Source organism: Passer domesticus, chromosome 33 (genome assembly GCF_036417665.1).
Source record: "Passer domesticus isolate bPasDom1 chromosome 33, bPasDom1.hap1, whole genome shotgun sequence".
In the NCBI taxonomy this organism is placed as follows: domain Eukaryota; kingdom Metazoa; phylum Chordata; class Aves; order Passeriformes; family Passeridae; genus Passer; species Passer domesticus.
The window spans coordinates 2,183,290-2,253,217 of NC_087506.1; the positions used below are offsets into that span (position 1 = coordinate 2,183,290).

The 69,928-nt window shown below is 52.0% G+C and overlaps 1 protein-coding gene and 3 long non-coding RNA genes across 5 annotated transcripts; 3 read left to right on the forward strand and 1 right to left on the reverse strand.

The window, feature by feature from the left end:
* Positions 1-8,925: 8,925 nt before the first annotated feature.
* On the forward strand, positions 8,926-10,871 carry LOC135288504 (uncharacterized). Its single transcript, XR_010351571.1, has 2 exons — positions 8,926-9,323; positions 9,542-10,871. It is a non-coding gene; the product is annotated as an uncharacterized LOC135288504 (long non-coding RNA).
* Positions 10,872-17,879: 7,008 nt separating this feature from the next.
* Positions 17,880-21,055, forward strand: LOC135288495 (zinc finger protein ZFP2-like). The gene is made up of 3 exons (XM_064401881.1): positions 17,880-18,140; positions 19,846-19,924; positions 20,103-21,055. The coding sequence occupies exons 1-3, from the start codon at positions 18,087-18,089 to the stop codon at positions 20,603-20,605; spliced, it is 636 nt and encodes a 211-aa protein (XP_064257951.1). The 5' UTR covers positions 17,880-18,086; the 3' UTR covers positions 20,606-21,055.
* A 25,767-nt stretch (positions 21,056-46,822) lies between these two features.
* On the reverse strand, positions 46,823-48,375 carry LOC135288596 (uncharacterized). Its single transcript, XR_010351653.1, has 3 exons — positions 48,062-48,375; positions 47,727-47,843; positions 46,823-47,111 (listed from the first exon to the last, which is right to left on the reverse strand). It is a non-coding gene; the product is annotated as an uncharacterized LOC135288596 (long non-coding RNA).
* A 13,719-nt stretch (positions 48,376-62,094) lies between these two features.
* On the forward strand, positions 62,095-69,858 carry LOC135288538 (uncharacterized). 2 transcript variants are annotated; one of them, XR_010351603.1, is made up of 3 exons: positions 62,095-62,240; positions 62,353-62,530; positions 69,248-69,858. It is a non-coding gene; the product is annotated as an uncharacterized LOC135288538 (long non-coding RNA). The 2 variants fall into 2 exon arrangements; XR_010351604.1 differs by lacking the exon at positions 69,248-69,858 and adding an exon at positions 62,848-63,074.
* The last annotated feature ends 70 nt before the right edge of the window (positions 69,859-69,928 follow it).

Genomic DNA, 69,928 nt, shown 5'->3' on the forward strand with positions numbered 1-69,928 from the left:
TGTGCCCCTGCCCGCTGCTGCACCCAGAGGCGGCGCGGGCTCTTCTCCAGGCTGCTGTGGGCCCGAGCCGGGTGCCCATGGAGCCCCGGCGCGGCGGGGCTGCGGGGCGGCCCCGCGGCTCCCCGGGCAGCAGCCGGCCCTCTGCCCCCTGCGGAGCCCGGCGCCAGCGGCTGCTGGCCGCGCCTCAGGGCTGTGCGGGCAGGGGAGGCCGGGGCTGGGCGCAGGGAGCGCCCGCCACAGGGGCTGAGCCCGCGCCGAGCCTTCCCTGCTGCCGCTCTCTGCAGCTGGCAGAGGACACGAGCCGAGCGGCCGAGCAGCTGCGCCGGTCCCTGCGCTACCTGGAGAGCCCCCAGGAGCCCCTGCGAGAGGCGGCCATCAGGTTCATGGGTGAGCCCCGAGGCCGGGCTCCCTCCCCGGCCCGCCGCAGCTCGGCCCCAGCCCCGCCCGCTGCCCCGGCAGCGCCATCCGGGCCCGGCGCCGTGGAGCCCCGCCTGGCCCGGGCGCTGCTGCCGCCCTCTGGCAGCCGTGCCCTTGGGCGGCAGCGTGCGGCAAGGGCCCGGGCTGAGCCCTGCCGGGCCAGCAGGGCGTGTGGCCGCAGCGCTGGCAGCGCCGCTGGCAGGGAGCTGTGCCGCTGCCGCCCTGACAGGCTCTGTGTTCACAGGGGTGGCCGGCCGGCACCTGAGGGGGCAGCCAGGAGAGCTCCTGATGATCTGCACTGGTGAGTGAGGACAGCGGGCTGACAGCGGGGGCTGGCAGGGGGAGCTGCAAGCCCTGCCCCAGCTGTGGAGGGCTCTGCTCCCTGTGCAGAGGAAGGCTGGTCTGGGCAGAGCACACACAGATTTCAGGGCCACGTGGAGGATCCATAGCCAGCAGCTTCAGGCTGATCCCCTTGGTCCCTGCTCCCTCCTGGCCATGGCAAGAGCCGGCTGGGATGGCCCTGACAGGGGACTCTGCTCGCATCCCCACAGGTCCAGGTTCTGACCATGACTCTGTTCCTTTCTCTTGCAGCCCTTGAAGAAACGGCCAGTGACATCAGCCTTGGTGTCGGAAGCCTGGCCATTGAAACCTTGTGCATCCTGAGGTCAGCAGAGCGGGCTCCAATCTCCAGGTTCCAGAGGCTGCAAGATCAGCTGCGCAGGGTGTGGAAGGCTCGGCCGCGTCTCTCGCGTCTCCGCAGGCTGAGCTGCTGGAGCTCAGTGGAGAACTAATCCCAGAGGCTCTTTTTGCTGGGACCCCCTGAGTAATGGGGAATTTTTTTTTTTCTTCTAAAATGTTCTCCTTTTTGTTTGCTTTTACTTTATAAATATAGAATGCGTTATAATACACAGGCTCCAGGATGTTTCTTTTGCTGCCCTGCATCCACAGGGCATAGATGAGGAGGGGGAAAGTGGTGCTTGCACTCAGCCAGCTGCCCAGGCGTGCAGTGCTGCAGGGACAATGGCCAGAAGCCCCTTGGCCTGTGGTGGTACTGCTGAAGCCTTTGTGCTGCCAGCAGAGCGGGTGGGCAGGGCCGGCGCTGCGGGGATCCCTGCTGGAGCGGTGCCTGGAGATGGCCACAAGGCCTGTGGCAGGCAGGAAGCGCCATCCGTGTCCTCCTGGCCGTGTGCTGCTGGCTGCATTGCTGAGGGCTCCCAGGTGCCTCTGGCTGGGGCTCCTCTGGAGCTCCTGTGGGGCTGCGGCGCTGCTGCCGGGCAGCTTGGCCGGGCTGGGGGAGAGCCTGAGGGGCTGGGGCACTGGGAAGCCCTGAGCAATTGGGTGTCAGAGGCCATGAGCAGCCCCCTGGCAGCCGCCTTGTTCCTGACAGCTGGCTGCTCTGGCGCTTCCTCAGTGGGCGTTTGGAGGGAACCCCTGGCATCAGGTGTGGAACCCTGGTCCCGGCCTTTCAGGGCGGTGAGGCCAGGAGTTGTGGGGCTGGGCGTGTGCCCTCCCTGTGCTCGAGACTGGAGCCCGCGGCCCCTCAGCCTTAGGCACTGAGCTCCAGTGCCTGCTTGCCGAGTCTTGTTCCTGTTGCCGTGGGGGAGGCCGAGCTCTCTGGCTTTAGGCAGGATTGAGCCAGAAGAGCAGCAACTCTGAGCCCAGAGGGGCTGAAGAAAGGCAAATACAACAATTTTGGTGCCGACACCCAGGAAGGCTCTCCAAGTCCCGGGGAGGTGGATAGCCCTCGGGAAAGGAGCTCCCCACCACCAGACTTTTAAGTGGTCCTGAGACTAGACCAGTCTCCCTTGGAAAAGAGAGCCTTAATTCCAATAACACATAAGCAAATTAGTTATTGTGAGCGCGCAAATGAGGCTCCTATCAGAGTGGCGGCTTAGAGGAGAAAGGGAGTAGCCATATAAAACTTCTTTGTGCACCAAGACCCTCGTGAGGAAAGGAGGCTGTGAGTATCACGAGGTTTTGGGTCTGGGGGGCTGCTGTGTGCATGTGTGAGTGTGTGTGGAGTATCTGAGATGGGGGCTGGGCAGCCTTGGACCCCCAAAGTGAGTGGGAGCTGCCGGTACCGCGTTTGCGAGATCTCCGCCAGGAGACCGGCCGAGAAAGGAAGAAAGCAAGAAGAAGTGAACAAGGGAGGCCCCTGGGAGGGATTGACCAAGGAAGGAAGGGAGTCCCTGGTCCAAGAACCTGTGGGAAGGTCCTTGAGCAGCAGAGAGTGACTCAGTAAGGAGACTAAGAAGAAGAGTGATTGAATTAGTTCAATTTGCTTTGAAGAGTTGATAGCTAGAGGTTTAGTATGTGATGAAATAGTGAGAAGAGGTAACCAGAAAAGTGTAAAATAAATGAAGAAAGGAAGGTAGAAATAGATTGAGAAAGAAGGAGAAAATTAAAAAAGAGAAGTGGAAATAGATTGAGAAAGAGAGAAAAATAAATAGGTGTAGAACAAGTAGTTTGAGAAGGTAGTGTGACAGAGGAGTAAGTGAGGCAGTGGAACCACGGGGTGAGTGTGAGAAACCAAGATTCTCCTGCTACTGGAGTTTGGTGCCGCAAGGGTTAAGTCAGGGAAAATGTAAGTGCCTGAACCCAGGGGCGGTGGGTTGCATGAAAAATTCACAGGAATTTGGAGGATCTGAGGACCCTGAAGAAAGTTCTCTCAAGAAGAGAGCATTCCTCAAGACAGCCCGCTGGGGATGATGATACAGTTTTAAGATGAATGAGAATCCCGAAGGGGAAAAAGTAAGCACAAAATGATTAAGTATTGTATGTTTGAATAGACAAAGGAAATGATCCAGAAAAATAATTTCTATTGGCCTAAGTTTGGATCATTTGAGGATTGGATTTGCCAGGCTCTAAATATATATGTGAATTCCAAAGAGCCTGTTAATCAGGAAGAGAGTGAGTATGCTGCCTTACAGATCCCTGAGGGGAGAAGTGGGTTTGTTGTTCAGAAGCAAGAAGGTAAGGGTTACCCGTTGTATCCTTTATTAAGCAAAGAGCAAGTGGTCAAAAGGAACAGGCAGGAGCCGTGAGACCCATTGAATCATCTCCCACCCCCCTATGGACAACCTAAGCAGCTAGCTCAGCCTCAAGTCCCTGAGGGTCCCCCTGTGAATCCAAAGGCACCTCTTATTCAAGAGGAACCAGTGGCACACAGCACCAGAGGCAGGGGGAGACAAGGGGAGGAGAATGATGGAGATGAGGGGGAAGAAAGGGAAAATCGATTATTACCCACATAGAGGCGTTCCAATGGCAAATGCAGGACAGGGACCACCTATTAGTTATGTGAGTGCTCCCCTAAATACAGGGGATGTCAGGGAGTCTAAGAAGGAGATGGGCGAGATGCAGAGGACCCCGTTGGAGTGGCAAAATAGTTGGATGAGGTTTTGGCACCAAACACATATACCCGGGTGGAGTTGCAGTCTATCCTAGGAATTTTGTTTACCAGAGAAGAAAGAGAGATGATCTGACAGGCAGGGATGCGGATTTGGGACAGAGAACATCAGGGACCAGAGCGGGGTGATCAGAAATGGCCTGTGCAGGATCCAAATTGGAATAATCAGGATGTGGGGCATAAGCAGAATATGAGTGATCTTCGGTGGACAATTATTCGAGGAATTTGGGAGGCAGTGCCCAGGGGGCAAAATATGGGAAAAGCTTTGAGTGAGCATCAAAGAAAGGATGAGTCCCCGGCAGCATGGTTAGAGAGATGAAAGGAGGACTTGCAATTATATTCAGGTATAGATGCTGATTCTGCAGCTGGGCAGGTTCTTTTGAAAACTCAGTTTGTGGCGAAATCTTGGGGAGACATCAGAAAGAAGCTGGAGAAACGAGAAGATTGGCAGGACAGGGGGCTTCAGGAGTTCCTGAGAGAAGCACAAAAGGTGTATGTAAAGAGAGATGAGGAGAAGCAGAGGGCAGATGCAAGAATCTTGGTGGCAGCAGTTAAAGAAATGCAGGCAGCTTTGAATAGAGAAAAACCCTCAGGAAAGAACAAACAGCAGATGTCAGGTCCTATTTTTGGAAACCCAGGACCCACGTGCTTTTCTTGCCACCTGAAGGGACACTCCCAAAATTCATGCCCTACCTTTAAGGGTACAGGACCCACCTGTTTTTATTGTCATAAAAAGGGACACCTACAAAAAAGTTGTAGGAGAAAGCAGCAGGGTGAGAAAAATTTTCAGGAAGATTAGGGTGGTCAGGGGCTCTATTTAATGAAGAGCCACCAGAAGAGCCCTTGATAAAGTTAAAAATAGGTCCCCATAGTGAAGAAATTATATTTTTAGTGGACATGGGAGATTCTAGGTCAACAGTAAGGAAATTACCACAGGGATGTAAGATAAGTTGGGAGAAAATTCCAGTAACTGGAGTTAAGGGAGAGGCTTTTCCAGTTCCTGTATTTAAAGGGGTGCAAATAGAGACAGATGAGAGATTTGGAGTGAGTGACTTATTGTTGCTACCAGAGGCTGAGAATAATTTGTTGGGCAGAGATTTAATAATAGCCTTGGGAATACAGATAAAACCCTGTGAAGGGAAACTTAAAATATATTCTTTAAATGAAGAGGATGATCTGGAAATTAATAATAGCATTTGGCATTCAGGTGAAGTAGGGAGGTTGAACATTCCGCCCATTCAAGTTAAAATACAAAATCCAGAAATACCAATCCGAGTGAGGCAATATTCAATATTACTAGAGGGGCAGAGGTGACTAAAAACAATAATTGAAAATTTAATATAGCAAGGAATATTAGAACCTTGTATGCCACCTCATAATACTCCCATTTTACTGGTAAAGAAATCTGATGGGAGCTACAGACTGGTTCAAGATTTAAGGGCAATAAATCAAAGAACTATTCCTCCTTTTCCCATAGTAGCTAACCCATATCCTTTGTTGAGTCAATTGCCCCCTAATTACACCTGGTTCAGTGTAGTGGATTTGAAAGATGCCTTTTGGACTTGCCCTTTGGATGAGGGCAGAAGAGATTATTTTGCCTTTGAGTGGGAAGATCCAGATACAGGTAGAAGGGAACAGCTTGGGTGGATAGTGCTACCGCAAGGTTTCACGGAGTCACCCAATCTTTTTGGGAGAGCATTAGAAAATCTCTTGAAATCTTTCGAATTCCCCAAAGGAATCAAGTTGTTACAGTATGTGGATGAATTGTTATTGGCAGGGGAAACTGAGGAGAAAACTAGGAGGAGTACTATTGATTTGCTGAATTTTTTAGGTGAGAATGGTCTAAAAATATCCAGATCCAGATTACAGTTTGTGGAGTCAGATGTCAGCATTTAGGTCATTGGATCAGTAAGGGAAAGAAACAGCTGGACCCTGAAAGAGTTTCAGGAATATTAAACATGGGATCCCCAAAATCAAAAAGAGATATAAGATAGTTTTTAGGTCCTTTGGATTATTGTAGACAGTGGATTGACGGACTTTTTTTTTTAGTGGAAAAGTGAAATTTTTCTATGAAAAATTGTCTACAAACCATTTTAAGTGGACTAGGGAGGATGAGAAAAAATTGGAAGAGGTTAAAGAACCTCCATTGCAGGCTCCTGTATTAAGTCTTCCTGATCTGGGAAAACCCTTTCAGTCATTTGTAAATACAGCCAAGCAGACAGCTTATGGAGTGCTGACTCAAGACTGGGCAGGAAGTCAGAAACCAGAGGGGTATTATTCAAAACTCTTAGATCCACTTAGTAAAGGTTGGCCAAGGTGTTTACAGGCTTTGGTAGCGACTGCGTTGCTAGTGGAAGTGGCCCAGAAAGTAACCATTGGGGCGCCTTTGGAAGTATATACCCCTCATAGTCTTAGGGGAATTTTAGCACAAAAAGCTGAGAAATGGCTAACAGATAGCCGAATACTGAAATATGAGGCTATCGTGACTACCTCCCCTGAATTTGAATTGAAGTTGACACAAGTCCAGAGCCCTGCTCAATTTCTTTATGGGGATCCAGGGGAACAGCTGGTACATGATTGCATAGAGATTATAGAGTTACAAAAAAAATAAGTCCAGATTTGGGAGAGCAGGAGTTACAAAGCGGGGGAGAAGTTATTTATAGATGGGTTGTCTCAGGGAGTGAGTGGGAAAAGAAAATCAGGTTATGCTATAATGAGTGGGGAAGAGCTTGAGGTAAAGGAGTCTGGTCGACTTAGTCCATCCTGGTCAGCAAAAGCTTGTGACCTGTATGCATTACTCCATGCATTTTTAATACTAAAAGAGAGAGAAGGGACTATTTATACGGATTCCAGATATGCTTTTAGTGTAGTGCATACTTTTGGAAAAATTTGGAAAGAAAGGGGACTTAGAAACCCTCAAGGAAAAGGGTTAGTACACGAGGGATTGATAGTTCAGACACGTGAAGCATTAAAGGGTCCGAAGAGAGTAGCAGTGGTTCATGTAAAGGGGCACCAGAGAAGGAGGGATATTAGAGCCTGTCTCCCTTTGGCTTTATTAAATATCAGAACTAAGCCCCATTCTGAGACCGGGATTTCACCATATGAAATGTAATATGGAATGCCCTACCCTCAGGGTATGACAATGGACCCCTCGTTAGTTGGGGATAGATCCATCCAGGGATATATAACAACTATTGCAAACAATTTAAAGGAATTAAGAGAAAAAGGGGCTTTAGCTCAAACAACTCCCCTGGATTTTCCAATCCATTCTATTCCACCTGGACATTATGTATTAATCAAATGCTGGAGGGGAGAAAGCCTGGAGCCACGGTGGGAGGGACCATTTTTAGTTCTCCTGACCACGGAAACTGCAGTTCGAGCAGCAGAAAGGGGTTGGACACATGCCTCACGAGTGAAAGGCCAAATACCTGATTGGAAAATTGTCTCAACATCAGGAGATTTAAAAGTAAAATTAAGAAGGATTTGAAATTAGGTAGACTTTTTCTTACAGAAAACTGGAGTAAGAGTGTAATTTATGACATAGTAACAAGAGTAATGTGAGGATATGGTAGGATTTAAGTTGATTTTTTTATTAACCCCGATTTATGAAGTGTTGCCATGAGATTTTAGTGAAAAAGCCTCTGCTAGGATTTTTCCTGTCCTGAGGAGCTGAGAGTCTCAGGAAAGAAATGTAAATGGTAACTGTCTGCTGCTGTGGAATGCCACAAGTGCATCTTTCATTGCAACATGTGGATTGTTGTCAATTAGTGACCAATCACAGCCACCTGTGCCAAGGCTGTGAGCAGTCACAGGGTTTTTGTTATTCATTCCTATTCTATTCTTGTCTTTGTAGCCTTCTGATCTTCTTCTCTCTGTTCTTTTTAGTATAGTTGTAATGTAGTATTTTAGTATAATATATAACATAATAAATCAGCCTTCTGATGAAAATGGAGTCAAGCCTCGTGTCCTCACACAAGGGGTTCTTGCCGAAACAAGAATTGGTGACCCCTGGACGTGAGAAACTGATGGTCACCCCAAGAGTGACCACGGAGTCCAGCCTGGAGCTGAAGAAACGAGACCCTGAAGATGGGCAGAGTTCACAGCCAAGGCAAACAGGAGAACCTGTTGGACTTTCCTGGACATTGTGTCCAGAGGCCGCAGAGCAGCAGAGCTGCACAGCTGGATCCACAAGGACACTGTCTAAAGGTACTGTTATTTTTTCCCTTCCTGAAAATCCTGCCATTCGCAAAAGGTGGGAGGAAAGTTGGAAAAATGTACCTTCGGAAGCTCAGGTTCCGTTTACTGAGTCAGAGGAGAAAGTTATTAAATTCTGGCACAGATGGGGACGTGAGGACAGAGTTACTCATTGTCTGTGGGAGAGACGGTGTTATGAGTTTTTCAGATGGGCAATATTTCATAGATTTCTTACAAATGTCGTATACTCCCTTGATTTAGATTTTTGGGAGTTCATGGACGCTGTTTTTAAGTGGACAAGAGTCCAGGGTGTTGCACCCCCAATAATGTATGCAGTGCATGCACGGATTTATTTCTTTATTTTGAAAAAAAAGAGAGGATGCGGGGGACATCATGGCTCGGTGGCGCGGTCGCGCTCTGTTCCCACCAAGTTCAGCACGAGAGGAGCCTCTCGAAGAAGACGAACCGCGGGTTCACGGCCCCCCCGCATTGCCCACGGCTGAGCAAAAGTTTTTCTCCGCTCCCTTGGAGCATGAGAAGGCAGAGCTGCCTTCCCCCCCCGCTCCTTCTCTTGGGGGGGGATGGGGATCCGGCCCCGCCGCTTTCCGGGCCGGCCCCGCCCGCTCCACCGCGGAACTCTCCGCTCCCCCCACCCGGGAGGGAGCGGATCCGGCTCCGCCTCAGCCGGCCCCGCGGGAGGTGCCGGACCCCGCGGCTCCGCCTCAGCCGGCCCCGCGGGAGCCGCCGGACCCCGCGGCTCCGCCTCAGCCAGCCCCGCGGGAGGTGCCGGACCCCGCAGCTCCGCCCGCGGCCCCGCCGCCTCTTGGAGCGGCTCCACTGGCCTTGATGACTGCGCCTGCGCCGCGGCACCCGGAACCACCTCCCGCCGATCCGCCTGTGTTGCCAGGCAACGCCATCAACAACAATGGTTCCCCAGCGCCGCGACCCGAGGCTGTGCTGCTGTCCCCGGGAGCTGCAGGAGCTGCCTCCGTGCCTTCTCCCTCTGCATCACCGCCGGCAACTGAATTCGCAGTGGTGCAGGCAGCGCCGGCGCGGGCCGACCCCGTTCCGAGGCCACCGCCCCCGCCTGTCCCGCCGCTCCCTGCCGACCCGATTGCAGTGCAAGAGCATGCTGAGAATGGTGCTGAGCCCACGGGACCGCCTCAAGAGCCGACACCAGCGCCCATGCTGCCCACACCACCCACCCCAGTTGTCCCGCAGGTTTCCGAAGCTCCGTCAGTCGCATCAGACCCTGCGAAGAGCCTGTCCTTCCGTGGAGGGGGCACGGCCCGCCAGCTGACTGCAGGTGCAGTTCGGCTGGCTGTGTTCAAAATCAGTGTGGTTCGCGGGTCATTTCGTGTGTGGTCGGGGGCTTCTCCCTGGGGGTTGGGGTGCCTGCCTCCCCCCGAGCGCCCCAGCGGCGTGGGGGAGTTGGCTCCTGTGGCATCTGCCTCTGGTCCCCAGCCCAGTGGGGATGGGGGTGCTGAGGGGCAGAAAGCAGGAGCAGTGGCGTTTGCATTGCAGGAGCGAGAGACACAGAGCAAAGCAAGCATTGCTCGCTTGCTCTGGGGACAAGAAACCCTCAGATCTGGGATGACAATTCCTGAGAAAGCTTCTCTTCCCGAGCTGCAAGTGTGCACCGGTGCTGCTGGGGGGAGGAAGCATTGGGTCATTTCTGCTCTCAAGACGCTGGCAGCATGGTCCTGCCAGGTTGTGAGCACACAGAGCCCGCCTCACGGGCTGGTTCTGGGCCGTTTGGCTCATTTCCCTGGGCCGGGGCCACCGCCCCGTCCAGTGCTGGGTTTGGGGACTTTGCTTTCCCCACAGGGACCTGGGCCACCATTCTGTGGGCCAGGTCTGGGTTCTCTGGTCCGCCCACCAGGACCAGGGCCACCCAAGGGTCCTAGAGACCCTCTGCTGCTGCTCTTCTTTGGGAAAAAAAAAAAAAATTAATAAAGAAAAGTGGAAAGAGCTAGCAGCTCAAAAGTATTGAAAAGCCAAAAATTAGCCTCAGCCCAAGTGGTTCAATGAAGGGCTGTGGCCAGGGCATTCCAGAAATTTTCTCTGAATTGTTTGATGACTGTCAATGAATTGTTTGGTAATTCTTGTTCCCTTTAGCAGTTCTTTGTTTCAGAATTCTGCAAGCCTGTTTCAGGACCAAAGGGGACTTCCAGAGATGTCAAAGAGGAACATCTTCAGTCCATGGACTCTGTCCTGAAACTCAGCTGTTTGGACTTGAAACAATGAACTTTGTTTGCATGAGTTTTTTGCATTTTCTTATATTTTAAGATTGTTTTAGTGATATGATAGAATATGATGTTCTACAAGTGACGAATTTTCCTGAATGTTCTACAGGTGAAGAATTTCCCTGACCATTCCACATCAGCAGTTGATTGAGATTTTGATTGGCAACAGATGAACCTCAAGAGGTGTTTGTTCTCTCTTCTGCAAGGGCCCAGTAGAAGGGATGGCAAACATTTCTTTTTCTATTTAATTTAATAAATTTTAAAGGGTGAGATGTAGCCGTGATATTTTAGTGAAAAAGCCTCTGCTAGGATTTTTCCTGTCCTGAGGTGCTGAGAGCCTCAGGAAAGAAATGTAAACAATAACTATCTGCTGCTGTGGAATGCCACAGGTGCATCTTCCACTGGTCCAAGTGGATTGTTTTCAATCAGTGACCAATCACAGCCACCTGTGCCAAGGCTGTGAGCAGTCACAGGATTTTTGTTATTCATTCCTATTCTATTCTTGTCTTTGTAGCCTTCTGATCTTCTTCTCTCTGTTCTTTTAGTATAGTTGTAATGTAGTATTTTAGTATAATATATAACATAATAAATCAGCCTTCTGATGAAAATGGAGTCAAGCCTCGTGTCCTCACACAAGGGGTTCTTGCCGAAGCAAGACCCTAGCCCACATCCCAGTGGCCTCAAGGATCTGCTGGAAGGAGTCTCTGGGGACCCTTGGTCGGGAATGGCCCTGGGGGCTCCTTCAGGCTCCCAGAGACTGCAGGTTTTTCAAAGGACTTTGGCTTTTACCTTGGAGTCTGTGAGAAGTTTGTGCAATCATGGCCTCCAATTATCTGCTGTAATTAGTCCCTGGAGAGGCTTTGTCAGTAACAACACTCAGTGGGGCTCATTAATGCTTCAGAGTACTTCAGGTATTTTAAGGTACTTGGTGTTTCCCTTTGGATACAAACTCTGTGAGAGGTTTGTGCAATCATGGCCTCAATTATCTGCTTTAATTAGTCCCTTGAGAGCTTTGTACTGACACTCAGTAGGGCTCATTAATACTTTGAGATACTCAAATTTTTTAAGGTACTTTGGAATTTCCTTTCCACATTCAGTCTTCTGAGAGGTTTTTGTGCCATCCTGGCCTCCAGTTCTCTCCTTCAAGGAGTCCATGAGGAGCCTGTGTTGGGGATGGACATCAGTGGGTCCCATTCATGCTTTGAGGCACTTTAGGTGTTCTGCCTTTGACTCCTGGAAATATTTGTGCAATCTCCTCTCAGGCCCTGAGGTTCAAGGGCTCAGCTCCAAATGCACCACGGGGCTCATTAGGATCAAGCAAGTCCTGACAAACCATGGCCCTGTCTTGATTTTCTCCTGCTCTTGTGCAGTTCATCAGGAATGATTCTGTAGTGGTTTTGGTTTGCCAATTTGAGATTCCTTGGCAAATGCATCAATTAGTGTGGTGGGTTCAGTGTTGGCTAATTACCTGTGCACTCACTAGAATATACTTATACATTTCCTGCTGTGAGACAGGGGTAGGAGGAAGGCAAAGTGGGCTCAATATTTTAAAAATGTATAAAGAAATGTTTATTAATAATAACTAAAAGAAAGAGTAATAAGAATCAGAAGAAATCTTTCAGAACACTTCTCCTCTCTCTACAACCTTTTCTTCCTTACTGACAATGTAAGGAGACAAAACACAAGATTTTCAGTCAGTTTACTGTTGGGTTGTGCTTTTAACTGGTTCTAGTTGTTTTAAGTTGTACTTTGTAAATTGGTATGTTCTATTCTCCCCACATGCTAATACTGGTTCTGCCCAGTTGCCTTCTGCTCTGAATCCCCTGTCAGTTTCCCTATCTCCTCCCTGGTTACCGTAAGAGCCATTGTATCCCTTTGCTCTGTCCCTCCCTGGTGCCCTGTCTGTCACTTGACAACCCAGTCCTTTCATCTAGAAGCTTCTCTTTAGGGCATTGAGTGATTGGCTCAGGGGCTGGGGACCCTCCCCAGGTTACCTGTGAATAGTTGTACAATAATATCTGTATCCCTTTACCCACTCCTCCCTCTTACTCCATTGGTTGGAGGGCAGGCTTTGTAGCCACCTCCCTGTATAAGCTGCCATTACTCCGTTAGTCTTGTCTTTGCCTTCTGGTTTCCTCGGACCCTCCACTTCCCTGCTCCTCAATAAACCCAGTTTATCCCAGAAGACAGAGTCCGCCTTTCCATCGCTCCTGCCGTAGCAAGCCCAGAGTCTGAGAAGGCATCCTTGCCTCAGGCGCACTCCCTGCAGCACACAGAGAGGGGAGAGTGCCCCCAGCGCTGCAGCTCGCGTGCCATTGAGCTTGCCGGGGCCGCCCTGAATGGGGGATTTTGGACACGCGCGACCGCAAGCAAGGGAGATAAAAAAGGATTGGGAGTTCTCAGGGGTACACATGTCCTTTAAGGGTGAACAATCCCCACGTGTCCAGTGCTGAAATAAACATACGGGCTTTACAACTTTTGCGAAGTTGCAGAGTTTTTTTCTTTCCACAAATCATAACCATGTAATGAGACTGATGCTAGAAAATAAACAGCTTGAGATGCTTTCCACAGCAGTCCCATTCCGTTCGTGATTTGTACATAGAGCCCTGGCCAGCAATAGTGGGTGTGCTTTAAAAGAGGGATCTTGAGGGCAGAAGAACCAACAGTCCCTGCATGCCAAAGGACAAGTCGACGAGGCAATGCCCAGCCTAGTCGAGATGGGGAAGGAAGTTTTGGAGAAACTTAGGAAAAAAAGAGGATGTATCATCTTTGGAAGGAGGGTCAGGTCTCTCAGGATGTATTTAAGAGGGCTGCTAGAGCAGGTAGGAAAAAAATTTGGGAGGCCAAAGCTCAGATTGAAGTTAAAATGGCGATTTCTGTAAAGGAAAATAAAAAATGTTTTTACACATAGATGAATGATAAAAGGAAGGGTAAGACCAACTTTTGTCCTTTATTAGATGCATAAGGGAACTTAATAACTGCAGATTATTAAGTTCCCTTATGAGGGAATAATAAGATTATTAAGAGGAGAAGGCAGAGGTGCTTAATGCATTCTTTGCCTCTGTTTTTAGTGAGAAGAACGGCTTGTCCTCAGGAAAACAGCCCTCCCTGGTCAGGGAACAGAATGGTCCCCCCATTATCCAACAGGCAGCAGTCAGAGAACTTCTAAGATGCTTGGATATTCCTAAATCCATGGGCCCAGATGGGATCTACCCCAGGGTGATGAGGGAGCTGGCAGATGAGCTTGCCAAGCCGCTCTCCAGCAGTCCTGGCTCACTGGTGAGTTTCCAGATGACTGGAAGCTGCCCAATGTGACACCCATTCACAACAAGGGTGGGAAGGAGTATCCTGGTAATTACAGGCCAGTCAGCCTGACCTCTGTACCCAGTAAGGAAATGGAACAGTTTATACTGAGTGTCATCACCCAGCACTTCCAGCATGGCCAAGGTATCAGAGCCAGCCATCAGGGGTTTAGGAGGGGTAGTTTGTGTTTGACCAACCTGGTCTCCTTTTATGACCAGGTGCCCCTCCTGGTGGATGCAGGACAGACTGTGGATGTGTCTGTTTGGACTCCAGCAAGGCCTTTGGCACTGTCTCCCACAGCACACTCCTGGAGAAGCTGCAGCCCAGGGCTGGGACAGGAGCACTCTGTGCTGGGTTCAGAACTGGCTGCATGGCTGGCCCAGAGAGTGCTGGTGAGCGCTGCTGCATCCAGCTGGCAGCCAGGCACCAGTGCTGTCCCTCAGGGCTCTGTGCTGGGGCCAGCTCTGCTCAATATCTTCACTGATGACATGGATGAGGGGATTGAGTCCTTCATTAGTAAACCTGCAGATGACACCACGTTGGGGTCATGTGTTGATCTGTTGGAAGGGAGAAGGGGTCTGGAGAGATCAGGAAAAGCTGGATGGATGCAAGAGTCCAATAAGATGGAGTTTAATAAGTCCAAGTGCTGAGTCCTGCATTTTGGCCACAATAACCCCCTGCAATGCCAGAGGCTGGGGATGGTGTGGTTGGACAGTGCCCAGGCAGAAAGGGACCTGGGGGTACTGCTCGACAGCCGGCTGAACATGAGCCAGCAGTGTGCCCAGGTGACCAAGAAGGCCAATGGCTCCTGGCCTGGATCAGGAATGGTGTGGCCAGCAGGAGCAGGGAGGTCATTCTTCCCCTGCACTTGGCACTGGTGTACTTGGCATTATTCCCCTGTTCTGGCACCGTACCTTGAGTGCTGTGTCCAGTTCTGGGCTTCCCAATTTACGCAGGGCATGGAGGGGCTGGAGCGTGTCCAGAGAAGGGAAACAAGGCTGGTGAGGGGCTTGGAACACAAATCCTGTGAGGAACGACTGAGGAACCCAGGGAAGAGAAGACTCAGAGGTGACCTTATCACTCTCTACAACTTCCTGAAAGGTGGTTGTAGTCAGGTGGGGGTTGGTCTCTTTCTCCAGGCAGCAACTGACAGAACCAGAGGACACAGTCTTAAGTTGTGCCAAGGAGCAGCTGAGCTTATCCAATATAGGTTGGATATTAAGAAAAAGTTTTTTATATAAAGGGTAATAAAGTATAGGATTGGTTTGCCCAGCGAGGTGGTTAAGTCACCATCCCTGGATGTGTTTAAAAAAGGAGAGGATGTGTTTAAAAAAAGACAGGACGGGGCACTTGGTGCCATGGTCTAGTTGAGGTGTTAGGGCTGTGTTGGACTCGATGATCCTGAAGGTCTCTTCCAACACAGCAACTCTGTGATTCTGTGACTTGATGATCCTAATGGGTCCCTCCCAGCTCAGCCCCTTCTGCAATTCTCACCCTTTGGCTCAGCCTTTATGTCCCCTCGAGGCACTGGCAGAGCTGTTGGGGACAGGGCAGCCCCAGCGTTCCCCTGTGTGTGACACCCCAGCAGTGACAGCCCCAGCGTTCCCCTGTGTGTGACACCCCAGCGGTGACAGCCCCAGTGTTCCCCTGTGTGTGACACCCCAGCAGTGACAGCCCCAGCGTTCCCCTGTGTGTGACACCCCAGCAGTGACAGCCCCAGCGTTCCCCTGTGTGTGACACCCCAGCAGTGACAGCCCCAGCGTTCCCCTGTGTGTGACACCCCAGCGGTGACAGCCCCAGTGTTCCCCTGTCTGTGACACCCCAGCGGTGACAGCCCCAGCGTTCCCCTGTCTGTGACACCCCAGCAGTGACAGCCCCAGCGTTCCCCTGTGTGTGACACCCCAGCGCTGACAGCCCCAGCGTTCCCCTGTCTGTGACACCCCAGCGGTGACAGCCCCAGCATTCCCCTGTGTGTGACACCCCAGCGGTGACAGCCCCAGTGTTCCCCTGTCTGTGACACCCCAGCAGTGACAGCCCCAGTGTTCCCCTGTCTGTGACACCCCAGCAGTGACAGCCCCAGCGTTCCCGTGTGTGACACCCCAGCGGTGACAGCCCCAGCGTTCCCCTGTCTGTGACACCCCAGCGGTGACAGCCCCAGCGTTCCCCTGTCTGTGACACCCCAGCGCTGACAGCCCCAGTGTTCCCCTGTCTGTGACACCCCAGCAGTGACAGCCCCAGCGTTCCCCTGTCTGTGACACCCCAGCGGTGACAGCCCCAGCGTTCCCCTGTGTGTGACACCCCAGCGCTGACAGCCCCAGCGTTCCCGTGTGTGACACCCCAGTGGTGACAGCCCCAGCGTTCCCCTGTCTGTGACACCCCAGCAGTGACAGCCCCAGCGTTCCCCTGTGTGTGACACCCCAGCAGTGACAGCCCCAGCGTTCCCCTGTCTGTGACACCCCAGCAGTGACAGCCCCAGCGTTCCCCTGTGTGTGACACCCCAGCAGTGACAGCCCCAGCGTTCCCCTGTCTGTGACACCCCAGCAGTGACAGCCCCAGCGTTCCCCTGTGTGTGACACCCCAGTGGTGACAGCCCCAGCGTTCCCTCCCTGCAGATGCTCCAAGGGAAGCGTCCAGAGCCGCGTCCAGTCCATGGAACTGAGCAGCCACTGCCCAGCCCGGCCTGGGCTGATGTGGATTCCTCTGCACACAGCTCGGGGAAGGTCCCCCTGGCCACCTGCACAGGACCACAGACAAGTGTCAGACACAGTTACAGAGCTCTGCCCAGAACTGCTGGAGAAGTCGATTATAAAAAAAAAAACCAAACAAAAAACAAAAAACCAAAAACAAAAACAAACAAAACCATACCAAAAGGAGAAAACCATCGCCTATATTGCCAGCTGGGGGCTATGTACAAAACACGAATAGGACGGGACTGCTAGGAACGTGTCTTGAGCCTTTTTATTTTCCAGCATCCATCTCATTACATGGTTATGACAATGGGAAGATGCCAGCAGCTCACATCCCATGCAGCAGACCAAGAACGTAATGTGACAACTTACTTTATAAGTTTTTTGACTAATCACACAAAGCAAAAGCATGTTGACAGTAGTTCTATCTAACCACTATAAGCACACATACACTGGGTTAAAACAATTCTTGCTTATTTTGAATACAATACCTGTTTGTAAGCCTTAAAACACAATGCACAGAGCTGCATTATTAAGCTTAGAACTTCCTAGTATCTTGCTAGATATACTTTTCCTCAATAAATGAGGAAGTTATTCTAGACAAGCATTAATAGACAGACCATTGTTCCATTTGTCCTTACTTTTCTACTTTTTTAATAATTTTTCTGCTGACTTATTTTATGGCTAGTGCTTAACTCTAATCACAGTTCTGCTGTCTCTGAGGCCTGCCTTTTGCAGCTTTCCCAAAACCCTTTGATTTTATAAATTCACACAACCTAAACAAAAAATACCCCCCAAGCAACAGAAAAAGAAACAAACAAAAAAACCTAAAAGCCAACAAAAACAAACAAATCAACCAAACAAAACAAAGAACAAAACACAGAACACACCCAAGGAAAAAAATCAAAACAAGAAAGAGAGAACTCCCCCCATCAGAGCTGTTCCATCCTTCAGTTGTCACACCTGCACTCACACAAGACCTGTGGCTGCAAAAAATGTGAATTTATTGGGCACATTTGCAGGAAAAGCGGGTGTAGGACAGGCTCTCAACAGAACTGCTTTCAGCTGAGACAAAAAGGCCCCTCTGGCAGCTGCAGGGCCATTGCAAATGCAGAGCCTCAGCCCACAGGCCAGAAAAGGGCTCTGAGTTCCCCTTCCCCTGACACCAAACCCTGTTCCCAGGCTGCTTCACACACAGGATTCTTCTGCAGGACTGCGCAAAGCTGAGAGTGGGCTCTGGCTTCTCCATGTTGCGTGTCCTAAAGCTGCCTGGGAGAAGAAATTTCGGGTCAGCTCGGCTGGCACAATCCCTCCTGACACAGGGCACAGCGCTGGGAAGGGCTTTGTGTGCTGAGGGTTTGCTGCAGCCAAGGAAAGCTCCTGGCTCAGGGTCACCTTTGCTGCTCAGCCAGAGCCCCGAGTGCCCCAGCAGCAGCAGCAGCAGCAGAGAATGGCAGCATTGCCACGGACTGGCACAGGAGGGGAGATTTCCCCCTGGAGAGAGGCTCCTATTGCAGTTTTTGCACTCAGGCAGCTGCAGATATCTCAGCTTTGGCTGCACAGCAGCTGGAAATGCAAGTCCGGGAGCTCTGTGCATGGCCAGCCCCAGCAAGTGACAACAAGGACAGGGCCCTGGCACAGTGACATTTGCAAGGAGCACCTTCAGCAAGTGCTGGGGGCTGGGACTGTGTGCAGAAAACGCCCTGGAGGTCTCTGCAGCCAAGCAAAAGGAACAAAGTTTCAGTTGTGGCTTCATCCGGGAGCACCAAAATCGATTGTTTTCTATTGCCGGGTGTTGTAGGAGCCCCAGAGGAGAGCCCAGGGGTCCAAGGAATGGAGAGCGGGGACTGTGCAGGAGCCGGAGCAGCGAGAGAGGCCGGGCTGAAGGTGCGGGGCGGGCACGGGCTGGGAGGGGGCCCAGCCCGGGGGTCCCGCAGAGCCTCCCTGCTCCAGAGCCACAGCTGCGACAGCGGGGCAGCTGCCGGGATCGCTGTGCCAGGGACGGGCGGCAGCTGGGGCTTCCGAGGGGCTGGGCTGGAGCAGCTTTTTGTCCCCATGCACCGGGGGCATTGCCGCGGGGTTGGGGTCCCTGGGAAGGCGCAGCGAGACAGGGTGGCAGGGGTTGGTTTGTGGATTTGTTGCTGGGATGTTTTGTTGGCGGCCCCGGGCGGGCTGTGGGAGCCGGGAGCGGCCGGGCGGGCCCGGAGCCGCCCCTCGGGCCGGGAGCCCCGGGCAGAGCTCTGTGCTCGGGGGCCGGGCCGGGCAAAGGCTGAGGGAGAGCGGGGGAAGCGCTGGCACAGAGGCCCCGGGCTCGCCGTGCCCCCTGGCCACGCAGCCGGGCTCGGGGCCGCCTCGCTCAGAGCCAGCCCCGGCTGCGGGGGTCCCCGGGGCTCCCTGGGCAGGGGGCGGCGGGGGCTGCCCGAGCTCCGTGCCCGGCGCTGGGCGCGGCTGCCGAGGCAGCGGAGGATGCAGGGTCCCCCCGTGCTGGGGCGGGCTCTGCCCGGCCCAGGGGCTGCACTGTCAGCCCAGAGCCACCTGGGGATCGCCCGGGACCGGCAGGGCTGGCAGGGAAACCGGCACTGGGGGGAGCAGAAACGGGCAATGCGAGAGCTGGGGGTGCTCCAGAAGCCTGGACATGTTGGCAGCATGGACAGGGGGGAGCCATGGATACCCCAGAACCCTGAAACAGGGACCCCGGACAGTGCTGACCCCTGGGATACCTGTGATGCCAAAGTGGTGAGCCCAGAGAAGGAGGACCTGCGGGATTGCCAGGAGCCCCAGCAGCCCAGAGAGGGGAACACCAATACAAAGCTGACCTGCAGCAACCCAGACAGGGGGGCCTCCAGGAGCCCAAAGTGGAGACACCAGAGAGGAGAAACCCAGGATTGAGTGTTTTGGTTGAATCTTAGTAATTTGTGTATTTTTGGGCACTGAATTTTAGTGTTTTGGAAGTTTACAAAGGCACCAGATTCCCGGTGACTTCTAGAGTGTGGAGGCGCAGGGGCCCAACATTGGAACTGTAATACCTCAGGGCAAAGGTGACCAGGGTCAGAGAGAGACACCCCTCTGAGGACAATGCTCTCACCATCAGCATTTGCAGGCTCATGGGAATGCAGCAGGCTTCATTGGTGTCACCCACTCCAGCTGCCCTTTTTCTTTATATGGATTCCCCCTAGAATGTTCTCCCCTCTCTTGTCCCCCATTGGTCCCGGTTTGCTGCAATGCTCCGCCCCTGTTACCTCATTGGTTCCCCAGTTGGCTGCCCCTCCTCTGCACCACCTGTGCTCAGTTCCCATTGGCCCTTGGCCCTCAGACCCGCCCCTTTCCCCCCTTACCAAACCCTGTGTCCTCAGCCCCATTTTGTCTCTGTGCCTGGACCCTCTGCATTGCAATAAACTGCGTTTGGAGCTGTGCACACAGACCCGTCTCTGGCCTTGTCCATCAGCAGGTTAAGCAAGCGTGCTCCGGGCTCTGGGAGTGCAGCTTGCTCACAGGGGCTCGTTGTGGATGTGCCACAACACCAGAGATGGACTTGGGCAGGAGGAACACCGTAATCCAATGTAGTCATACACTGTATTTTCCCCCAAACCAGGATTTCTCATTCCCAAACTTTGGCTGGATGGAGGAGGAGGCTGTAAGGAAGAGGAAGATGCCCCGGGACACCCAGGCAGGTGCGGAGGAGTAAGTGCCCCTTTCCCTTTCTCATCTGCTCCATCTCCCAGCCCAGCAATGCCCCCGGCTGCAGGACAACCCCACTGCTGTCCTGCTGGGGATGCACTGGGGGATCTTCTTCCCTTTCCCAGCAGCATAGGGGCAAATCTCATCCTCACCTTGTCCTTCCTCCCCCAGACAAGGAGGTGAGGATGGAGACCAGGGAGGACAAATCCCCACAGAAGAACCTCGAGGAAGAGGCAGATTGGAGCGGCTCCATGGGGCAGGAATCCAACAGGGAGGAAAAGCTCCAGAGATGGCACAGGAAGAGGGGCACCAAACCCAGCCCAGGGTGCTCTGAGGTGAAAGGCTGCACCCTGAGCCAGGAAGGTGGACAGAGCTTCAGCCAGGGATTGGAGCTGGTGACCCATGAGCAGCTTCATGACGGGGAGAAGCCCTACAAGTGTTTGGAGTGTGGGAAGAGCTTCAGGCAGAGCAACACCCTGATGAGCCACCAGATGATCCACACTGGGGAATGGGCCTGTGAGTGTGGGGAATGTGGGAAGGGCTTCAAGCGCAACTCCCACCTCATCACCCACCAGCGAATCCACACTGGGGAGAGGCCCTACGAGTGTTCCCAGTGTGGGAAGAGCTTCACCCAGAGCTGTAACTTGAACAGACACCACCAGAGGCACAGTTAAGGGAAGCCCTATAAATGCCCCAACTGCAGAAGGAGCTTCATGCACTGCCCTAACTTCGTCCCCCCACTGGAGAGCCCACATTGGGAAGAGCCCTGGTGATCCATGGTCCCTGTGATCCATGCTGGGAAGACACCTATAGCTTTTCCTGGTTCTGTCAATGATATGATGTGAGGTTGAAGAACATGACGGTGTGGCCATGGCCATGATGTTACATTCAGTCCCACCTTAGGTTATTGCCAGGGGCAGGCAAGGGACTCTCTCTCTCGCAAAGAGGAGGGTGTCCTTTCCAGGCAGGAGGAAATATGTGGCCAGGAAGAGACGGTTGTTGATGTTGTAGTTTTCCCTGTAAATAGTTTTTGTTTTCCCTTCTGTTACCAGTATTGTTTCTCTTCCTGTTTGTTGTTTATCTCGTTGCTGTTCCCATTAAATTGTTCTTATCCCAGCCCAGGATCTTTGCCTTTTGTTCTTTCCATGGGAGGTGGAAGGGCAGCGAGTGGCAGCGTGGTTTTAATGGGAGCAGGAAATTGGGGAATCCCATTCCTGAACCCTGGTCCATGGAAACCGAGCATCCCAGCTGGTCCCAGCCCTGGTGGCCATGGCAACAGCCTTGGGAGCGGGTCCCTGGCTGGGGCTGTGGGAACCTCTTCCCTCTGGTGCCCAGGGACAGGACTGGAGGGAAGGGCTGCAGCTGAGTCGGGGCAGGCTCAGGTTGGATCTCAGGAAAAGGTTTTTCCCCAGAGGCTGCTGGGGCGCTGTCCAGGCTCCCCAGGGAAGGCTCCCAGCTCCAGGGCTCTCTGAGCTCCAGCAGCGTTTGGACAGCGCTGCCAGGCCCAGGCTGGCATTGTTGGGGTGTCCTGTGCAGGGCCAGCACTTGGACTCCAGGATCCTGATGGGTCCCTCCCAGCTCAGCCAATTCTGTGGATCTGGGATCCCATGACCCCGGGGATGGGACTGCCAATGGTTGCCATGGCAACGGGCTCTGGCTGCAGGCCTGAGCTGGTGTCCATGGCAACCTCTCCTGGCATGGGGTCTGCATGGAGCTGCCGAGGGACTGAGCACAGCAACAGGGGCTGGGGATGGTTGCCATGGAAACTGACCATAGCAACAGGGGGCTGGGGATGGTTGCCATGGAAACTGACCATAGCAACAGGGGGCTGGGGATGGTTGCCATGGAAACTGACCATAGCAACAGGGGGCTGGGGATGGTTGCCATGGAAACTGACCATAGCAACAGGGGGCTGGGGATGGTTGCCATGGAAACTGACCATAGCAACAGGGGGCTGGGGATGGTTGCCTGCTAAGGATCAGATTTGTCACAGGCCCTCAGAGGGGTTCCACGGGGACATTCCAAGAGTCTCCAGGCTGTTCAAGAGCTGGAATGTCACGGGCAGAGACAGGGGCTCCATAGACACCTCCCAGGGGTTTCTGGGGATGGTAAGGAGCCCTGTGGTCAGACGCAGTCACAGCCATTCCATGGTGACATCCCAGGGCACCTTGGGCTGCAAAGGCACCCATCTGTCACAGGCACTCATGGGGGTTCCATGGTGGCATCCCAGGAGTCCCCAGGCTGCCAAAGAGCCAGGATGTCCCAGACACTCACAAGGGTTCCTGTTATAGGCACAGCAGGAGCTTCAGGCAAAGTTTATTGGAGAAGATCCTGTTAGGTCATGAGGTGCAGAAAGGATCCCTAATAGCCCTCACAGATCCCCAAAAGTCACTGTGGAGTCAGAGATGACACAGACTCAGATCAGAAGGCTGAGAGCTAAAAGCCACCCGTTTATTCAATCCTCTTCTTTTATACCTTGGTTTGCTACAAGTGGACCTCATTGGTCATTTAATCAACATATTTCACATGATTGGCTAATTAAGAAAGCACCTTCCATTAAACAACTTTATGGAAAAAAACAACTTATTCCAAACACCACCTGTGGATAGTTACAATTCTTTCTCTCCAGCTCCCTAAAAGTTCCCAGACCAATTCATGGGAAAGGTTATCTTGCTTTCTCTGTCTCTGACCGGACTGTCATATCCACACTCAAACATCCCCAAGAACCTCCAGGCTTTCTAAGCACTTTTTGTGAGAACAGCCTTGGAGCAGCTGGTTCCAATCCCAGCCCTGGACTTTTCAAGCGTTTGTGTGTAGAGAATTAATGAGGTGGAATTAATATTTTGTTGTGGTTTGACCAGGAAGTGAGTTTCTGGGAAAGTTGTGGTCAAACCAATCAGTGGCCAGATTTGAAAATTGCCACCAGGTGTGTTCACTGGGGACCTGGGTACGCCTCTGAGAACACACAGGGGTTAAAAGCAGAAGATTCCCAGAGGGACTCTCTCTTTTGAGTCCAGCCATGAGTTGATCTGACCTCCTCCCCTGGCCAGCTGCGTCTGGGTGGGGCAGGGGAGGCCATGCGGCCTGAGGGGAGGGAGGCCAGAGCCCTGCAAGGTGCAGGGGTGGAGGAGACCTGGGATGTTTCGGGCAGCACCCCCGGGAGAGAGTGATAGAGAGTCTGTGCTGGCTTGAAATTTGATATCTTGTGCTGGCACCATGGCCAGGAGAAGAAGTGGGGGGGGCAAGGTGCCCAGCCGCGGGCAGACCGCGGCCGAGGTTTTAATTCTTTTGTGTTGAGACAATGGAAGCTGTAAAAACACTGATCCTCCCCAGCTGAGAATTAAGAGGGAACGAAGGATGAGCAAATGAGAAGAAGGTTTGAGTGAATAAAGAAATGCCAGCAGATGAGAAGCGCCCTAAATGGAGGAGATGATGGAGTGGACTGTTGGGCTAAACTTGTCTCTTACATGGCCACGGGACAGAACCAATTTCTTCCTGTAATGTAGAGACTGCACCTTGGGGGAGGTGGTTGGCCAAAAACCAAAAGTGACAAAGCTGTTGTAAAAAGAAGTAGAGGGAACAGAGACTGATGAGGAGGGTGTGGTGGAGCCCTCTGCCTTCAGAGGAGAAAGATCTCTGTTCACGAGGCCCTTTGGCCCCAAGGGGTGAAATATGGGGGGGACTGGTGTCCCAAATGGTGAGAGGCTGCCACTTCTTGAAGCTGAGCAAAGCATTGTTAAAAAGACCTAAGAAGCAGTTTGGATCCATGGACAGTGGTGAGAGCACTGGACATGGAAGGAAGATGGTCACCACGGCAGATTCTCTCCAGGCGGCTGCCACGTGTGACACGGAAGCACAGGAAGTTCCAACTGTGTTTCCTGGGGAGGCCCATGGTGCAAGAGGGAGACTCCTCTCTCCTGAACTGGGGGGAGGTTGTGTGAGAGATGATATTGGACTGAGAAGTGAGTGTTAGAGAGGATTGAGTGTTAGAAAGGTAGAAGGAGAAAGAGTGTTTTGGAAGTGTTCCATTGTGGATTGTCGTGTGTAATTTTTTTTCCTTTTTATCCATTTTGTCTCTATGTTGTAGATTAATAAAGTGTTGGGGTTTTTTTCCGCTCCATTCCCAAGTTGGAGCCTGCTTTGTTCTGTTTCTGAGTCCCATCTCACGGTAACCATTTTGCAAATATACCTTTCACGGGGGCAATGGCATTGTGCCAGGGTCAAACCATGACACCTTTAAAGAATTTGTTTCACAGGATTAAGGATGGCAAACCTGAGATATTTATATATAAATATCTATTATAGCAATCATGAAACAAAATGTTCTTAATCAGAAATATTTACACCAATATGTAAGAGCTATAACATATTATATTGAATAGAGCACTTGGAAGTGATTTCAAAGCAACTGTGTTAAAGCAAAACCAGTTATTTAAGAGAGATTAATGTCACTCCCCCAGACTAATGATTGTGGGCAAATTCCTTTGGCTCAACCTGGAGAAGTGACTTTGAGGGATGTCCCCACTGCAGAGAATCTCCACAGCCCCAAGTAGGGAAATGTCAGGAGATGCTGCTGTTAAAATCTGGGACGGGGCTTCTCTAGTCTGAAGTGCTGCCCTGTCAGTCAGATGTGCCCAGGCTGGGCCAGCTCAGCAGCTCTGCAGAAGCTCTCAGTGCTGTCCCTTGGTTGTTCCTTTCTCTGTGAATTATTCCATCCCTGCCAGTTTCCCTCTCAGGATGTTGGATTTTGGGATGGAGAAGTCTGCTTTCAGTATTATTCACCCCAAAAGCAACATGATCCTCCTCCTTAATTTCCCACTGGGGGCTTTGCAAACAGGGCCTTGCTGGAGATGTTGGAGTCCATTGCAGGCAGAGCCTCCTGCTCCAGCAGGAACTGCCTTTCCTGTGCCATCAGCAGGGCAGGTCCTGCTGCAGGAAAAGCCCCAGGCCAGCCCCAGCACAGGGAAGGGCTCGGGCACAAGGGCAGAGTGCCGTGCTGGGAGCTGTGCCAGGCAGAGCCTGAGGCAGCAAAGGCTCCTTGGCAGCAGCAGCTGCTTGCAGGGCATGGCCAGAAGCCTCCCTTGGCAGCCCGGCCTGGTGGCCAGCACTGCAGAGCTGCTGCCTCAGGGCTCATTTCTGCCTGGGCTTTGAAAAGCCACTTGTGCTCCAGGAGCCTGCCTGGGAAGCCATTGGCCCCAGCACCTTGGGGACAAGATATTGATGACAAAACTCTTCATGCCAGCAGAGACACGGCAGGGGCAGAGGAAAGGGGAGAGCCAGGCGCAGGGGACAGGGCTGCCATGGTGATGGCTGTGAGGTCACTGCCCCTGCAGCAGCCTGGCTGCCCTCAGCAGACATTCTGGCCAGAAGCGTTGTGAGGGCACCCAGCACAGCAGAGAACCCACACAACAGGAATTCCGTCCTCGGGGATGAGAGGGTTTCATTGGGTCAGGTTGCACAAAGTTCCTGCTCTTGGATAATTCCTGGGATGAGGAATCCACTTCTCTGGAAAAACAATTGCAGTTTTGTGCCACTCTCATCATTGTGAAATATTTCCTCCTTCTAACAAATGTAAATCCACCCTCATTCAGTTCAGAGATACTGGCCCTTGTTCTATCACTGCAAGATTTGGGAAAAAATTCCTTTGACTACTATTTTTCCATTTTCACAGACTTTGGAGAGGACCCAAAAATCTCCCAAGATGGGGTTTGGAGGCCTCATCACATAACCAGCGGGAGGAGGCTGCAGGCTCTGGACTCACTGGTGTGGAGACTGAGGACAGAAGAGGAGTAGTCCGGGAGGGATTGAAGGGTGGTTTCAGAGAGGCTGGAGCTTTCCTTCATAATGAGAATCATCCTGAGAAAGAGATAATGGCACCAAGGGTGGCTGAGGAGGCCCAGACTGGACAGCAGGAGAAAGGAGTTTCCCTCCCAGGGCAAGGCTGTGGTGCAACACATCCCCCAGAAAGAGCCTGGAGCAGTCCAAGGCTTTGTGTGGGCAGGCAGAGGCAGGCAGGAGGCAGAGCTGTCAGCAAAGGAAGGGGCCAGCCAGGTGTGGCAGCCAGGGGATGACGACAGCCTGCAGGGACAGAGGTGCAGGTTTGCTCAGCATCAGAGACATCTTTTCCTCGCTTCTCCCCACCTGTCATCACTGCCTCCAGTGTTGTTCTCTGGCTGCAACCTGGGGACACTTTCTCAGTCCTGTCCCTCAGAAGGATTGGTTTAAAGTATGAGAAACTTCTGTGTTTCACTCTCCTTTTGAGTCCCTGAGAAGTTCTCTGAGCACACTCTGAGGGACTGAGTCTGATGCAAAGAGCACCAAAGCCCCAGAGGGTCATTAAAGTCCTGGTGCTGTGTCTGTGCTGCTGAGCTGGGCCGGGCTCCTGGCCCAGAGGCAGCTCCTGGCAAGGGCAGCGCTGCAGAGAGACAGCTCTGGCCAGGAGCAGCTCCTGTGCACAGCCCAGCAGGGCTGGGGCACTGCCAGGGCAGCTCAGGGACACCAGCAGGGCACAGGCAGAGCTGACAGGGGCTCAGGGGCTGGGGGATGGGGGGATGGCAGAGGCTGGGGGATGTCCCAGAGGGGGCTGTGTCACAGCAGCACCTCCATGGCTGTGGCCTAGAGGCACAGAGCAGCTGTAATGTCAGCAAGGGGCTGTGTGACAGCACAGAGTGGGCTGTGTGAGGTCACAGGTTGGGCTATGACATCACAGAGTTTGTTGTGTGAGGTCATTGATCAGATATGACATTATAGAGGGGACTGTGTGACATCACACAGCAGGCTGTGACATCATGGCATGGCTCTATGACACCATAGAGCAGACTGTGAGATCAAAGTGTGTGCTGTGACGTTACAGATTGGCAGTATGACATCACAGAGAAGGTTTTGTGACATCACTGAGGGGGTTGTGACATCACAGAACTGTCTCTGATGTCACAGAGGAGGATGTGAGGCCATGGAGCAGAGTCTGCCATCATGGAGGGTGACTCTGTGATATAAGAGAGTGGGTTGTGACATCACTGGTGACGGAGCGACATCATAGAGCAGGCTGTGACATCACAGAACAGACTGTGACATCACAGGGTGAGTTTGTGACATCACCGAATCTTCTGTGACATCACAGAGCAGCTTTATGATATCACAGACTGATATCCTAGCTCTGGCCCTGTGATATCATGAAGGGGCTTTGTGACATCACAGAGCAATTGTGTGTGTCATCAGTGAGTTGCCTGTGACATCATAGAGTAGGTTCTGTGACATCATAGGCTGGACATCATAGAATGGATTCTGCCATCACAGGGTAACTGTGTGACATTACAGAGGGGTTCTGACATCATAGAATGGCTGTGTGACATCCCAGGGTAGGTTGTGTAATATCATAACATTAAATGTGACATCATAATGTGGGCTGTGATATCACAAATGGGCTGGGTGTCATCACAGGGCCTTTGTGACATCACAGGGAGTGTGTGACATCACAGATCAGCTGTGTGACATCACAGGGGCTGTGTGAGGTCACTGGGGAGGTCACTCTGCTCCAGCCCCCCCTCACAGTTCCCCCAGAGCAGTCCAACACTGCTTGTGCACAGCGGGGTCCCCTGACCCCCCAGGTCCCCCCACCCCCTCTGCTGCAGCCTCCCCCAGAGGATGTTCCACGAGATCGACCCCAGAGCCTGACACGGGGATGGGGGGCCGGGGCCCTGGGGTGGAACAGGGAGACAGGGACCCCCCAGCAGCGTCCTCATGTCTTACGAAAGAGGGCTTGAGAGTGCTGAAAAAATCCCCTGCAAGGGGTTAATATTAAGTGACAGAATGTCGTGGTTTGACCAGGAAGCGAGTTTCTGAGAAAGTTGTGCTCAAACCAATTAGTGGCCAGATTTGAAATTGTCACCTAGTGTGGCCACTGAGAACCTGGATACGCCTCTGTAAACACACAGGGAATAAAAGAAGAGTATTCCCAGAGGGGCTCTCTCTTTTGAGTCCGGCGGTGAGTGGAGTCTGACCTCTCTCCTGCACTTAATAGTATTAACCTAACTTACAACCTATGACTTTGTAATTTAAAAGAGGAATAGCACTTAACAGTGTTTAACTTAGCTAATGACTTATATTAAACATAACAACTTAGCCCAACAGCAACTTTTAGAAGCATTTAATTTAGCTTAGACCTCATGATTTAACCTCACTTACAGGCCTGACTAACTCAGCTATACAAGGCACTCCAACCCCACCGAGAGCAGCATTTCTGTCACTTTTCCCCAGCACAGGCACTCCTGTGTGCACACAGACACAAAGAGTCAGTGCAAAGCACCTGTGAGAAATTCCCCTGAGGGCAGGAAATGCTCCCTGTGGATGCTTTGGCATCTCCCCAGTGGGTGAAGGGTTGAGCCTGGAGGAGTGGGGGGATTGGCCCAGGCTCTGTCTTTGTTCAGGATCCCCGAGTGCAGCAAACGGGAGAGTTCCCGGCTGGGAGAGGCCCCACTCAGAGGGAGTCGCTGGCCCAGGAGAGCTCCAAGGGGCTCCTTTTGCAGCGCTGTTTGTAGGGCCCCAAGAGAGGGGCTGCAGTCACAGCAATGGTTCATCCTGGCCACACTTGGCATCAACAGCTTTCTTTCCAGTGTGGGAACAGGGATGTTGTGCCACTGAGGGAACACAAACAGTTCCCAGGGCTGCTCCTAGAGAAACCAGGAGCTGGTTGGGCAGCAGCAGTGCCTGGGGCAGACAGTGTTTGTGCTGAGCTGCAGAGAAGCTGAGCCCAGGGGCTGTTGGCCAAGGCCGAGGCCCAAGGAGCATTTCTCATCTAGCAGGGTGGCCTGAGAAGGGGAGGGGGGAATGCAGCAGCACAGGGCCCATGGAAGCAAGGGACCATGGTGACACTGTGGGGCCCTGTGAGACCAAGGGACCATTGTGACACTGTGGGGCCCTGTGAGACCAAGGGTTTATTGTGACACTGTGGGGCATCATGGAAAATTGTGGAGATAATTGTGACGTTGCAAGGCCTCGTGGAACCATGGAGAGACCATTAAGACTCTTCACAGCCTCATGGAAATGGGAGGCCATTGTGACATTGAGGGGACTCATGGGATCATGGAGACCATTGTGACACTATGAGGGCCCATGGAATAAGCAAAGCATTGTGACTCTGAGAGGCCTCATGGAACCAGTGAGATCATTGTGACCCTGTGGGTCCCCACAGAACCAAGAGGACAATTGTGATACTGTGGGCCCTCATGAAACCAAGAGGCCTTTGTGACACTACAGGGGTGCATGGAACCAAATCTCCAGGGTGACACAGAGGGGCTTCCTGTCATCAATGGTCCATTGTGACATTGTGGAGCAAAGGAGACCATTGTGACAACCCAAACCCCCAGGGTCCAAAGGGCCAGTGTGACACTGCAAGGTGCCATGGAATCATTGGGATCATTGTGACACAGTGGGGCCTTCTGGAACCATGGGTCCATTCTGACATTGTGTGACCTCACTGAACCAAGGGGCCAGTGTGACTCTGCTGAACCCCATGGAATCAAGTCATCATTATGACACTGCGGGGCCCCATGGATTCAAGGCACCATTGTGACACTGCAAGGCCTCGTGTAACCAATGTGTCATTGTGACACTATGGGGCCCCACAGAACCAAGGTGACACAGAACAGCTCTGGCTGGTTTGGCCTCCTGTAGACTGCCTGACTGGTCCAGCTGACCTTGGCATGTCACATCTTATCTGCTGCTGAAACACTGCTGCTCTGTGTGGTAAAGAACTCTCCTTCTCCTCCAGGAACATACAGCCACAATTGGGATTTCACCCCCAAATTTCCTTATATCTAGGCATTGTTCCTATAGGAATATTTCCAGGACAAGTCTGGCTGGCAATGGTTTCATGAGGGTTACCTCTCACCTGTCCCCAAAACACTGGGTAAGGCTCTGTGTTTTATCATAGCATGGGTTCCCGCTAGGTAATTAATAATTAGCATTGACAACTCCATTATTCCAGAAGGCTGATCAATCACTTTAGTATACTATACTACACTATTAAGAAAAACCCATCACCCTTGCAGGCTGTCCAATTCAGCTTTGACCAGATAGGTCAATTGAATTTGTTAAAATATTACCATCAAGTGCCCTCCCCCAACACAACTAAAACCAAACACCTACAAACTAGAACCCATACAAAATAACCCTACAACTAAAATTAAACACAAAAAACCCCAAAAACCAACCATAAAACCAGTCCTAACACAACCCAAGCACAACTCCCACCAGAAGTTACCAGCAGGTCAGGTGTTAATCCTTTCAATACTTCAATCCTCCCTCGAGTAAAAAAAACCCAACAAAATACAAGTATATAAAAAAACAACATGAAACCATCAAAGTCAGTAAAGAAGAATTTAAATCCCAAATAAAAAAAAAATCCAGAAAAAATACCTTAATCTTAAAAAGAAAATAATCTTATAAACTATGGAGAAAAATCTCTTTTTCTTTATATCCACTTAAAATTTTAAACCTACTTTACCTTTCTCCTAATCCAATTTCACAAAAAATACATCAATAATTAACCGACAATAAAACCCACCACACTCATCAATACATTAACTAAGAAATCTCAAAATTAGAAAATCTTACATTAACAAACCAAAACAACTAATATATGATAATAAACCTTTTGCCAAAGTTTCTCTGATTTTCTAAAGTTGCTAGTAAAGGCTGTTTGGTTGTTTTGAGCTCCTGAGAAACTCTTGTTGGTATTTCTCCAGTGAGCCCAACTCAGAATACACAAAGAATTGTAATTCCTTTTGAATATCTCATTGAGAGAGTTGTTTGGGGGATGGGAGTCAGGGCTTGTCTGTCCTACTTGGCACAGCCCAGGCAGGGCTTTCCCAGCCACATTCCACACTCCATTGCCCAGCTGGAGCCGCTGGTGCCTCTGAGTTCTGCTGGCCCAGCCCCAGGGACGCTCTCCTTGTCTGCCCATTCCCCCACGGTCTCTGGGCAGGGATGGCCTCAGTGGGGGCTGCTGACATCCTCAGCAACTTGGAGCCTCCTGCTGGATTTCACTGCTCCAGAGGCTTGTTCAGTGCAGGAATTCAGTGTCCCGGGGCTCAATAACATTCAGAACACCTTAACAAGCCAAGCCTCTGGGAATAATTTGATTTCAGATTTCAAATAATTTGTGGTTAATTAGACAAATTCCAGGAGTGTATTCAAACTGAATATATTCTATATAAAAAGACAGGGAGAAAAGTTTTTTTAGGTCCTGTTTAGGTTATTTCTCCTGTAAATTCATTGATATATCCAATCTCCAATTGACATTTAATCCAAGTACCTCCTCATGCAGTTTGAATAGATATGAAAATCAAGACCCTTCATGGCTGACAATCAATCAGACTCCGTCCCTACCCCCACCCCACCATTTCCCCCATCCAAGCCCTGGCACTCAGAGCAGCCTTGTGCAAATCTCAGCTCCCTCCAGACAAGGTTGGACCTGCAGCTTTCAGCTCCTTGGCTCCAACTCCCACCTGCTTTCCTTGGAGAAGGATCTGCCTGAGACACAGAGGGATGCTCATTTATTGTCAGCCAACAAAGCCAAGAGAAGGCACAGCTCCATCAAATGCAAAAGTCATTCTTCTCCCTGGCTCTGGCCCTGGCCCTGATCCCCACAGCCTGTCCTGTTTCCTTCATCCCTGCATTGTCAGGCACTTTCTGGGACAAGGGAGCTCTGCTCTGGCTATGGAGGGAGATCCAAGTGCAGCCCCTGCAGTGGGAACCACAACTCATCAGGTTTGTGTCCTTTGAGGGACCAGGAACTGGTGAGACTCAGAGGCACAGAAGGGTTTCTCTTCATGGCCAATATAAAAAATGTGAACATGATAAAATTTAATAAATTTAATAAACATGAAAACCCTTCCCTGAGCTCCCTGTGACAGCAACATCTGATATCTCCACTATCGACAAGGGATTGCCATATGGAAAGGATTTTAGGCAAAGACATAAAGATATAAAAGATAAAAACACAACTAAGATGCTGACTAAGAAGGTATTTAAAGTTTTGAAAAATTGGGCAACTCCCTGATGCTCAAAGCATGAAGCCAGTCAAGGGAGACACATTGGAATAACCAGAGAACAACTGCAGGAATAAATCTGGGAACAACAGGAATTACATAGATCCAGCTGCTCTAAATGAAGAGCTGTCCTTAGGCATGGCCATTCAACCAGGAGAGCTGGAGACACCTAAAGGAAGAGGGCCGTGAAATACTAGACTGAATGTTGCTGGTAAAGCTAGAGGGGAAGATCAGTATTTTTTCTCCTGCCATCAGTAGAAGAATCCATGAGATCCAGGAAATTCCTGTTCCTGGTGGGAATACTTTGCCATTTCTTATAAGTACTCAAGTAATCCAGATAAGAAATATTTTCTGGTATATTATGAAATTAACAGGTATTAAAACCTGTGCCCCTTTCCAGGCAGACATCAGCTGTGTGCCCAAGAACAGGCAATGCCACTTGTGCCCTGAGGGGCCCAGCTGGGATTGGATCTCTCTGAGAGCACCTGAGGGAGCGCAGAGCACCTTGCAAGCTGCAGGTCCCTGCCAGCCCCGCAGGGCTCCTGTCCCATCAACATCTGCTCTGCTGCCAATGACAGCTGGGATAGCACCGCCCCTGCTGTGTGATTGACAGTTCTGCCAGGGCTGGGGGCGGGGCTCTGTCCCACCACAAACCAAGGCCTGACCCGGCCCTGGCCCCACACGGGCATTCTGAGCATCCCGAGGTGTCTCGGGACATCGATCTCATCCAGACTCTGACAGCAACCACGGTGACACTGCTGAACCTCATGGAGCCAAGGGTCACTGTGACAATGCGGGTCCAAGGAAACTATGGTGGGACTGTGGAACTTCATGGAATCAAGGAAACCATTGTGCAATTCAGGGGCCCTGTGGAAGCAAGGGTCAATGATCAAACTGTGGGGCCCATAGAAAGGAGCCATTGTGACACAGCAGGGCCGCATGGAGCCAAGGGACCACTGTGACTCTGTTGGAGCTCCTGAAACTAAGAAGCCATTGTGACATTGCCAGACTTCATGGAATCAAGGAGACCATTGTGATGGTGTGGGGACCCATGATATCAGCAAAACGTGGAACAGGTCTGCCTGCTTTGGCCTCCTGGGTCCTGTCTGACAGGTCCCGCTGAATTTGACATGTCAAGGGCCACTTCCCATCTGACTGTGAAACACTGGGCTCTGTGCTTTCCTTCCTATGGAAAAGAACTCTCTTTCTTGTCTAGGCTCCCATGGCTTAAATTAAGATTCCACCTCTAAAATTCCCTATATCCAAGGCTTTCTCCCAGACAAAATCTGCCAATACAGTGAAGTCTGGCTAGCCTTGGTCTCTGGTGACTACCTCTCATCTGCCCCTGGGGCTCGGCTGTTTTCTTCCTGTGGAGACCACTGAGACACTGTGGGGTGTTGTGGAGCCAAAGGCATTGTTACACTGTAGGAACTTGTGGAACCAAGGGGATCATTGTGACACTTTGCGGTCTTGAGGAACCATGGGATCATTGTAACACTTTGGGGTCTTGTGAAATGCAGGGCCATTGTGACAGTGCAGAGCACCATGGATCCAAGGGACCCTTGTGACACTGTTGAGCCTCACAGAACCAAGGACATAATTGTGGTTCTGTTGAGCGGCATGGTCCCAAGGGGCCAGTGTGAAGCAGCAGGGCTTTGTGGAACCAAGAGGCCATTGTTGCATTTCAGGGCCTCGTGGAGCCAAAGGGCCGTTGTGATCCTGTGGGGCACCGTGGATCCATGGAGACCATTGTGGCACTGCAAGGCCCCATGGAATCATTGTGACAGTGTGGGTCCCCAGGGAACCAAAGAGCCATTGTGACCCTGCAGGGCCTCATGGAGGGAAGGGGTCATTGTGACACTGTGGGAAGCTGTGGAACCATTGTTGCCCCAACAGAACCAAGGGACCATGGTGACACAGCAGGGCTTCATGGAACACAAAGACCAACCATAATGACACTGTGGGGCCTTTTGGAACCATGGAGACCATTAAGATCCTTAAGGACTTGTGTAACCAAGGGGCCATTATGATGCCACAGGACATCATGGAAGCAAGAGAACCACTGTGATGTTGCAAGACTTCATGGAAGCATAGAGCCATTGTGACACTGCAGGGCCCTATGGAACCAAGAGAACGCAGAATAGGTCTGGCTGCCTTGGCCTCCCAGAAGTCACCTGACAGGTCTGGCTGACCTTGGAATGTGGAAGGCCACTCCCATCTACCCCTGAAACACTGGGGCTCTGGGCTTTCCATTGTACGGAAAAGAACTGTCCAACTTTTCCAGGCATCCATGGGCAAAAATAGGATTCCACCTCCAAATTTCTGTGTATCCAAGGATTGCTGCCAGAGAAAAGCTGCCAGGACAGACAGGTCTGGATGGTCTTTAACTCCCGAGTGCCAGCACTGACCTGTTTTCCAAACACTGGAGAGGGCTCTATGCTTTTCTCTTTGTGGAAAAAATCCTCCTTCTCCAGGCACAAATGTCTGAAATTAGGATTCCACATTCATAATTTTGAATATCCAAGGGTTGCTCCCAGACAAACCTGCCAGGACAGACAGGTCAGGCTTGCCTTGGCCTCTGGTGGCTGCTGTTCATCAGCTCCTGAAACATGGGGGTTCTGTGGTTTCCTTCTTATGAAGACCAATGTGACACTTTGTGAAATGAAGGGGCCATTGTGACACTGCAGAGCACCATGGATCCAAGGGACTATTGTGACACTGTGGAGCCTCGTGGAACCAAAGACATCACTGTGGCTCTGTTGGGCCCCATGGTCCCAAGGGGCCAGTGCAAAGCAGCAGTGTGGGAGTTAGCCCGGCTGTAACTCAGAGTCAGCCAGATTTTACCCCAAAAGAGCCCAGCATGAGGTTCAAGCCCTGGGAGTCATTTGTTTAACTTAGGATGAGCTTGTGAGATCTCCCGTAAGTCTTTAGCCTTGTTGTGCTAAGTTGTCCTAATTCTGCTTCCCTACTGGTTACTTGTTTCCCCTCTATGGGGATTGTTCTAGTTCTCTAGCCCCAAGTGTATATGTTGTTGCTTCCCCTTTATCTCAGGTCCTTGGATCCTGCCCTTCGTACTGTGCTCAACTTCTCCATATTTATTGTTTTTTACCCTGTTATTGAAGTTCTTTTGGGGCAACTCCATTGAACCCGCTCCTTTTCCTATTTTGCTTACTTCACTCTTAAGTCAGGGAACCAGTGAGGTTTGTCGCAGCCACCCTCACTGCGACATTTGGCCTCTGAGCAGGGACCCTGACATTCAGTTACGTCAGCTGGGGTAAGCTGAGAGATAGGCCAGGCTCCCCGGGATTGTGGATTGTGCCTGGCCTGGTGGATTTCCCATCACTTCGAGGGACCTGAGCCAGCAATGGTGGGGACGATGACGGTTTCCTCCTGTGGAGGATTGCAGGTGGGTTTGGGAAAATGCAGGACATTTATCACCCATTTTGCCATCGTGTTTTTAAAATACGAATCCACATCCCATAATTGATTTGGGGCGTTCCGCTGGCTGTTCCCCCCAAAGTGGAGAAGGAGAAAAATGTATGGCCAGTTGTCCAAAGTAGAAAGGAGCTTATATGGACACTTTAAGTTAATTTTCACTGATCATGACAAAATATTTTCAAAGAACAATTTAAAATCAGTTGTGAGGTTGATCATTAAAAATTTTCCAGACACTTATGCTGACGAAATCCATACTACCGAATTCTGTGACTCTGTGGGATTTAAATTGTACAACCTTTCAATCAAAAGGGACCCCATTGCACCCCATATGCTCCCCTTCTTCTACACCATCCTTGAGACACTTCACCAGCAAGCTGTGTGTTGAAAACTTGATCCATCAGTCACTCCTAACCCGGGACCTCCCCTGAAACCTGCCTTTCTTGGACTTTCCGTGATGGTCCAAGATGGCAATGGCCATGCTGTCTTGGAGAATTGTGCCCTGGAGACCCAAGATGGAAGAAGCCCGAATGTGGCTCGGGAGCCTGGCCATCCTCCCTCCATCTTGGCTCCTCCACTTCCTGCTACCACAACCTTCTCTTCCACTCTGAACGAACCTCCAGACTCCACCCCTGTGACTGCAGGTCACGCCTCCACTGTCATTCATTCCACCTCCACCCTGGGCCACAGCTCCAGAAAATGACAAAATGGCAGCGCCCTTTACTCACCCTCCGGCAACAATATAAACCCCATGGTCAAGGATACTAAGCCAAACTGTCACACTATTTATAATCCAAGTGTTTCTGCTCCAAGTTATTCTTCCTCCCCAGAAGACAGTTTGGATTCCCCAGAGCCACCTCTCCCCTCAACCCTAGGAGATCCCTGGGAAAAGATCTGGAAGGAAGCAGTTCAGGAAGGAGACTGGCAAATAGTCTTGAAAGTCCACATTACCCCAGGACATTATGAAAGAAGGGGGCAGAATCCCAGGTATCAGCCATTGGTTTATGGGGAAATCAAAGAGTTTTGTAGGGCAGCTAAAGACTATAGGCAGGACTCACGTTGTTTTAATGGCATAATGAGGGCCATGTTTACAGCACATGTAACCCCCTATGATTTAAAATATATTATGACCATGTTTCTATCACCTACAGAATACACCCTGTGGGAAAGGGGGATGGAAATGTTTACTAAATCAATTAATAGCAGACTATGCTAATAATGGGGCAAGGGCGCAATTGACAATCAACCACCTAGCTGTAAAAAGGACAACACAGCCTGCCAGATGATCAAGCAGCAGGTATCCCCAGAGAAGTATTGGACGATATAAAAGAGATGGCTTTGAAAGCTTTAATCCAGGTACCGGATGGTAGCACCCCCAGTTTGGACTATGTAAATATAAGACAAGAACCCAGAGAGCCCTGCATTTGAATTTGAATTGATTGATCGCCTTAAACAGGCACTAGAGAAACAAGTCCGGGATGAAAAGACTCAAAATGAATTACTAAACTCATTGGGGGTAGTCAATGCCAACCTGGAATGTAAGAAAGGGCTGCGTGCCCTTCCACTAGAGATAGAACCCACACTCCTGCAGATGATTGAGGCTGTAATTGCCTCAGGACCACAGAAGACAGAGCGGTCATACAAGCCCAGGCCATTGGGAAAGGAGTTGCAGAGGCCCTAGTGGCCATGCCATTCCCCTTTAAGGGGCCCTAGCAACAGTTACAGGGCCCAAAAATATGTTTCCAGTGTGGTCAACAAGGACATTTTAGAAAATATTGTCTCTGGGGTAGGGGGGTATCCGGTCCCTAACAGAAATCAACGTCAAACTAGGCAGAATTTCGCTTTTTGCAATGGCCCAGTGCAGGTTGGGATGATGATCCACCCTCACAGCTGGCCCAGGGCAGGCCAGGAGTGGCCTTGGTGGCACCTTGGTGGCACCTTGGGCTTGGCACAGCCTTGAGGAGGGTCTATGTTTTCAACAGAGAAACTCAAGAGATATCGATTGCTTCAAAGCATTAAAAAGACAAAACCCCTCTTTGGCTGTGTGCAGTCAGATCTCCAAGCAAAGCAGATCCCAAGTGAGTGAGGAGAGACAGGATGGGGTTGGGGAATGTGGAGCAAGGTTGTCCACACTGGGTCAGAGCTCAAGGCACAGCTTCTCTGACCAGGCCAGAGCTCCTTTAGAGAGTCCCTGGATCAATATCAGTCACAGAATGCTTCAATCACCTCTTGTGTAATAAGAAAAATAATAAAAGACATCCTTGAAAATAGGAATACATATTTCCTAGAAAATCTTTCAAATATTTCTCCAAGAGGAAAACTTCCTGATGAACAGCACTAGACCAGAGGGAAATCAAGGCAGAGCCATGGTTTGTCAGGACTTTTTTGATGTTAATAAGGCCCATGGTGAATTTAGAGCTGAGCACTGGAACCTCAGGCCCTGCGATTGTACAAACCTGTCCAGAAGTCAAAGACAGAAGAAAACCCCAATGTGTGTCAAAGCATGAATGGGTCCCAGTAAAGTCCATCCCCAACACAGGCTCCTCATGGACTCCTTGGAGGAGAGAATTGGAAGCCAGGATGGCACAAAAACTTCTCAAAGACTCAGTGTGAAAAGGAAAATTCCAAGTATTTTAAAAACCTTGAGTATCTCAAAGTATTAATGAGCCCCACTGAGTGTCAGTACAAAGCTCTCAAGGGACTCATTAAAACAGATATTTGGGGCCATGATGGCACAAAACTCTCCCAGAGTCTGTATCAAAAGGGAAACACCAAGTACCTTCAAATAACTGAAGTACCTTGAAGCATTAGTGAGCCCCACTGAGTGCTGTTACTGACAAAGCCTCTCCAGGGACTAATTACAGCAGATAATTGGAGGCCATGATTGCACAAAGCTCTCAGAATCCCCAAGGCAAGAACAAAACCCAAAGTCCTTTGAAAAATCTGCAGTCCCTGGGAGCATTCAGGAGCCCCCAGGGCCATTCCTGAGCAAGGCTCCCCAGGGACTCCTTCCAACAGATCCTTGAGGCCACTGGGATGTGGGCTAGGGGGAGATGCTGAGGGCAGGACAAGGGGCTGACGGCGCCCAGCCTGGCTGGGGCTGTGCCAGGAGGCCCCAGGGCCTCAGGACAAGGTGTGTCCTCCCAGCCCTTGGTGGCACAGACCCTGCTGTGCCCCAGGGCACCAAGACCTGGCTTCTCTTTGTCCCCACCTGTCATCACTGCCTCCAGTTCTCTGCTCTGCCTGGGGCCTGGGGACACTTTCTCAGTCGTGTCTCTCAGTGGGACCCATTAAAAGTCCAAGAAACTTTGGAGTTGGATTGTGACTTGGAGGTCTGGAGAGGTTTCTTCAGCTGCCTCTCAGGGACTGATGTTCAGGGCCTGAGCACAAAGCCCCAGAGAGTCATTAAAGTCCTTGTGCTGTGTCTGTGCTGCTGAGCTGGGCTGGGCTCCTGGCACAGAGGCAGCTCCTGGCAAGCAAGAAGAGCTTCAAAAGCACATTTCTCTTGATGAGCAGCTCTTCTGCCAGCCCAGCAGGGCTGGGGCACTGCCTGCAGCCTCCCCAGGCACAGCCCAGAGGCACAGAGAGCTTCAATCAGTCAGGGCTGGGAAGGTGCTGAGAAGTGCCTGGGGCAGAATCACTGCCAGCCCTTGGCACAGGAACCTCTGGCTGCAGGACAATGCAGCTGCAGCTCCTGAAGCCATCTCCTAAAGCTGGAACATCCCAGTGCCTACAGACTCTGTGAGTACATTCTCTGATTCTCTTTTGTGCAGAGCAGCCAGGAGTGCCCAGGGCTGTCCTGCAGAGCAGGCTCCTGCAGCCCAGGGCGCTGTGCTGGGGCAGGGACTCTGCTGCCTGCCAGGGACAGCTCTCAGCCGGGCCGGGGAGCTGCTCCCAGCACTGGGGGACAAGATCTGGGCGGAGGGAGACAGATGGTAAGGCTTGGAAGTGTTCTCCTTGTGTGGGGAGGATGCTGCATTTTTCAGGGGTGCTACCAGAACCACATTTAACTGCAGAACATTTCCAATGTAGGTTATATAGAGAGCAGAGCAAGGGAGGGACTGCATAAAAGGGAAAATCCTGCTTTTTTAATCTACAGGTCTGGGTTACATGGTTGGGAAATTGCACACAGATATTAATCTCAGTTCAGGGTGAGAAAAACTTTAAAAATTTTTTCTCAGATCTGAGAAAACCACGCAGTGACAGAAATCAGCACAGGACCCCTTAGAGACAGCATCAGTGATACTTTTCCAGCCTCCTCAATGTTGCTCTGATGTTGCCATCAGAGCCTGCAGAGCCAGAGCTGCCCCTGGGCAGTGCCAGAGCTGGGAGGGGTCTGCAGGGCAGAGCTGAGCCCCCAGGGCTGGGCTGGGCTCTGGCAGCACTGTCAGGGCCCAGCCCTGGGCACAGGGAAGCAGCTGCTGGCAGGGACAGCTCCAGGCAGCAGAGCCCTGGGCAGGCAGTGGGGGAAAGTGCCCCCACGCTGTGCTGGGATAAAGTCCTCTCCAAATGCAACTATTCCATGACTACTTTTTTTACAGATCCCCATGCCAAGGCACCACAAATGTCCAACAGCAGCTGCATCAGCCACTTCCTCCTGCTGGCATTGGCAGACACGTGGCAGCTGCAGCTCCTGCACTTCTGCCTCTTGCTGGGCATCTCCCTGGCTGCCCTCCTGGGCAACGGCCTCATCATCAGCGCCGTAGCCTGCGGCCACCACCTGCACACGCCCATGTTCTTCTTCCTGCTCAACCTGGCCCTCAGCGACCTGGGCTCCATCTGCACCACTGTGCCCAAAGCCATGCACAATTCCCTCTGGGACACCAGCACCATCTCCTACAAAGGATGTGCTTCTCAGCTCTTTTTTTTGTATTTCTTCCTGTCAGCAGAGTATTTCCTCCTGACCATCATGTGCTATGACCGCTACGTGTCCATCTGCAAACCCCTGCACTACGGGACCCTCCTGGGCAGCAGAGCTTGTGCCCACATGGCAGCAGCTGCCTGGGCCAGTGCCTTTCTCTATTCACTGCTGGAAACAGCCAATACATTTTCCCTGCCCCTGTACCATGGCAATGTCCTGTGCCAGTTCTTCTGTGAAATCACCCAGATCCTCAAGCTCTCCTGCACCAAATCCTACCTCAGGGAACTTGGGCTCATTGCAATTAGTGCTTGTTTGATATTTGGCTGTTTTGTGTTCATTGTTTTCTCCTATGTGCAGATCTTCAGGGCTGTGCTTAGGATACCCTCTGAGCAGGGAGGGCACAAAGCCTTTTCCACCTGCCTCGCTTGCCTGGCTGTGGTCTCTCTGTTTGTCAGCACTGTTATCTTTGCTCACCTGAAGCCCCCCTCCATCTCGTCCCCATCCCTGGATCTCTCAGTCTCTGTTCTGTACTCGGTGGTGTCTCCAGCCCTCAACCCCCTCATCTACAGCCTGAGGAACCAGGAGCTCAAGGATGCCCTGAGGAAAATGATGACTGTATCTTTTCAGAAACATTAAACTTGTCTTCTCCAGAACCTTCAGAATGTAATTCTTGACAATCTTGGCCTTTTTTTCCTATTTGTCCATTTTGTCACTGGGAATTTTTCCTATTATTTTTCTGGTGTTATAATGCTTTTTATAAGATACTGCAGTACTACTCTGAGTATTTCTACATGATATTCTCTTTTTTAACACAAAGGCTTTTAGGTGGCTTGTTCCTTGTGCATGTGAATAAAAAGAAGTGGCTGTCCTGAGCTGTGTGCCCAAGGCATTTCCTCAGCCCTTCTCTGGCTCTGCAGGGGCTGTTCCTGTGAGCAGAGGTGGAGGGAAGGGGCTCCCAGAACAGCAGCATGTCCAGGGACAATGGCCCTGGCTCTTTCCACATCTGCTCCTCCCAGCTCCACACTCCCCTTCCCAGCCCTGCTGTGCGTGCAAGGCCGGAGTGCTCTGGCAGCTTGGTCACTGTCCTGCTGCGTGTCCGTGCTGTGCCCTCAGGCAGGGACAGGCCATGGGCACTGCTGGGACACAGCTGGGCTCCAGCACAGCAGCTCCACCAGCAAAGGGCATCTCCTGAGCGCAGGGCAGGAAGGCTTTGCTCCCCTCCAGAGTCACTCTCAGGACTCTCAAGAGGCTCCTTGTGTTCCTGGTTCTTCCAGGCCTCAGTGGGATGAGATCAGGGTCTGACTGGGGCCTTTGGGGGACTCAAGTCGGGGTCAGGTTTTGCTTGTTGGTGGTCAGTGCCCATCAGATGCTGAATGGTCTGTGCTGAACCTTCCTGGGGCTCTGCAGCTTGTGCCAGGGCTGATGGCAGGAGAAGGTTTGTCTGGAGGGCCTTGGGAGCTGCCAGGAGAACACAGGGGACGTGCACGGACAGTGTGTGCCAGGGACCAGCAGGGAGTGGAGCTCACTGGGCACAGGCCTGGCCAGGCTGGGGTCACCCCGAGATCAAGGACTGAATGTCTGCTGTGAGCCAGGAGAGCTCTGCAGCCCAGGGACACAGCAGGCCCAGGGAAAGGAGTCTGGGCACTGCCTGGTCTGACGCTCAGGGAACTCCCCCAGGAGGATCCAGGGCAGCCCCAAGCCCCTCTGGCAGCCCTGGCACAAGGCAGGCAGCTCTGAGCCCCCTCCATCCCCGCAGAGCCTGTGTGGGAGGGGGTGAGTGCAGGGAGCACCAGCAGCTGCCTCTGTGTGCCAGGCTGAGCAGCAGAGCCCAGCAGAGGCAGCCCAGGGCCCCGGGCAGCACAGCCCCCGTGCTCTGCAGAGCAGCAGCCCCAGCTCGGGGCTCTGGGCAGCAGGGCAGGGGCTGCAGCAATGGCTGCTCGGGCCAGCACAGACGTGTTCCCCTGGCAAAGGCTCTGGGGGCAGCTGGCATGGGCCAGGAGCAGAGCAGGAGCCCGTGGGTGTGCAGAGGAGCCCTGGCAAGAGGCTGCCCTGTCCCTGGGCCAGCAGGAGCTGCCTGAGGAGCCCCGGGGCCAACTCTGCTGCTGGGCTGGGCAGCGGGGCTGGCCCTGGGGCTGCAGGAGCTGCCCGAGCTGAGCATCTGCTGAGCATTCCAGACCCAGAGTGGCTGTCCCTGACCTCCAGTGCCTCCAGTTCCTGCCACAGGGCCAGACCTGACTCTGCTGCTCTGCTGGGCTGGGGCAGGGGCAGGGAAAGGCTGAACGGGGCAGGGGCAGGGAAAGGCTGAACTGGGCAGTGCCAGGGAGAGGAAAACAATGGACCCTTGTTGCCACGAGTCCCCCGCAGTGTCAGAATGGTCTCCATGGTTCCATGAGGCCCCAGTGTCACAATGGCCCCTTGGATCCATGAAGCCCCACAGGGTCACCATGGTCCCCTGGTCACACGAGGCCCTGCAGTGTCACAAGGGCCCCTTGGTTCTGTGGAGCCCACAGGGTCAGTTTTGCCAGTGGGCAGGGTCAGCACCAAAGACACAGACACCAACTGAAAGAATTGTGTAATTTATATAAGGTAAATCTACAAAAATTACAAAAGTAAAGCACATAATTATTTGAAAATAATTAAAATAGGAGCGGCTTATCAATGCACTCAATCATCACCACCAAAGACCAAAGATTGCAGCAGTGATTAAGAAAGATGCAGCACCAGTTCCCCTCAGCCTTTACCATCCCCCAGATCCACACAGCAGCTGGGGGAAGCTGTCCCAGCCAAGGGCTGCAGAGCCACTTCTGGACACTGGGAATTCCTGCAGGTGCCTCCAGCCACAGGTGAGGCTCCAACCTTGCTGTGAGAGGGCCCAGCTCTGACAGTGCTGAATGAACAAACTGACAGCACTTCTAGTGTGGGAACATCTGGTTTCATCCTCCTCTTGGGTTCCTCCCAAAGCCTGGCCAGGGCTACAAGGAGGAACCAAGGAAGGTGACTTTGACCATTCATTCCCAAACAAGGCCAGATGTCAGATTTCATGGTCTTGTCTGGTGTCTAAATACAAAAAGACCAATATATGTGTCACTAATGAGTGGCTACATCTATCACAGTGCTAATGACCATGCATATTTCATCAGTGAGCAGATACAAAGATAACCTTTGGTTGCAAGGTTCATCCAGAAGTCACCTTTAGCTCAGGGCCTGCTGCTCAGGCCTCACTCAGGGCTGTTATCCAGGCCTTGGCACTTCAGGGACGTGGTTTAGTGCTGGGCTTGGCACTGCTGGGTGAACAGCTGGACTGGATGAGCTCAGTGGTCTTTTCCCACAGAAAGGATGCTGTGATTCCATTATTATATCTGCTGCATTCAGCTAGGTCTATTTGAGCAGCATTACTTTGCTCCAAAAGTTCCCTCTTGTTCAGCTCCTGTGGCCTATGGCTGCAGCTCCTTCAGCTCCTGGTGCTAAGCTGCTCATGCTGAACGAGACGACTCAAAGAGATGAATACAGTCCATGCAATTCCTTCTGGGACACAGAGAGGGGAGGGTGTGGAAACAGGAGCATTTTTCAGTGTGGCCTCCTCTCTGCCTTCCACACCTTTCAGCACTTTGAACCAGCCAAAAGCTTTCTCCAAGAGTGCAGTGAAGCAGCTGTTCCTGGTGCTGGCTCTGGCTCTCTCCAGTCTCTGACCTCGCCTGGTTTTGTCCCTCTTGCTGTGCCCTCTGTTCCCCCAGGGCTCAGTGGCTGCTGCCCAGGACTGTGGGACTGGCATAGATCCAGTGGTCAAGACTCTCCTTTCTCTGCCCTTGGAGCTGCCTGGTCACAGCAGCCTTTTCCATCTGGAAGCTCCCCATGGACAGGGAGTTCTCTGTTAAAAACACTGGACAAAAAAGAAAAGAAAAAATATGAAAGATAAAACCAAAAAACAAATGTGTACTGAAAATCTTCGGTAAGTTTGGATTCAGAGGCAACTGATCTTTTTAAGAAGAGAAATCAGTTACTCTGTAAATGTTCTGATGGCATGGATTCATCTTACTGACCTCAGCATCCCTTTTTTAAAACATTCAGGGTTTTGTTTGCAATATTATGTTATTCTAAATTGTGATGGAATCAATAGGAAATTGAAAGATCTATTATGCATTTATGCATTACTGTGTCTTGAGTGTAAAAATATTGCAGTTTGAAATTTGGATTTAAAGTGTTGCAAATGAAAGTTATCAATCCCAATAGATTGTCTGACAGCAGCTTTTCCTAGAGGATGTGCTGCATCACAAAGACTTCATCAGTGGGGTTTGGAGTGCTTGGATCTTTGTCCTGTGCCACTCTGGGATGTAATGGAATGGAACTTCACCTGCCACCAAAGCTCCTTGGACCTTGTGTCCCCCAGGCAGGCACAAAGTGTTTGTGCTGCTCCCCCTTTTACACAAACCCACAGAGAGCTGGGATTTTTCCAAGTCTCATGTCTGCATTGGGCCATATTCCTAAAGAAGCAGCAGCCCATCCCAATGAATATGGCAAGTTATATGGATGGTTGTGAGCTCCACTTCCGGCGTAGAAATCCTGAAACTGCTTCTGAATGCTGCTCCTTCAGTTCTTGGACATCTTCTCACACAGACCTGGGGAAAAAATCCCCTGGTCTCTGGCTAAAGGGTGAGTTATGCCAAAGTTAGACCTCTGTGCGAAGTCTCTATCCATTCCTATCCTATTGATATACCAATATGTGGGGGTGTGCATGGATTTGTCTTGTGTACAAAGGAAGGAGTGTGCAAGCAACATGACTGACACTTTCACTGTCCATGTTCATCCCATACCCATGGGTACAGAGACATTATGGAAACCCTGGCACAGACAGAGCCTTCTGTCCATGGATGCACAGACATCCAAGAGCCCCTGGCACACACAGAGCCTTCTGTCCATGGATACAGAGACATCCAGGAGCCCCTGGCACACACAGAGCCTTCTGTCCATGGATACAGAGACATCCAGGAGCCCCTGGTACACACAGAGCCTTCTGTCCATGGATACAGAGACATCCAAGAGCCCCTGGCACACACAGACCCTTCTGTCCCTGGATGCACAGACATCCAAGAGCCCCTGGCACACGCAGACCCTTCTGTCCATGGATACAGAGACATCCAAGAGCCCCTGGCACACACAGACCCTTCTGTCCCTGGATACAGAGACATCCAAGAGCCCCTGGCACACACAGACCCTTCTGTCCATGGATACAGAGACATCCAAGAGCCCCTGGCACACACAGACCCTTCTGTCTCTGGAGGATGGAGCGTGGCAGGTGGGTGCAGTTGGTGGTCATCGAGTCCCGGACAGCAGGCCAGACCCGGCTCCAGCCCTGCCAAGGCTCAGTGCCAGCTCCTCTGGAATGGGAAAGCCCTTCAGCATTGTCCCTGCCCAGAGGGACAGTGCTGGCCTGGCAGCACAGGTTGTTTTCCCCTCAGGCTGCAGGAGATGAGAACACACCACTTGCCAACACTGAGTGCGAGGCACAGCTGCGGGTGCTCCCCATGAACCTCAGCTCTGGGAGCACTGTCTGCCCCAAGCTCCAGGGGCTGCAGTGGGAGCCCGGCTGGGCTCTGCCCCGGGGCCATCCTGCAGGGACAGCTGGAAACAGGGAGCATTCAGCTGCCACAAACAGCCAAGCCAGGGCTGCAGGGCAGCTGCTCCAGCCTGGACTGCACTGCTGTGTGCTGTGCTCTGGGGCTGGGGCTCCCCACACAGGGGACTGGACTGGTGTGCCAGAGGAGACAGAGAAGCTTCAGCTTCAGCCTCACTGAGGTGGCTGCGTGGGCTGGGAAGAGTGGGGAGGCTCAAGGGGATTCACAGAGCTCATCCTGCTGCAAGGATGAAGAAAAGGGAGTGGGAACTCAGCAGTGAGGAGAGCTGAGGGCTGGAGAGTGGCTCTGAATGACACTAAAATCCTACTGGACCTCTGAGACATTGCTGCTCCTCAGCCAGTGACAGCATGAGTCCCTAAACCTGGGGCTCGGCCTTCCTTGTGGTCAGGGGCAACACGGAAGGCCAGCAAGTAAAGGAGACTGCGATGGGCTGGGAATTCACTGGGGGAAAAAAGGGAGCAGTTGAGAAGTAAAAGGCAGGTGGGGGAGAGAACTGTTCAGAGAAGGGCTGAGCTACATCTTGAGCAAGCTGAAAAATGTCATTTGGAGTCATCCCAAATTGATTTGATTTCAGAAGGTATTGAAAAATTTTAATTTTTGGGAGGTGTCATGTTTTCCCTTGGAGGTGTCCACGCTGCAAACTTGAGCTGCGTTGTCAAAATGCTCAAGCAAGTCTGTGCTGCAGGTGACACCATTTCTTCTTTGGCTGATTCTGGCCCGGTGCTGAGCTCCAGCAGAGCCCTGCCAGAGCCCAGAGCAGCCTCAGCATCCGCAGAGCCTGGCTGCAAGGAGAGAAAGCAGAAACTGCCCGTCAGCTGAGGGCTCCTGTCCCCTAGTCCCAGCTGCCCGCAGTGCCCAGGCCGTGCTGGCCGGGCTCAGAGCTGTGCCCAGAGCTGCCCATCAGTGCTGTCTTTGGGAGCAGGGCAGGAGGGCAGGACATGTGCCCAGCCTGCAGCCAGCCATGGCACATCCAGCCCTCAGCAGCTGCCCAGAGCAGGATGCTCCTGTGCTCGCTGCCATCTCCCAAAAGCTCTGATCCCACCCTGCCAAGCAGACGGGCACCCACCTCACGCCATCCACGGCTGGAAGAAAAGCTGGTCCCAAACGATGTCCTCAGCCTGCTCCAAGGGCACGGCCCATCCACGCTGCAGCTGGTCCCAAGCACTTCCCAATCCAGACTGGACCACCTAGAATGCTTCCTCTAGAAAAAACAAGCAAATTGTTGAAAAGAGGTTAGAGACAAAAAGGGAAAAGAAGAAGAAAGGTCAAAACTCTTAGCTCTGTCAGGACCTTGAGGAAGGCCCAACCCCTACATGCTAGGGAAAAATCCAGCCATGGGTGAGGGAGGTCCACACTTTCTCTCTTTCCCTCTGCACTGGCCCCCAAAATAACCATGATCCCAAAGCAAACAAGGACAGTGGAGCAGCCCAAGGCCTTCCTTGCCTTCACAGCAAAGCAGCCCCTGCACAGGTTCTGGAGTCCCACCTCTGCTCCCACCACGGGGGTTTGTGTCGGGCTGGCTGCCCCAGCCCCAGCCTCAGCCCGGGGCACGGTGGGTGCTGGGGGCTGTTGGCAGGGCCAGGAGCCCACTCCCATTTTGTACCCACTCCAGCCCATCCCACCAGCCCTGCCAAAAAAGCAGCTGTGCAGCTGACTGAAGATTTAGTTCCATCTGCCCCAGCAAAGGGGCAACCTTTGCTTCCCAGCCAGGCTGGGCAATACCCAAATCTGGGAGCATTTCCCCACGTGTGGACTCATCTGCAAACTCCATGTGGAGTTTGGCTTTGAAGAAGGTGCCACAATCATAGTGCATCACCTTCAACTGCTGGTGGCCAGGTTGAGGAAGAGGTTGTCATCCTTCATGTCATCCTCGCTGTCTCCTGCAGCAGCAGTCCCACCTGGTACACCTTCTCCAGGGGCTCCTTCTCCTTCCCTGGGGTGAGACCAGGCTGTCAGAGCTCTGCCCAGGGCCCCAGCTGTCAGGGAACTAGGACAAGCAAAACCTGCTTGGATGACAGCCACCAGGGCTGGGCAGAGCAGCTCAGCTCCAGCACAAGGGCTGCGTGTTCCCATCCCATGACCCTGGTGCAGTGACACAGGCTGGGTTCCTTTGCTTCTCATTGCCAAGGCATGTGTGCAGCTGTAACTTACCAGGGCCCTGGATCAAAGTGTGCCTGTGGCTTTCTCCCTTCTTCTAGGGCAGAGGAATATCCTGCATCCAAGGATGACTGAACACCTCTTCTAATGAGGGTCTGGCCAAGGGGTGCATGGATAAACACCACCCGATCAGATTTTGGCACTCTGGGGAGAGAAACCAGAAACTGCCCGTCAGCTGGAGAAGGCTCCTGTTGGTTTTGCCCCACTATTCCCATGCCCAGGCCATGCTGGATGTGCTCAGAGCTGGGCCTGAACTTTCCCATCAATTCTTGGTTTTGGGGGAGAGCAGGACATGTGCCACCTCCTCAGCAGCTGCCAGAGCGGGACGCTCCCGAGCCCGCTGCTGTCTCCCAGCACTGGTATTGCACCCATGCCCTGAGAAGAGGATCCACCTGGAGAGAGCCGTTGTGGCAGCGAGAGCTGGCCCCAGCTGAAGTTCCAGCCCCTCCTGAAAGGCATCTTCCCACAGACCATCTCGTGCAGCAGGATGCCCAGGGACCAGATGGTAGCTGGCTCGCCATGGTACCAGCCAAAGCGGGTCCATTCCGGGGGGCTGTATGATGGTGTTCCTGTGGAATACAGATGGAGTTCATCAGGGGGATGCTGCTGCTCCCAGAGCCTGGCCCCAGCATCCCTGGGCGGGCGGGGGCTGCATCAGTGGCACACAGGGTGACCACTGTCCTCTCACCAGCACCTGGGACTGGTGTACAAACTTGGGATTGCAAAAGAAGCCACTGGTGTGGGAAGGGGACAGTGGAAGCCCTGGCTAGGCCTGACCAAGACATGCAAAGGAAATACCCACTGCGTGCTGGGGAAAAACCATGCCCTCATTCTCCCTGCCTGCATTGCCCCAAACATATTATAAAGCCAAGACAAACAGTTCAAGTGGAGCAGTCCAAGCCCTTCCTCTTGCCTGCACACAAACTGGCTGGGACACAGGTTCCAACCTCCCTCTCTGCTACCCCCACCCACGGCTGTTTTTGTCAGGCTGGCTGCCCCAGCCCAGCCCCAGTCCTGGCCACAGTGGTGGGCAAAGGCTGCCAGCAGGGCTGGAAGCTGGCTCCCCACCCACCCCTGCTCTAAAGCAACTCAGCTGCAGATTCAGTCCCCTGAGTGGCAGCAAAAGGGAGAATCCCCGCTGCCACAGCCAGCTTGGGCTGAGAGATGTTGGGCCATGAGATGCCAGGAGCGGGAGCACAGCCCTGTGTAGGCTCACCTGCAAAGTGAGTGTAGGCTGTGTCTTGCAGGTAGGTGCCACAGCCAAAGTCAATCAGCTTTGCCTGCCCGGTGGCCAGGTCAACCAGGATGTTCGCTGGTTTGATGTCGCGGTGCAGGACCCCGCAGCTGGTGCAGTGCCGCACGGCCTCCAGCACCTGGCGGAACAGCGGCCGCGCCACCTCCTCGCGCAGGAACCCCCGTGCCCGAATGAAATGCAGGAGGTCCTGAGACTGCTCTGGCCGCTCCAGCACCATGACAATGTCGCTGGGGAGCTCAAGCCACTCCAGCAGCTTTACGACACCGGGGAAGCCAGTGGACACCCTGTCCTGCAGCACAACCTCCAGGGGAGCGCTGGTGCCGTCGGGCTGCGGGAGGAGCACGATGCCGTCAGTGGGGCCGATGCTGGGCCAGGGCTGGGCAACCCCTCAGCCAGCCCGGGATGCTCTGCGCCCTGCGCTGGCCCCACGCCCGCTCCCCCTCGAGACGTCCTGGCGGCTTCCACCATGCCGGGGCTCGGCTGATCCCCGCTTGGCACGGCCCGGCTTCTCCCGCTGTCCCGGCTCACTCACCAGCTCGCTCCAGTGCCGGATGCGGTTCCGTGGCACCCTTTTGATGGCGACCTGCAAGCCAAGGGGAGCAGCGGGCTGAGCTCAACGCCTGCCCTGCCCAGCCTCATCCTCCTCCTCCTCCTCCTGCGCCCCCTCCTCCTCCGCCCGCTGCCGGCCCCGCCGCTCACCGGGGCGCCGTCCGAGAGCCGCGTCGCCGAGCACACGCAGCCGAATCCTCCGCGCCCCAGCAGGGAACCCAGGCGGTAGCGCTCCTGCAGGGCCTCCTGCGCCTTCCCTGCGGGCGGGACGCGGCTGTCAGCGCTCGGCCCTGGGCCAGCAACGGCCCCCGAGCGCCCCTCACCCGCCCCGGCCCGGCCATCCCCCGGCGTTCGGTTTTCGGAACGCGACACGGGAGGCTCGGGGCCGGCGGCTGCGCTGCCGAGCGGCGGAGCTCGGGCCGGGCAAGCCGCAGCGGAGGCGGCGGGAGAGGCAACGCCGCCTGTGTCCTCCGCGGGCCCCGGGAGGAGCCGGGGCCGGGGCCGGGGCCGGGCTCGGGCTCGGGCTCGGGGTCGGGGCCGGGGCCGGGGCCGGGGCCGGGGCCGGGGCCGGGGCCGGGGCCGGGGCCGGGCCAGGCGGAGCCAAAAGCCGGCGAAGCCGCCCCAGCCCCAGGCATTGACGCCCGCCCAGCAGCGCCAGCGCCAGCACGGCCAGAGCCGGGCTGAGGCCAGGCGGCGGCGGGACGGCCGGGGGCGGGCACGGGGCAGCCCTGCCCGGGGCCGGGGGCGGGCCGGGGGCATGGCCCAGCCCGGCACGGGGAGAGGGAGGCGGGGAGAGGAGAGGGACGGCGGGAAAGGGAGAGCGGGAGAGGTACGGGGCAGCGGGAGAGGGAGAGGAGAAGAGACTCTAAAATTTCTTTTGTCGCTGCTGCTGCCGCTGCTGCTGCCGCTGCTGCTGCCGCTGCCGCTGCTGCAACTGAAGCTCCGGGGCCGTTTGTCCCCGTGTCCGTTTGTCCGTTGCCCGCTCGCCCCCGCCCCGAGCCCCACGTTCCCCGAGGGCAGCCCCTGAGCCTGTCCAAACACGGGAACTTTGCCGAGTTCAGCCAAGAGCCAGAGTCTGGACTCCTGCACAGTGGCTCAGGAATCCCCTCAGTCCCTGCTGTGCATTGTCCCTGCTGAGGGTCAAACACTCTCAGAGCGCATTCCCTGAATGCAGAATTTGTACCTGACCCAAGCACTGCACTTACCTCTCCAGCATTGATTTCCAAGAAAAACAGGGAAAGCCAAAGTGTGTCTAGGTCATGGTATCTTAAAATGTCTTAAACTTGCCAACTCATGGATCTTAGAAGTGATCTTAGAAGTGAGATCTATTTGGAATTAATGGGATGGACAACTAGTGCAAGATGGAAAAGGGGAGCATAAAAACAAATCGAGAAAAACGTCTTGAATTGTTTCAATTTTCATTTAATTTCTTAAAAGCTCTTTCAGTTTTTCCAGAATCTTCTCCTCAGTACTGTTTGCTTTTTCCAAGAACCTTTCCCGGAGAACGAGGTGCAGCTTCTGTCACAAGGTGTGCCACCAACTGCAGCTTTCCACACTGTGGGTGCAGCACAACACTTGCAGCAAAGCAGAAGAAATATGTGAAGAATTTGACAGCTTGTTCTTTTCTTTTCCTTGTGGGCTGGGCAGTTGTGCCATTGGTAAGGTTTTCATTGTTACTGTTCTACCCTATGAAAAGATGACAGGCTACCAAGAACTCTTAGGGAATGCAAGCCTGACTGAATGCAGAGAAAGAAACTCTAGAGCCTGCAGCCAGAAGTGGAGAGCTGTGTGATAATCATTCCAACACCCCCAAGGACATCTTGAAAATGATCTAGAAGATGAAAATGGGCTGACAGGGAGTTTGTTTCTGTCTTCATTCCAGATTCTTCTACATCTGAAAACAATTCCACAGTCTCCATCTAAATCAAGAGTACAATCAGTTCATAAAAAGCACCAGAACAAACTGTAGCTCTCAGGAGATGACTGAAAGAATCTGAAAAGGGAAAATGCAGGAGAAATGTATTTCTCAGCACTGCAGTACTTGCCTACCTGAAACTCTCCTCCATTTCCTCCCCATGCCTGGATCTGTTGGTGTCAGTTCTGTATTCGCTGGTGCCTCCAGCCCTGAATCCCCTCATCTACAGCCTGAGGAACCAGGAGCTCAAGGCTGCAGTGAGGAGACTGATGACTGGACATCTTAGGAAGCATTAAACTGATTGCCAGTTTTGGCCAATCACTTGTAATAAAAGTCATCTTTTCTAGCTCTTTTGGTTTGGTTCTTTGATTTCCCTGTCGTTTTTCTTTTTAAATATTCTTCCTAAAGCTAGACGATTGTTTCTGCCATCTCTGACTTTGTTTCTCTCCACCTTCCCTGTGGCCACAGACTGTGCCAATGAGGGGCTGCAGTCTCAAAGGTTTTAAAGGAACTAAAGGATATCCCAGCAAAGTTTTCTGCAGAGATCCCTCTATTCTTGCCTTCTCTGGAGCTGCAGCAGCAATGTCGGTGTGCAGAGCTGGGGCAGATCAGTGCTGGCACAGCAGCTGTGCCCAGCAGCAGCAGCAGCAGCACTTGGTGTTGCCAGTGCTGCTGCCATGGCCCTGCCCCGCTGCCCTGGTGGCCCTGGTGTTGCTGCAGGGCCTGAGTGCTCTCGGGGCCGGGCACAGTCCTGGGGGTGGCAGTGCCGGGGCTGCAGCAGGGACAGGCCATGGGCACTGCTGGGGCAGCGCTGACGCCTCAGGCCAGGCCCTGGGGGTTCCAGGCTCCTTGCCCAGGCTCTCTCAAGAACACGGCCAGGCCAATGCTCAGCACAGAAAAGCCCCAGGGTGAGCAGCCCCAGGCTGGCCGTGGGCAGGCTGGGGGCAAACAGCATGGCTGGGGCTCTGCAAGGGCCCTGGGGGAGACGGGAAGGAGCAGCAGAGCAGGGGTTGATCCATCCCCAGGGTGCTGCACAGCCCAGGGCAGCATCCCAGAGCATCCTCATGGAGCTGCCAACAACATCGACCCTCTGCAGCCCTGGCCTCTCCCCCAGCTCACACAGGTGCCGCATCCTTGCTGGCACAGCCACGGAAGCACTGGCTCAGGAGCCCCTGTTTGCATTGCACAGAGCAGGCAGGAGCACACCCATGCTGCTGCTGTGGGGACATTAACCTGAGGGAGCACAAATGCCATCAGCCCCTGGGGCCAGCAAGGGTGGGGGACAGCAGGGAAACCACTCAGCTTTGTCCTGGCCTCTGCAGTCAGACAGAAACTTTGTTCCCATCAGCTGGGAGATTCCTGTCCCACTGCAGATGCTGTTGCTCAGAGCCAGGGCAGCCTGGCAGCCACCCCCAAACTGCCCTGAGCATTTCCTTGGCTTCACCTTTGCTTTTTTTCCCCTTTTTTTTGGTACAAATTTCTTCCTGTTGCCCACCCCTGTTCCCTCCCCTGCAAAAAACCCATCCCTGTTTGCCCTTTCCTCTCTGGCCCCACTCCCCATTGCAGTTCCTGACTTGGCACCATGGGAACGTGCCTTGGGGAGCAGGATCATCCTCCAAGTGCTGCAGGAATTGTCTGCAGGCTCCTGCAGTGCCTGGTGCTGCTCCCTTGCCAGAGGCACCACAGGCCAGGGGGGCACATCTGGGCTGCTGTGTCTGCCTGTGGGGCTCCCTGTTCTGGGCTATGAGGAAGAGCTGCAGAGGCTCTGAGGACTGACAGGATGGGCTTTGGGCCTGGGAGGAGAAGCTGAGGCACCTGGGCTGCTGGAGCTTCTGAAGAGGAGGCCCAGGGCTCATCGTGCAACTGCTGCAAGGGTGGTTTCAGAGAATCCCAGAATCAGCAAGGTTGGAAAAGACCTTGGAGATCATCAAGTCCAACCTGTGCCCTGACACCACCTTGTCTCCCCCGGGCCTCTTCTTTTCCAGGATAAACAACCCCACCTCCCTCAGCCTCTCTTCACAGGATTTTTGCTCCAGACCCTTCACCAGCCTTGTTGCCCTTCTCTGGACACACTCCAGCCCCTCCAATTCTTGCTAAATTTGGGGTCCCAGAACTGGACACAGCATCCGAGGTGCTGCCCAACCAGCGCCCAGCACAGGGGAAGAATTGCTGTCCTGGTCCTGCTGGTGACACCATTGCTGGTCCATAGGAGTGCCAGGGGTTGGATGAGGGAAATGGTTGGGAGGGGGCAGGAGACACAGTCTGATTGACTCTCAGCCATGAAGGGTCTTGATTTTCATAGCTATTCAGTCTGCATTAGAAGGTGCTGGGGGTCAATATCAACTGGACATTGCTGATATCAATCTATAAACAGGAAAAAAAATTAAACAGAACAAACTGTTCTCTCTGCATTGTTTTCAAGACAGTATATACACTTTGAATACACTTCAGATATCTGTCTAATTAATTAGAGAAAACTAGAAAACTTCTGTTATTCCAAATGGCTTTTCTTCTTTGGGCATGTTGAACAAATGTTTATGAGCTTTTCTCACTGAATTCCTGAACTGAAGAGCTCAAGAAAGAAGAGGCCTTGGGTGTAGGAAAATTCATCATCAACCTCCAAGTGGCTGAGGATCCATCCCCATCAGAGCAGCAATGAACAGCAATGGGCACAGCTTTGTGGCTGCCCCAGCTTTGGGATGGGCCCTGGGCCTGGAGCAGGAGCAGCTCTTGAGGGCCCCAAGGCCGGGGCTTTTGTGCTGCCCTGGGCACATGGGATGGCAGCAGGGGCTGCAGAGCTCTCAGCACCTGAGCCAGAGGGGAGCAGGGCAGCCAGGGAGCCTCCTTTGGCCTTGTCCCAGCACCTTCCGCCATGGCTGGGGCAGAGTCCTGTGTGAGCTGCAGCTGCTGCTGTGCCCTTGGCAGGGGCTGAGGCCGTGGGGCCAGTGGCCAGAGCAGCCTGGCCTGAGCAGAGCTGTGGGGCCAGAGCCGGCTGGGCTGGGCTGGGGAGAGGCCCTTGGTGCTGCCCAGAGCTCAGGGCAGCTGGCAGAGCTTGCAGGGAGCTGGGCTGGGCTCAGAGAGCCTGCCCCAGAAACCATCAGTGTCCATCTCAGCCTGGCTGAGCGTGCAGGGGCAGGACTCAGGCCAGGCCTTGTGGGGCAGGGCCAGCGCCAGTGCAAGGCATTGCAAACAGGCAAGTGCCCCAGAGAGGAGGCTGCTCTGTGCCCTTGGGGGCATGGACAGAGCAGGGAGGGGGCCCAGGACATTTGTCACTGCCAGCCTCTGTCCCCAGGCCTTGGCAGCCCTGGCTGCTGAGCCCAGCTTTGCCCTGGGCTGAGTTTGGCTGTGGCCCAGCTCCATCCTCCTGCGGGGCTCAGGGCCTGTTCCCGGCCATGGCCATCCCTGGCCGGCCTCTCTGCTGGCCCAGAGGCCGGCAGAGCCCGGGGCAGGGCTGTCTGAGCAGGCCCACAGGTGCCTGGGGCTGTGCAGGAGCTGGCAGAGGCTGCCCAGCAGGGAGGCCATGGGGCACAGAGCCCCAAGGCTGCTGTGGGCCCCACGGCACAGGGGCCGTTCCCAGCCGCAATGCTCCTGGCCTGGGCTGGGCCTGCACAGGGGCTGGGCCACCATGGCTGGGCCAGCACAGGGCCACCAAGGGGCCACGCAGCCGCTGCCGAGGCTGACAGATAGGCCAGGCACACACAAGCAATTGCTGAGCATGGCCTGCGCTGGCCAGGGCTGACTGTGCCACAGGCAGAGCTCAGCTGCCCTTGGGGGCTGCAGGAAGAGTCAGGAGCCCAAAGAGCCTCCATGGCTGTGCTGGAGACCAAGGCTGGAGCAGGGAAATGCAGGGCTGCTGCGGGATGGGGAGGGCATTGAATTCCAGCACACACCTCAGCTCTCTGATGATCCCAGCACCATGCTGGGCCCTGTTACAGACTGGAGCAGAGCAGATGTTAATGGGACAGGAGCCCTGCAGGGCTCTCAGGGACCTGCAGCTTACAAGGTGCTCTGCTCTCCCTCAGGTGCTCTCAGAGAGATCCAATCCCAGCTGAGCACCCCAGGGTACAAGTGGCACTGCCTGTTTATGGGCACACAGCTGATGTCTGCCTGGAAAGGGGCACAGGTTTTAACACTTGTTACTTTCATAATAAACAAGTGAATCTTTATTATCTGGGTCACTTGAGTGCTTTGAAGAAATGGCAAAGTATTCCCACCAGGAGCAGGAATTTCCTGGATCTACTGGATTCTTCAACTGATGGCAGGAGAAGAAATTCTGATCTTCCCTTCTACATGAGCCACCAATATTCACTCTAATATTTCATGACCCTGTCCTTCAGGTGTTTGCAGCTCTCCTGTTAAAATGGCCGTGTCTAAGGACATCTCTTCATTAGGGCAGCTGGATCTATGCCCTTCCCCTTGCTCCCACATTTCCTCCTGCAGCTGTTCTCAGGTCATTCCAATGTGCATCCCAGGCTTCATGCTTCGAGCTTCAGGGACTTGCCCAATTTCTCTGAAGTTTAAATACCTCTCTAGTCAGCATCTTAGTTGTAGTTTTATCTTTTCTATCACCTCTTCTTAAGTCTCTGTCTAAAATCCTTCCTGTATGGCAATCCCTTGTGGATGGTGGACATGTCAGATGTTGCTGGGATGTCACAAGGTAGTTAGGGAAGGGGTTTGATATTTCTTAAATTTTATCATGTTCACATATTTTATATTGGCCATCAAGAGAAACCCTTCTGTGCCTCTGAGTCTCACCAGTTCCTGGTCCCTCAAAGGGCACAAACCTGATGAGTTGTGGTTCTCACTCCAGTGGCTGCACTTGGATCTCCCTCCATAGCCAGAGCAGAGCTCCCTTGTCCCAGAAAGTGCCTGACAATGCAGGGATGAAGGAAACAGGACAGGGATGAAGGAAACAGGACAGGCTGCGGGAATCAGGGGCAGGGCAGAGCCAGGGGAGAAGAATGACTTTTGCATTTGATGGAGCTGTGCCTTCCCTTGGCTTTGTTGGCTGACAATAAATGAACATCCCTCTGTGTCTCAGGCAGATCCTTCTCCAAGGGAAGCAGGTGGGAGTTGGAGCCAAGGAGCTGAAAGCTGCAGGTGCAGCCTGGGCTGGAGGGAGCTGAGATTTGCACAAGGCTGCTCTGAGTGCCAGGGCTTGGATGGGGGAAATGGTGGGGTGGGGGTAGGGACAGAGTCTGATTGATTGTCAGCCATGAAGGGTGTTGGCTATATCTATTCATATCTATTCAAACTGCATGAGGAGGTACTTGGATTCAGTGCCAATTGGAGATTGCACATATCAATTTATGATCAGGAAAAAAAAAATTAGGACCTAAAAAATGTTTTCTCACTCTCTTTGTAAATATTCATTCAATTATACATTCACTTTGAATACACTTATGAAATGTGTTGAATTAACCACACAATATTTGAAAGCTAAAATCAAATTATTCCCAAAGGCTTGACTTGTTAAGGTGTTCTGAATGTTAATGAGCCCTGGGACACTGAATTCCTGCATGAAGAGCTGAAGGCTGAACAAGCCTCTGGAGCAGTGAAATCCAGCAGCAGCCTCCAAGTTGCTGAGGATGTCAGCAGCCCCCACTGAGGCCATCCCTGCCCAGAGACCGTGGGGGAATGGGCAGACAAGGAGAGCGTCCCTGGGGCTGGGCCAGCAGAACTCAGAGGCACCAGCGGCTCCAGCTGGGCAATGGAGTGTGGAATGTGGCTGGGAAAGCCCTGCCTGGGCTGTGCCAAGCAGGACAGACAAGCCCTGACTCCCATCCCCCAAACAACTGTCTCAAGGAGACATTTAAAAGGAATTACAATTGTTTGTGTCCTCTGAGTTGGAGGCACTGGAGAAATACCAGTACAAGAGATTTTGAGGAGCTCAAAGCAGCTTTTATTGGCAACTCTAGAAAATCAGAGAAACTATGGCAAAAGGTTTAATATGACATTCAATCAACAAAAAAACATTTCTGAAGCATTAACTTGGCCATTCCACTTGACAAACTCTAAGCCTGATAAACTTTAAGTTCATCCAAATTCGCCAGAGGAGAGAAATAGAAGTCGACATAGAAAGAGAGAAAAATAAGATTTAAGAAGCACACACAGAGATACCAGCTCCTGGATTCCAGCAGTGTTCAAACAGAAATTCCAAGAGGCTGCAGGGTCAAGATGTGTGCTTGCCTTGTGGTCAGCCTTCAATACCCCTTGGTCTTGCTGGGCCCTTTCCCCAGGTGGGACTTGGGCTCATTTGGTCACTCAGGAGCTGGGCGGGGGCTCCAGAGGTGGCTGTGGAGCATTGCCTGTGCTGTGCCAGGGACTGGCAGCCACTGCTGGGCTGGGATAGAGGCACTGGGGGGATTGGGGTTCCAGGGCAGGGCAGCGCTGGGGTTCTGGGGCAGGGCAAGGCAGGACCTGCTTCTTCCTCCCCCACACACAAGATGTTTCCAGCCAACAATCTCCTCCAGCCTGTCACAACAGGGAATGTTGGAGGTGAAACTTCAATTTTGGCAATGATCACCTGGCCAAGAGGGACAGTTCTTTTCCACAGGATTGAAAACCACATTTTCCATCGGATTTGTTACTCATTTCTGGTTTGATTGCCTGGGTTTGGTTTGGTATGGTATGGTTTTGTTGTTGGATTGTTTTCTCGGTGTGCCTGAAGTGTCCAGTCAGGAGCAGAGTGACTCTTGCCGAGGAATTTTTGTGGTGCTGTCACTTAATATCAAATATGTTTTTTGCTGATATCTTTCCTGGGATTTTTTCAGTGCTCTCAAGCCCTCGTTTGTAACAGGATGAAGGAGCCCTGCCCAGGCTCTGGCCCTGGGGGATACAGGGACGCTGCCGGGGGTCCCTGTCCCCCTGTCCCACCCCCCAGGGCCTCGCCCCCCCGTCCCCGTGTCAGGCTCTGGGGTCGATCTCGTGGAACATCCTCTGGGGGAGGCTGCGGCGCTGGGGGTGGGGAGACAGGGGTCTATTGAGAGTCTCTTGTATCATGTGGTGGAAACCCAGAAAAATAATGGTCAGGAGAAGCCTGGTTTATTTGGAACATTCCTGCATAGCAGACAAAATATAGCCTTGTGCATATTATTCCATGCAGCATTCAAATGTTTAATTGCTTCTTTTCATCTTCCTGGGGAAGCAGAGTTGCTTTATTTACTCCAAGCAATATTTTCTCCCTCCTCCCTGGCAAAGAACAAGCTCCCATCCTGACAAGTGCTCACAGGTTTACTTAAGGCTCATCACACCCATGCTCAAGAGAGTGGATCAGGTTAATTTATCACTTGTTCCAATGATTAACTTGCCCAGCTGCCAGGTTCAAGAGCCCCAGAGTGCTGCCTCAGGTTGTACAGGATCACAGAAGGAAAAGCTCCATGGAATTAAGCTGCTGCCACACTGGCCCTCTTTGCCTGTCAAACCCATTCAGCTGCTCTTGCTCTGCCCTGTCAAAATCCTCCATAAAATACAAGTGAAAATCCCTCCTCACCTGCGAGAAAAAACAGTTGGGTTCTGCTCAGGGCATTTCAAATTAGTTGGGGTAGTTGTGACCTCCCCTTGCAAAGGCAGCATTTCAGGAAAACCAAAAGTTTCTTTTCAGAGACTCACCAGGCTCAGGACACCTTCCGCTAACAAGGTTGCTCCAAGCCCCATCCAACCTGGCCCTGAACACTTCCAAGGGTGACACAACCACAGCTTCTCTGGAACCTGTTTTGCTCCTCCCAGCTCTAAAATCGCACTCAACTTAGCAGCCTCAGAGATAGATTTCTATTCAAGAGCTGCATTTTTCTAGGAAGGAAATATGGCAAACCTTGTTTGCATCTGCCTTGGCAAAATCAACACAAGCTCTGAAGAAAGGGCTGCGGCCCACTTTTCTTCCTTTTCCCCATTTGGTGGAACATTTTCATTCTGTTGTTCTTTGGAGCAGGATTTTAATCGATCTGGCTGAGGATGCTGAAAATAGTACAGCAAGTTACTTGTGTGAGGGGTGGAAAACTGAGCTCTTGCACATCCAGTGTTTCTGTTGTTGGAAGTCTTCAATCCCACCTCTCGCTGGGATGAAATAGGTGCTACTCATCCAATTTCTAAAGTATCACGCATCGAGCTGACACTATTTGAAGAATTAAAAATAAGCGCAAATTTAAACAAACCTCTGATCCCTTCCATTTCCTCTGTTCCACAGTTGATGACAAAAGACAGGAGAGAAAGATTGTTTTGGGAACAATGTTTTCAGGAGTCTAAAAACAGTATCAAACCTGCTCTGCCACACTCTCAGCTGTTACAGCCCCAAAAAGCACCGGTTGTCTTTGCTCACAGAGTCATAATTGTGATGGGATTTCTACCACACCACAGGACAGCCAATTTTTGTTTGTTTGTTGTTTTTTTTTTTTCCTGGGAATAACTACAGCACTTCTGGGTTGCAAGGCAGACATGTGCCTCTTCTAATGGCCCTTGAAAGTGGATGTGTGAAATGAGGTAGACAAAGCCAAAGGCCAGCTGAACCTGGGATCTCTGAATGGGTCTTGACATTCTTCCCAGGAAGATGAGTGGCAATCACTGTTCTGCCAGGGAAACGGCATCTGCTGGCAATGTGGTCTAGAAAATATGCTTTCTGCTCCTCTCAGAGCCAAAATTCCTACCCATTTCTTCGAAGTCCTTCTTAGACAAGGACCATGTTCAGCTGAGTGACAGTGAAGCAAAATGGCAAGCCAGGAATACATTGCCCTGCACACAACATCCTCCATTCCCATGGATGGTTTCTCACTGGCACACAGGAGGAAGGGAGGAACCCAAATGCATCGTTGTACACCAAGTCAGACGTGTTGAGGGATGAACAGATCTCACGGGGATATGGAAACCTCCCCTGAAAAGCAGTTCAGAGAAATCCTGAGCTGTTTTGTGCTGCTAGGCATGAAGATGCTCAGGATCTTCCACAGGTGCTCAGCAGGCAGCAGGATTGTGCCTGGATGTCACTCTGGAAATGCCAGTGGCTCAGCTGAGAGCTCTGGGAGTGACTGACACTGCACTGAGAGGGGCCACAGTCCTGCAAGGGTCTTTCATCAGGAGCAAAGAGCAGCCTGGAGGGTGGGCAATGCTGGATCTGTACCACTGCGTGCTCATCCTTCACCTGAATGGGGAGCTGCCCCCAAAGTTGCCATGGATCACTTTTTCTTTTTCTCCTCTTGGGTATATTTTGGAGCAGCTGTTCTATGTGGCTTTTGATGATGATCCTGTGGGAAGCAGCCATTTGCCTGCTGTGCTATCCTCACAACTAGTACTAACTCTTCATTTCCTTTGGTTTTATTTGGGGTTTTTTATCTATTTATTTGATTGGTTTGCTGCATGGGTTTGTTTGTTTGTTTGTTTGTGTTTATGTATGATTTGGCTTGAGTTTTTTGTTTGCTTTTTCATAAATGACTGGTGAAGTTGGCAAAGCCAAACTCAAGATAATGTAAACCAGGATCAGCTTTTCAGAAATTCCTTTTGGCTGGGTTTAGCTGCATCCCCTAGGCTCAGGATCACTAGTATATTTTCAGGTTTTGCTCTGCGTATCAGCCTGCCCAGACTCCGCGTGTTGTTTCACAAATGGAGAAGACAATGGACATTGTGCCAAGCTTCCTTTCAAACAGAAAAACCTGGGTCAGCATGACAGAAAAGAAGAAAAATAAATCACCAGTTAGAACAGAAGCAGTGTCCCACCATCTTCCCATCCACTGTTATTAATTTTGTACATTTAGAGACAAAGCTGGGTCTAAAGCTTGCATCTCTCAGTTCCTGATGCTATTTGCTACCCTTCAGCCTTGACTGGCCCTGATGTGACTGACTGCTGGGCAAGTGGGGCTGGGGATGCTCAGCCTGGAGACAGGAGACACTGGGAGGCCTCCCTGTGGCTGTGCAGGACTGGAAGGCTCCCACAGGAAAGAAGGGGACAGAGTGTTCAGCAGGGCCTGTGCTGACAGGACAAGGGGGATGGCTTTCAGCTGCAGCAGGTTGATTGAAGCTGCATCTAAGGAAGCTGCTCTTTTCCACTGGGGGTGGTGGGGCACTGGCCCAGGCTGTGCACAGAGGTTGTGCATGCCCCATCCTTGGGAACAGGGCTCTGAGCAGCCTGCTCTGGGGGAAGATTGCTCAGCTTGGAACAAGATGTTTCTTCAGGCTCCTTTCCAAGCCCAACCATTCAGGGACTCCATCATTCCATGGTCTCCACTGTCCACTTCAGATGGAGCCTGGGAACTGTGATGTCACAGCCCACGCTCCAGCTGGAACGTCCAGCGCCCAGCAAAGGGCACAACACAACCCTTGGCCGCTGTGTTGACACGCTCTGCACCTTGCTCCTGCCCTCGCCTTTCACTCTTCTTATCCCCCCGATACCCCGATCATTCCTGACAGCTCCTGAGTGCCTGGATTTCATCATCCAGCCTTGCAGGATGCTCCCCTTTGTCCTGAGGGAGGTATGGTGCCATTCCATGGAGGTGGACACCCCCCCCCTGCCCAGGTGGGCTGGAGCTCTGGGGGGATGGAGTGGGACAGGGAGCCCACTCTAAGGTTTTGCTACATCTGCAGGCTGTCCCAGACGGAGAGGAGGAGATGGAGGTGGATACAAAGATTGATATGGATGAGGAGATGGAAATTGATGGAGAAGACTCTGGAGAGGAAGAGATGGACGTGGATGTGGATGAGGAAGAGGAGATGGATGTTGATATGGAAGAGTCCATTGAGGACATGGACATTGATTGAAAAGGTGAGGAAGAGGCCGTGATCTTGGGCTGAAGAGCAATGCCAGCAGCAGGACAGGCAGAGTGGGTCTCCTTCTGCCAGGCTGGGGCTGGGCTGGGTGCTCCCTGCTCAGGGACATTGTACCCAGGGCACTGGATTCTGGTGGCCATCCACAGCCTGTCCTGTGCCTGCTTTGCTCCGCACAAGCTCCACCCCAGACCCAGCCAGGCTCAGTTCTGGTAGCAGAGTCCTGCTGCTGTGCCAGTGTCTGCCAGCATGGGGGCACATGGAAGAACCCTCTGTGCCTGACTGGAGTGACCGTGGCACTTGCTTTTCTTCCAGGAACAGTGGACATCACAGACAGGGACACCTACAATCCATAAAAGGTTTTTTTCCATTTTCTCAAGCCACGCGTTGGGCGCCACTAACTGTATTTGTCCTGGTTTAGGGCAAGTTTGGGAGATAACCCCCAAAGGGGCTTCTCTAAAAAAGCAGATTCAATTGCCCCTCCCCCCTCCAACCAGTTCGGGAGAAAATATCTCCTTGCAGAAAAATGGAAAGAAACCTGTTTATTAAACAATAGAAACCAAACAATATTAAACAATAAAACTTCTCACTGATCCAAGGAAAGCAAACTCAGAACAGTCCCCTCCCCTGGTTGCAGCTCGGCTCACTCAGTCTCTGATCAGTCTCTCTGGTGCTGGAAATGGTGCTGCCCAGGCCCGGCCAGGGGCCACAGGTGGAGCTGCCGGTGCTCTTCTGGGTGTTCAGTCCAGAGCAGGCTTGAACAGGTCCAAGAAAAAAGGAAAAAATCACAATCCGGAGAACTTCCTTGCCTCAGCTAGCTAAAACTAACTAAAAGCAAGAAAAAGGGAAAAAAGGAGCTCTGTCCGGCTGTCTGTCCATCCGCAGACAACACAGTCCAGGAGCAGGAATGTGGAGGACTGAGAGCAGTCTGAAAACAAACTGCGCGCTTCTTCCCTCCCCTCCTCACTGTCTGGAAGAGAGTCTTAAAGGTGTAAAAATTATTATTCAGTATAAACAGAACAAGACGATTGGGGATAAAAGCATCATATAGTCAACCCAGGACATTCCACCCCTTATCCCCATATCGTCACCTTACTACTAAAACTAATATATATTCTAACTCTACACACACATACATTATACATCTAATATACAGCTATAGACAGATAATGGTGGCAACATTCAGCAAACAGTGATATTTATACATGGTTCTCACCCAACAATCAGATCTCCCTGAGGTACACATCGTGTTCTTCCATCTTTTTGCATTATCCACCATGTGCAACCTGGTCCCTGAGCAAAAACAACCCCGCAAATGGGTTTGTCTGTACTCGAGGCAGGATTGATCCAAACTGTCTTCCCTAACAAACCCCTGACATGTACCACTGGGACTTTGTCTCCATCTACTCTGTGCAAAGGCTCAGATTGGGCAGGGCCCACTCAGTTAGTAGAGCCTTGGGTATTAACTAACCAGGTGGCCTTTGCCAGATGCTGCTCCCAATTTTTGAAAGATCCCCTACCTAAGGCTTTTAAGGTGCTTTTTAGCAGCCCATTGTACCTTTCCACTTTGCCCAAAGCTGGTGCATGGTAGGGGATATGGTACACCCACTCAATGCCATGTTCTCTGGCCCAGGTGCTGATAAGGCTGTTCTTGAAATGAGTCCCGTTGTCTGACTCAGTCCTCTCAGGGGTACCATGTCTCCACAGGACTTGCTTTTCAAGACACAGGATGGTGTTACGGGCAGTAGCATGAGGCACAGGATAGGTCTCCAACCATCCCGTGGTGGCTTCTACCATTGTGAGCACGTAGCGCTTGCCTTGGCGTGTCTGGGGCAGTGTGATGTAGTCAATCTGCCAGGCCTCGCCATACTTGTACTTGGACCACCGCCCACCATACCATAGGGGCTTCACCCTCTTGGCCTGTTTGATGGCAGCACACGTCTCACAGTCATGGATTACCTGAGAAATACTGTCCATGGTTAAATCCACCCCTCAGTCTCGTGCCCACTTATAGGTGGCATCTCTCTGCCCTGATGACCTGAGGCATCATGGGCCCCTCGAGCTAGGAATAACTCTCCCTTGTGCTCCCAGTCTAGGTCTATCTTGGACACCCCTATCTTTACAGCCTGGTCTATCTGCTCATTGTTTTTGTGCTCCTCATTGGCTCTACTCTTGGGGACATGGGCATCTACATGGCGGACCTTCACAGGTAGCCTCCCTACCCTGGTAGCGATGTCTTTCCACTCTTCAACAGCCCAAACTGGTTTTCCTCTACGCTGCCAATTAGCCACTTTCCACCTCTCCAGCCATCCCCACAGAGCGTTGGCTGCCATCCATGAATCAGTGTAGAGGTAGAGCTTTGGCCACCTCTCTCTTTCAGCAATGTCCAGGGCCAGTTGAACAGCTTTGAGTTCAGCAAGTTGGCTTGATCCACCTTCTCCTTCAGTGGCCTCTGCAACTTGTCATGTGGGGCTCCATACGGCTGCTTTCCACTTCCGATTCATTCCTACCATGCGACAGGAACCATCTGTAAAAAGAGCATATTGTGTTTCTTCCGCTGGCAGTTGGTTATATGGAGGAGCTTCTTCAGCACGTGTCACTTCTTGTTCCTCTTCATCAGTGAGACTGAAGTTTTCACCTTCTGCCCAGTTTGTAATTATTTACAGAATCCCAGGGCAATTCAGCTTTCCAATACGGGCGCGCTGTGTTATGAGAGCAATCCACTTACTCCATGTAGCACTGGTGGCATGGTGGGTAGAGGGAACCTTTGCTTTGAACATCCACCCCAGTACTGGTAGTCGGGGTGCCAGGAGGAGTTGTGCTTTGGTGCCTATTACCTCTGAGGCAGCTTGGACTCCTTCATAGGCTGCTAAAATTTCCTTCTCTGTTGGAATATGGTTGGCTTCAGACCCTCTTTAGCTTCGACTCCAAAATCTTAGTGGTTAGCCTCGAGTCTCCCCAGGCACCTTCTGCCACAGGCTCCAGGACAAACCATGGTTCCCGGCTGCAGAGTAGAGCACATTCTTCACATCTGGTCCTGTCCTGACTGGGCCAAGGGCTACCGCGTGAGCGATCTCCTGCTTAATCTGGACGAAGGCTTGTTGCTGCTCAGGGCTCCAGCGGAAAATGTTCTTCTTACGGGTGACTAGATAGAGAGGGCTCACGAACTGACTGTACTCAGGAATGTGCATTCTCCAAAAACCTATGGCACCTAGGAAAGCTTGTGTTTCCTTCTTGTTGGATGGTGGAGACATTGCTGTGATCTTGTTGATGACATCAGTGGGAATCTGACGTCGTCCGTCTTGCCACTTCACTCCCAGAAACTGGATCTCTTGAGCAGGTCCCTTGACTTTGCTCTTCTTGATGGCAAAGCCAGCTTTCAGGAGAATCTGGATGATTTTCTCTCCTTTCTCAAACACTTCTGCTGCCGTCTTCCCCCATACAATGATGTCATCAATATAGTGCAGATGTTTTGGAGCTTCTCCAGGTGAAGGCAAACTGTGGCCTGCATTCTGCTGCCAGCGGAGTGGAGAAAAATGCATTGGCAATATCAGTAGTTGTTGGGAGCTTTGTAACAAGCTAGCTCCGAGCTAAAGGTCACAGTGAGATTAATTTGACCGAGATAGAGAATGAGGGGAGTTGCCATTCCAATTAAACTGTGTCCTTGGCCCACAGATGAAGAAATGCACAGAAACAGGTGGTAAAGCAAAACAGCTTGGGAAAAGTAGTGATAGTTACACCAAAACAGCACGTTGATAGCTGATAACTAATTAGCCAATGGTGAGCTGGGATTTTGCACTATGCATGAGCTAATTAAAGGGTGTATAATAATTGGTGATTCGGGAATAAAGACGAGACATGTAGATCATCATCTGGTGAACAAGTCTTCCTTCTCCATCAAATGGCTGACCCCGACGTGAACCCGTAAGACGACTACGGACGGACACGGCTGCCACGGATCGGGAAGTAGGAGCGGGTCCCTCTGAAGCAAGGGGGGGACGGCAAACGATCCACTGCGAGTTCGCGGCCCTGGGAGCTATATAGATAGTCCCAGCCTACGTGCTTCCGGAGTCTGAAAGCCTTGCAACAGCGCTGATTAGAAATGGAAAGGCAAGCAGCATATGATTTATTTACTTGCTTTTTAAAAAAGCAGCAGATTAAGGACATAGACTTGCAGAAAGAGCTCCCACAGTTTTAGCTTACGAGTATGCACAAGGAGTTTCTCAAAATCCTTATATAGTACATGAATTAACAGAGTGGCGTAAGTTCGGGACCAGGAAAGTGACAGGGGCTGCGGGAGAGCCCGGGGCGGACGCGGCGGCGAGAACGCGTATGGTGGCGGCGGCATGCTCGGTGCTGGCGGCGGTCCCAGCAGCGCGGCGGCAGAGCGGACCGAGCGCTGCAGAGGTGACATGCTTGGTGCCGGCGGCGGTTACGCACACCGCGGGTCCAGTGACACGCACGGTGACAAAAACTCGCACGGCAGCTGTCCGTAGGGAAAGAGCACAGATCGCGAGGGAAGTGCCAGCCGGGGCCGGGCCAGCCAAGGCGAGACGCGGGGGCCGAATACGCGGCAGCGTCAAGCGCAGTGCCGGTGGTAGCGGCAGCGGACGCACACCAGTAACGCGAAACCCGAAAGCTGGAGCTGGGAGGGCTTTTTCACTTTTTGCAAGCGCACAAAAGCACCAGCGGTGTGGGACATGCTCCCGCAGGCTGCGGGTGTTGGCGCAGAGCCAGGGGGAACCAGCCTGAGCGGAGATCCAGGCGGAGCGGAGCCCAAAGGAGATCGCGGCTGCGCGGGTCCGGGCGAGGGCATTCCTTTCCACACCCCCGAAGTGGCCCAGGCTGAAGCTGTGCCCAAGCAGGCGGAGACGGGCGCGGGCAGACATTCCTCAGGGCACCGCCCTGTCACAGCTTCCTGGCAACCACAGCAGCCAGCCCATCACAGCAATTCAAACAAGTGTCTGAGAAAAAACAGGTCAGGAATTTTCTTCAAGATCAGGATGGAAAACCTCTGTAAATTCACACAGGGCTTCATCATGCAGCAGATGTTATACGGGGCATTTCACCCATCTGTTCCACAGGCTTTACAGTTAGTTTACCAGGTTTTTTTGAAAATGTGTTTGCTTTTCTAAAAGTGATTGAGTATTTGGGTTTGATAGCTTTAAGTTTGATGACTTCATTGCCTTTCCCTTGCCTGAGGCGGGAGCAACCTTTTAGGGGGGCAGAGTCTAAGTAAACTTCCTAGTTTCTGTTTGGACTACATGTGAGAAGATTTAAACTGTAATATTTCTGTATACTATAGTCTTTATAGTCTTTGCTCTCTTCTATTCATTAAGAGATGGCATTAGATAAATGGATGTAAATGTGCTAATTGTTTTTGTACTGTCCTTATTTTAAGTGAAATTATTTGTGTTTAAAATTATCTGTCATCCTTCTCAGTTTTGTTTTTAAATATCTATGCAAACTGTCCAGCTTTACCAGCCTGTTATCCTTCAGTTAATGATTGTTGTCAATCAGTAAGAAATCTCAGTGTAACAAAATGCCAGAGGAACTGCTTTTATTGTAAAAAATTATTCCCAGGGAAACAAAATGTCATGTAAAGATGAAAGTATTAGTAAAGATTCAATTACCCAAGGTGTCTTGGAAGACAGAGCATTTGGAAAAGGTCAATCAGACCCTGTTATGGGGTCATCAGTCAATTCCCCAATGATTCAAAGTTTTAAGAATTATTTATATTAAGTTTATAACCTTTGTTATTTTTAGTTTTTGTAAGTAATGCTGATAGATAGTGATTGTTGTTAATATTACATGAATGCTTAGAAAAGGGGTTGTCTTAACTTCCTTGAACACTTGCTGTTGATAAGTTGATTACATTATGTGAATTCTCTGATTTTTGTGATAAGAATTATTATTAAGGTATTGTTGTAGTATTTACAGCCAGCTTTCATGTGTTTTTCTATTTTTTTTTGTGTGATCACCTGCAAGACACGTGTCTCTTCAAGATCCTGTCTTTTATTTCCTAACTATTTAGATGTTTCTGAAAGTTTTTATCCAAATTGCCAGTTTTGTGGTTCTTTTAATTATTATTACAGGAATACTCCAGCAGAGAATTCAAGAAGTTTGCTGTGTTTGGAAAATCTCTGTCTTGACAGAAACTTCAGAAAGATTCAATTGTTTGATAGTTTGATTAGTTTGTAACCCTAAGGTTTCTTGTTTATAACAGTTGTTTTTAAAAAGTCCTGTTTAAAAAATGTGTTAAGTGACACTCACCAATTAGAGTTTGGGCTCTGGCCAAGCTCTAGCTCTATTTGGATGGAGTGACTGACAATCAACCCAGATGTTTTCTGCATCAAAAAGTATTCAAGTCCTTTTGACTTGGCGATTTGACCATCTATGATAGCTGAGCCATTTTCAGAGGGAGTTGGGGGAAACATGAATCCGGACATGATTTCTCCAATTCTCTGTCATTTTAAGGTTTATCAGCTGTCGCAGACTCTGGGATAAAAGTTCAGTGTTGTAGTGTTTAGTAATTTTCTGATCTTGTATGTGTTGTTGATTGTGTGTATTATCTAAATTGATTCCTAATTACTCTTATCTTAACATTTCTTTATGTAACATTGCAAAATGAAACCAGGACCCATTCTTCACCTCCAGGATTTTGAGAAGATTCTTCAGTCCTGCAGGGACGTGGGATTTGTTTGTGTTTTAACAGGTGCAAAGTCCAGATGGATTTCAATGAAGAATGTGTAACTCTATCAAGAGCAAGAGAAACGTTGACCATTCAACAAGCAAAGAAGACAGATATTGGACATGCTGTCTCAAGATGTACAAAGTGTAAATCATGCAGTATTGCAGAATAGAGCAGCAATGTATGCTATAGGGATATTAGGTGTAATAGTATTGCTAATGCTTGCATTACCATGCTTGCTTAATTGCGTACAAAGAATAGTGAGTCATATGATGGGAAGGGCTTGGAAAACAACACTTCTGGCCCAAAAAGAAAACGGGGGAAATGTTGGGAGCTTTGTAACAAGCTAGCTACGAGCTAAAGGTCACTGTGAGATTAATTTGACCGAGATAGAGAATGAGGGGAGTTGCCATTCCAACTAAACTGTGTCCTTGGCCCACGGATGAAGAAATGCACAGACACAGGTGGTAAAGCCAAACAGCCTGGGAAAGTAGTAAGTAGTTATACCAAAACAGCACGTAGATAGCTGATAACTAATTAGCCAACGGTGAGCTGGGATTTTGCACTATGCATGAGCTAATTAGAAGGTGTATAATAATTGGCGATTTGGGAATAAAGACGAGACTTGTCGATCATCATATGGTGAGCGAGTCTTCCTTCCCCATCAGTTCTGCCCTCTTCCTGATGATGCTGTGCAAGGATGGA

What these genes read in the sequence shown, in the direction of transcription:
- LOC135288495 (XM_064401881.1), top strand. Translation starts at nt 18,087, where the DNA reads ATGGAGAGCGGGGACTGTGCAGGAGCCGGAGCAGCGAGAGAGGCCGGG. An exon ending in CGAGAGAGGCCGGGCTGAAG is followed by an intron (nt 18,141 to 19,845) that starts GTGCGGGGCGGG and finishes CCCCCAAACCAG; the next exon opens with GATTTCTCATTCCCAAACTT. An exon ending in GCCCCGGGACACCCAGGCAG is followed by an intron (nt 19,925 to 20,102) that starts GTGCGGAGGAGT and finishes TTCCTCCCCCAG; the next exon opens with ACAAGGAGGTGAGGATGGAG.